Here is a 62,603-nt window from a genome sequence, read left to right as displayed (position 1 = left end):
AGAAAATGGAGTCAGTCATGGCCCTCCCTCCTCTACTGACTAGACTTTAGTTTACTGTGACTCTGAGTCCAGGTTTTAGTCAAACTCACCTTCAGTGTGTGGAGTGTCACCAGGTTGAAGCAGCAGTGTTGTAGTTGGACTCACTCTCAGGAAGTTGCTTGTTTGGTCCGAAGTTGAATCTCATCGTCTCTTCTTCAGTCTGCTTTTCCGGGACTGAAGAAGTGCAAGGAACTGTTTCTTATCTCTGCTGAGTTATGTGAGGGGGCGGAGGTTTGAAAAGTAACTGAAGGTCAAACAGCTCAGTCCAGATGAATGTTGGAGCAATTCTAAGCTCGTATTAAAAAAGGCCTTTTCATGTGATTTTAATATACAAAAATACATTTATTTACTGTTGTGCATATGGTTTCTGTGCAACGTCATCACAGATATGCGCGCGCAGCCTGGGGGCAGAAAGCGGGACATTTGTCATTGTTTACAAGTGGAGTCAAGCAGCAAACGAAAAGGACAAGGAGTTGTTGTGTTGCACAAACCGGCAAAAGGATGGATGCAAATTGTATAATAAACCGAGGGGATCTCATCCGTTTGCCAAAAAAAGAAGATTACGACTCCAGGCCATTAAAAGGGCGGATTGGGGTCCCAAAGGTCCTAAAGGCGGCGAGAGTCTGTGCATCACCGGTGTCATAAAACTAAAAATAATATACATTTTTTAAAAATTAAAAAGTTTTGCACATACAGGGCCCTAGTTTCCTAGACCGAGCGAAGTCTAAGCTCAGCGCAGCTTCGCCACGCCAACGAGGCGTGTCCAGGTCCATTTCGCAAGTTTGGTGAGCAGCGCAGTCCGATCCAGGCCAGCGCAAGCCCTCCCCTCGTCCCTCCTACCGGCGCAAACGGCAAAGGGGGAGGAGAGAGGGCGGGAGGGAGACAGGAGGAGGAGAGAAAGGCCGATTCGGATCTTCACCAATCAAATGAGCTCCTCTCCTCACCTTTAACTGCGCCGCGGGCGATGCGCGCTGAAAGTTTGTCATTTTTTATACTTTGACATGGACGGAGGAGACAGCGACGCCAGTGGCCGAACCTCTCCAAGGAGGAAACAGCTGTTTTGGTCGGGAGGTCCGAGCTCAGAGTGACCAATAATGAGTTTACTAATATCCTTAATCAGGTTTGATCTGATATACTGAGAACGGCTGCCCAGTGTAAAAAACAACAACTAATAAACTAATAAAGAAACTCACATTTATTCAATAGACACAGTCGGCAAGCAAGGAAACGTCACTTCCGGTTAGGGCCGTGGGGGAAAACAAACCGTGTCCCCCATACACACTCATGCAAAAACGCGGCATTTTAAACCTTTGTCAAAGGCTTTTTCGCCGTCCTGTCTTAGTTTTAATCACATGTATATGCTGACAGAGAGCTATATTTTTAGAAACTCATCACGATCTGGGTCGATTGTTGTCCGTACATTTAAAAATATTAGGTATTTCACAGTCAGTCATATTTGTCTTCCCCCACGGCTCTGACGCTCTCTTAGTCGCCGCCGGCCGGCTCTAGACACTCGTAGACACTGCCTGAGTTATTGTGTATTATTTTGCACCGCAAATAAATTCAAAAACCACAACCTGAACTTTTATATCGGAACTTCGCTCATCTTCTCCAAACGTGTAACGCTCTGACCGGAAGTGAAGGTTGCCGACCCTGCTGACTCGGTGTAGGCTATGGCTGTGAAAACTTTATATTTTAAGATGTACGGACAGCAATCGACCCAGATCGTGATGAGTTTTCTAATATATAGCTCTTTGTCAGCATATACATGTGATTAAAACTAAGACAGGACGGCGAACAAGCGTTTGACAAAGGTTTAAAATGCCGCCTTTTTGCATGAGTGTGTATGGGGAAAACGGTTTGTTTTCCCCCACGGCCCTAACCGGAAGTGACGTTTCCTTGCTTGCCGACTGTGTCTATTCAATTTATTATTCCCTGTGTAAGACAGATGAGAGGTGTACACTAATCACAACATAAACAAACACCATGCGGGATGAAATCAGCGTAAAGGACGCTCTCTCTCTCTCTCTCTCTCTCTCTCTCTCTCTCTCTCTGTCCTCCTCTCTTTTTTTCTGTGATGAGAGATGCTTAGTATAGGCTATATACTGACTATCTGACACCGAGGATGTTGTGGTGGGCTAAGAGAGATGATGATTTGTGTTTTGTTTTTCGCCCTCTAATAAATTAATAAGTAAATAAATAAAGCGGATCATCACAACGGCACAGTGCGTAGTCTCAACACGGCAGCAAAATGCAGTCATCCACCCTGCTATTGGGACATCCACAGCTGCTTTTCAGTGCCAGTTCGTCCCTGCTGTGTTAATTCAGGTGGAGTTTCCATTACGCGTGCCGACAGCCTTTGATCTCTGCTTTGATCTGACGTCAGATGTGACGGGACAATCTATATAGATATAAATTAACGTGTTGATTCCACTAGTTGCATTAAATAGTGGTTATTGTGGATATTTATTGCATTGAAATGTGCCTGCGCTGAGAGTAGACCTGGTTTGAGGTGGCGAGCTTTCAGCGCAACCTCGGCGGGACATTTTCGCACAAAACTTCCACTGCACCAAGCTGAATCTGTGACGCCTCCCCCTGCTGCGCGGCCACGCCTATCTCAGCGCAGCGCGATCTGCCAATCTGCCAATCTGACTTTGCGCTAGGCTGCGCTGGTCGAAACTTGCATTACACCGGCTGCGCTACCTTGCGCCACCTGCGCTGCGCCACCAAACTAGGGCCCACAGACTTATATGCACCCAAATTGTCATTTGTGTCCATACTGGGCTTCTCTGTGAGATAACTGTAAATGTCGGGCCATATGCTCTGGCCTTTTGGACATATCTGAAATTCATTTGTCGTGGGGAATATTATCATATCATATTATATTATATAATATTATATGGGTCTGGCGAAAACGAAACTTATCAACCAGCGCAAACGAGTTTAAACGAGTCTGTGGCAGCTGGCGACTCTCTCTCACACACAGACCCTTACACACACGGGCAGATGGACAGGTCGCGTTGTGACGGTAACATGCTAATGCTAGCTGTGTTCAAATTGCTATCCGCCCCCCATCAGACCGTCCAATGGTGGGGGGGGGGACACTGCTCCTCAGGGATGGGTTAAATGTAGAGAAAGAATTTCACTGTACTAGCTGTATATGTGACAAATAAAGTACCTTTACCTTTACTCGGATACCGCCCAAGCCGAGCGAGTACTCGAATACTCGGATATCGGCTGCAGCCCTACAAATAACAGTTCACTCCGAAGCAGTCTTTTGCCCCCTGGTTGCGTGCGCACCTTGTATTGTTTGTACACAAGAAACCCGTCAATATTTTCAGTGACAAACTAGCCACAAGTCCTGGCAGTTAGCAGTGTTTACAAAATGGCGGAAATGTTTTCTGAATTTCTTTGTGCTTGTGTGAATGTGTTACAGTTAATATGAAACCTGCTGATTCACCAGCTTGTAGGCTACATAACTTAAAGCAGAAGTAAGCGATCCAGTCGTTTTGGCTAACTTCTTGTCAGCCGATGAAGTTAGCAGTCCCCGCCCTCGTCCCTACGTCACCACATTCACACGCATCCCTTGGCTGCACACACAGAGAGGACCGCCCCTTTATGCCGTTCTCTCTCCTCATTGGATAAAGGTTGTAGGATACAAGGAAAGTTTTCTCCTTGGCTTACAGCAGAGCAGAGCAGACAGACTCGTGTTTCAGACCAAACACTCTATATAAGTGATTGCTGTCTGAAGATATAACTATTTAAGACTTACATTAACACAAACATTCCGCTTACTTCTGCTTTAATGTAATTATTTTTGTGTTAAATTTTCAATTCATTTTTACAGGTGTAGGCTACTATGGCTAATAGGACGTTAGTGATATTCATTAAATTCACATATTCTTCATTTTCGTCTTTGACAACACAAAACCACCCACATGTAATAAACTTGGAAATTATCATCCTTTACTATTAAGGTAATTATAAACAGGATGCAAACTCATGAGGGGTAAAAAAGGTGCCCATATACCAACCCCCTAGGGGGGTCCAGGGGCAAGCTCCCCAGGGAAATATTTTTAAAAAACGACTTTAAAGGTGAATTTACAGTCAATTTTAGCATGAGACTAGGGTCCAGATTTACTCAGCTTTGCACAGCTTTTGCTCGTGTTAAACCTGCACAATCTGTCTCTTTGTGTTTGGTTTTGAAACATGTGAAGAGGGTCTTCAAAGAGGGGCAGATTGCTCAGCCTATGCAGGTTTAGCATGAGCAAAAGCTGTGCAAACCTTAATGAATTTGTCCCTAGATGTCCATCAGATGAACCTTGCAAAAAAGTGGTTTTGGAAATCAATTGTTGAGGCATCCCAAAGGTACCAGCTCAGGCTCAGTCTTACTCAAGCAGGAAAAGTGGTCTTGGATCTTTAAAAAAAAAAATGTATTAGTGCTTAACGTGTTAACGCCGTTAGTGCTGCGTTAACGCGAGACTCTTATCGCTCGTTAAGGAAATTATCGCCGTTAATCTATTCTCAAAGTTGCACAAAAAAACTAGAGTCGCATAGAATTTCCCTCCGCTGTGTTTTTTATTTCAATTAAATGACAGGTAGACCGCTCGGTTCATTGCTGAACATTAATTTATTGGCGTAACATGGTGATTTCTACAGCGCACCGAGGCTGTGCTGCTCTTCTGTCCAGTAAGTTTCACTTTTCACTTTTCATTCAAACAAACTCATGCGGCTTCCACAGTTGTTAGGTTTCATCAATGAGACCAACATTAATCTCCTAAAAAGAATTAAACCAGCCAGTGGTAAACCTCTAAAAACCTGCGGGTAAGTTACTCGGCTCGTTTTCTCCCCGCGGGATGACGGCAACGACGCAGGCTGACCATCACGTCAACAGACCGGTGTCACCGGCAGCAGCTACCTCTGTGACGAGCTGCTGCTGCTGCTACGGCTGCTCCCACGTCGGAGCAAACAGGCGTTATTTGGATAAACTAACCACAAACTAGGGATCTACACGATTAGATTCTCTCCGAAAAAAATATTAAAACGTAATAAAGTGACATATTAACAGCTCTACAGCGGGAATTTAAACATCTTTTAGTTGCTTTACCACTGTCGCTTGGAGCGAATCACACATTCAGTACAGTAGCCTACATAGTACAGTCGTTAAATATCCGCGCATGTACTTATACCTCCTCATGTGCTTTAGGTTGAATATGTATTTCTTATGCATAAAAACTTGAATATGAATCTTGTTATTTGTTCACGCACCTTGTAAAGCCGCATTATGTAATAATGTAATAAATCTTCAAGTCATTATGTAATAACGCCGCATTTTGTAATAATCTGCCACATTTTGTAATAAAAATCTTGAACGCAATATGTAATAAACTTTGCCGCATTTTGTAATAAGTTGTTACATTTTGCGTCACTTATTACAAATTGCAGGTGTTGCACTTTTTAATGAAGAAAATGTAATAATTTGGTGCATTATGTAATAAACCACCAACACCCGCCAATGTGTGGCACAGTAGCCTATATGAATATCTACATGGACCGGACCATGGACTCCCAATTAGGGATGCACATTTAGAATTTTCTTTCTGACCGATGTTATGACCACCTGGCTCACGGTAGGTCACAACAATTAGGGAGACCACACAGGTAAACCATTTAGTGTATTTATTAAAATCAAGGCCCTAAAGTACAAAGTAACTAAAGAGAATAATGTGCAAAGTAACAAGAAACAACTAAGGAACAATGGTTGGCCGTTGTTGTCGCAGGCAGGGAAGGAGAGAGACTGGCGGCCCTGGAATCCCCTCTTTAAATACCCTCTCAGGCAATCAGACCCAATCCCGTGCACCTGGATGGGACCTGACCTGAAAGGCAAAAATGGGGAAAGAAAACCAAGGCACCAGGGAAACAGCGCCTCCCCCACCACACAGGAGGAGGACAGTTATTTCCAATACAGAAATACATAACACCCCCCCCCTTAAAACAGAGGCCCAACACCATGGCCTCTGCAAATAAGGCCCTCGGTACTGCCCACACCAACAAAAAAAAACATGACCCACTATTGCCATCCACCAGCACCAGTGGCAACTAGCTCGACCATGTACACAACAAAGTTAGAAAAGGAAAACTATAAATGTCACCCAAGAACACATGGGCCATTGGGGGTCGGGCTCCTCCCTGCTGATTCACCCCTACACACCTCCACCCACCGCTGCCCAGCCACCTGCAACTCCTGGTACCGGGAGAGCATCTTTAAGGAGGAAAGACAAGGTTAGATGGGATATTGTGAGGAGCAACTGAAAGGGGAGGAACCGGCTCACTCCAACCCCTCTGGCGCACGTGACAACGCATCTGCAATGACGTTGTCCACACCACGTATGTGCCGGATGCTCAGGTTGTAAGGCTGTAGAAAGAGCGTCCACCTCATCAGCCGCTGGCTCGGACTCTGCAAAGAGTGAAGGAAGGTTAGGGGATTGTGGTCTGAATACACGACTACTGGATGGACTCCCCCACCCACATACACATCAAAATGCTGCAGAGCCCACACCAGCGCTAACGCTTCCTTCTCTATCGTCGAGTAGTTTAGCTGGTGGCGGTTAAACTTCCTTGAAAAATAGCTGACTGGCCGATCCACCCCTTCACCATCAGTCTGCAAAAGGACACCCCCAGCCCCAACCTGGCTAGCATCTACTTGTAACCTGAATGGCTGATCTAGTCTAGGCGCTGCCAGGACAGGAGCTGTACTCAACAGCATCTTCACCTGGTCAAAAGCCTGCTGGCTGGCAGAAGACCACTCAAACCTAACCTTCTCCTGCAGTAGGCCGGTCAGTGGGGCAACCACCGTGGAGAAGTTTGGACAGAAACTTCTATAATAGCCGACCATTCCTAAGAAGCGTCTAAGCTCAGTCTTGGAAACAGGAGGTGGGAACCGATCGATGGCTTGGACCTTGGCCCTCACTGGCTTCACCTGACCCTGGCCCACTACTTTCCCCAGGTAGGTTACTGTAGCCCTGGCAAATTCACACTTGGCTAAGTTAACCGTGAGGTTGGCCTCCTGGAGTCGTACCAACAGCGCATGTACACGATTCATGTGCTGCTCCCAAGTATCGCTGTAAACTACGACATCATCTAGGTATACGGCTACGCCCTCCAGCCCTGCTACTACCCCGTTCATCAAGCGCTGAAAAGTGGCGGGCGCATTCCGTAACCCAAAACTCATAACCTTGTAGGAGTAAAGGCCGGATGGTGTGATGAACGCGGAGATCTCTTGGGCACGGGGAGTTAGTGGGACCTGCCAGTAGCCCTTTAGCAGATCAAATTTACTCACATATCTGGCAGATCCCACTGCATCCACACAATCCTCCATCCTAGGTAAGGGAAAGGAGTCAGGTTTGGTCACGGCATTTACTTTTCGGTAATCTGTGCAAAATCTGTCAGTCTTGTCTGGTTTTCCTACCAGTACACATGGAGAGGCCCAGCTGGAGTTTGAAGGCACCGCCAACCCATTGTCAATCATATACTGAACCTCAGCATCAAGGCGGCGGCGCTTCTCCAGTGGGACCCGGTAGAACCTCTGGCGAATCGGCTCCGCCTCTCCCACATCGATATCGTGCTGCACTAAATGGGTACAAGAAGGAGTATCAGAAAACAGGGAGGGGAAAGCAGCTAAGAGCTCTGACAACTCCCTGCCTTGGTTCTCTGGCAAATGACCAACTAGACCACCTAGGTCAGCTAGCATCTCAGAGTTGTTGAGCCGAGGACGCAGCACCCCATCTGCAAACCCACTCACATCCTCCTTCTCCTTTTCCTCCTCTGCCGCTACTGAAACCGCTGAAGACAGCTTGTGAGCTGTGGTAACTAACATAGCGGGCTTGACCTCCTGTTCTGTACCTGCTCCGGAGTTAGACACACGAGCGTAGTAAGCCTTTAGCAAGTTTACATGACACAATTGAGTTGACTTTTTCCGGTCAGGAGTACTTATCAGATAGTTCTGCTCAGAGACCTGTCGAACCACTGTGTACGGTCCAGTGAACCTGGCCTGGAATGGGGAAGCGGGGATAGGCAGCAACGCCAGCACCTGGTCTCCAGGACAGAACACTCGAGGCTCTGCTCGGCGGTCATAGTATCGCTTCATCTTACTCTGGACGGCAGTCAGATGCTCTCCTGCCAACTTAACCGCCAGATGTAACCTACGGTGAAAACCATTCACATAATCAATAAGCTTTACAGGTGGCGCTGCAGGCGTTAGGCCATCCTGCAAAACCGCCAGGGGACCCCTCACTTTATGTCCAAACACCAACTCGCTGGGGCTAAATCCCGTACTCTCCTGCACCACTTCTCTAGCGGATAGCATAAGCCAGGGTAGCCCCTCCTCCCAGTCCCCTTTAAGCTCAGTACAATAAGCACGCAGCAGCGACTTAAGAGTTTGATGGAATCTTTCAAGAGCTCCCTGGCTCTGAGCATGGTAAGCGCTAGCTTTGTTGTGCTTTACTCTTAACTGGCGTAGAACTTGGGCAAACATCTGCGATGTGAAATTGGACCCCTGGTCGCTCTGTATGACCCTGGGAATACCAAAGATAGATATGAATTGGGTCAAAGCTTTCACAATGCAACGTGTGGTGATGGAGCGTAGTGGATACACCGCTGGGTAACGAGTGGTCTGACACATTACCGTCAACAGGTAGGTGCACCCCGACTTAGATGGAGGGAGCGGCCCCACGCAGTCGATGATGAGATGCTGGAATGGCTCGCTCTCTGCGGGAATAGGATAAAGAGGTGCAGGTTTAATGATCTGGTTAGGCTTACCAGTTATCTGGCAGGTATGGCAAGTCTTAATAAACCTGGTAACCTCCTTCCTCAACCCCGGCCAGAAGAAATACCGTAGCAACCTATCACAGGTCTTCTTAACCCCCATATGTCCTGCTACATCACCATGGGCTGTCTCCAAAACCACGTCCCTGAACTTTGTAGGAATGACTATCTGGAACACTGGGTCACTTACAGAACAGTCATCATAAGGAAGCCACTTACGAACCAGCACTTCATCCAGTACAAAGTACCCATGTGCCAAACTCTCCATCTCTTCTGTGGACTTGACCTCACCGAACAAGGACTTCAGTTCAGGGTCTTCCTGCTGGGCGACGACCAACTCACTTTTAGACAGGGAAAGAGGCAGATCAGTTAGTTGGACAGTACTCTGTTTAGGGGGCTCGTTACCTCCCTCTTCAGGCCCTGCTCCTCCCATGGAGCGAGTCACCGCACAAGCAGTGAAAACTTCTGGAAACTCCTTCTCACTACTGTCAGGACCAGATAAAACCGTCGGCCCAGACGTCACTATGGGAGGTGGTGGTGGAACCCCCTCCCACACCCTCCCCCCAGCCAGATCATTTCCTAGGATGACTGATACACCCTCCACTGGCAGGGATGATCTAAGGGCTACCGCAACTTCCCCCTTTACCAATTCAGAGTCAAGTTCGATCTTGTGCAAGGGAACTGGCCAAGTATGCATCCCCATGTCTCGGATTAACACACTTCTTCCCAGGCTTGACCCCTCAGAAAAATTTAACACGGAGTCAAGAATGAAAGATACTGACCCCCCCGTGTCACGCAGTATCTTCACAGGTACTTTCTGTGGATTACCCGCCAATGAAACAAAACCTGTTGTGATAAAGTGACTGTAATCAGGAGGTACCTTATTTGGATGTAGGAAGTCAGGGCCCTGTGAGGCGCTTGGATGTTTACTGCTCACAGGAGGATTTGATAGAGCAGTCGCCATCGACGATTTTACCTTATATGCCTCGTCATCCGGGCCCACAGCCCCCTGTCCCCCACCGACATATACTGACATGGCTTGAGGTCGAACAGTAGATAGCCCCTTACCACTATATCTTTTACCTTTAAGCACAGGGCAATCTTTCTTCCAATGCCCCTTTCCCAAACAATAGTTGCATGCAGAATCTGAACCCACCTTAGTTGGACTAGCATGTTCATGCCTTGTACGATGAGCTGAGAATCCAGAACTCCCACTGGGGAACCTAGCACGGTAAGGAGGCTGGAGGCCACCGCTCTGCTCCGTTCTGTAGCCATAGCCTCCTCCACCATGGCCACGGACCTCACTAGCTTGACCTTTATTAGTCAACACAAACTCATCTGCCCACTTAGCAGCCTCAAGGGCTGTTTTAGGTTTACGCTCATTCAGATGATTTACAATACGTTCAGGAGTGATATTCTTAAACTGTTCTAGCAGCAAAACCTCACACAGGTCATCCAGAGTCTTAACTCCTGCTGCCTCACGCCAACGTTTAAAGTGACTTACCAGCTCTCTTGTTACCTCCACATAAGTCTGCTTCTCAGCTTTCCTCCAGTTCCTGAACCGCAACCGGTAGGCTTCAGCACACAGTTCATAAGACAAAAATATAGCAGCCTTTACTTTATCATAAGACTTCCTATCTGCAGGGTCAAGTGCTAAATAGGCCTCTTGAGCTTTAAGTGGCAGTACACTCTGAATCAGTGCTGTGCGATCGGCATCGGACCATCTTCTCTCATCGGCCAGACTTTCAAATAATGAAAAGAACACGTCAGGATCTCTTTCATTAAACTTTGGTAAGAGTCGAACCATGTCTCCTAAATTGTCCCTACGCCTACCGTCAGACCCATCATCCACAGCGGGACCCGACTGGCGCACTCTCTCCAGCTCAAGACATGCATGGCGCTCTCTCGTCTGAAGCTCCTGTAGCTGTATCTGCATCGCTAACAGCTCCTTTTGCTCTGCGAATGATAAGCCTGTACCCATACTGATTCCCCCCACCGCACCTCCAAGAGGCACCATGGGCGGAGACTTTTCATGGCCTTCCAATATGCCCTGAGTCACCAACTCTCTCTGTATGGCCGCCACCACGTCCGGCTTCTTCGACCGACCAGGCACAACATCAAGACTCAGTTCATAATGCTCAATAATTCGCCACAACTCCTCAACCTTTAACTGCAGTAACAACTTAACTGATGGGGCTCCCAAAAATTCCCTCACAGGATCCATTTCCCCAAAACTCTTATGGCTACAAACGCCCAACCAGTAACTGATAACCAGTAATCAATAGGCAACCAAGGCCACAACGTCAAACCAAATTCAAAACATTTACCAGGCCATCACTATCATATTAACACGTATAGACAAAAGACCCTGTTATCAGCTATAATACCCCAACATAGGACGGTGAGTAACTTTACTTAGCAAGCGAATGAAGCGAAAGAGCTGCCCCGCGTCTAACTCAACAAAAGATCCCTGACTAACCACAACCTAGTCTTCAGTGCACTCATAGCAGCTTAACTACCAACAGCACCCTAATGGTACTGCTGAATAGCGCCCCGGCTTACAGCACACCAAAAACAACAAACTAAAACAACAAACAAAAAAACAAACAAGCGTTAAGCGCTTCTCCTCCTACCACGGGGGTTCACGTAGCTCATGGTATCTAAACCACACGCTTCAGACAAAAGGTGGGCGACAACAGTAACCCCGTCTACTCACCATCCAGCTGAGGATTATAACCGGTAACCAGGTCACCACTAAAAGGAGGAAAGCGGCCACAGTCCTCCCCTGCCGCAAGCCAAGCAAATCAAAGTTTAATAAGGCAACCCAAACCACTTATTAAGCAATCAAGCAAACTAACCAAGCACTGTGAGTCTCCTACACAAGTACTACCGAACTATCCAGGCATTAGTAAGGTACTGACAACCTTACCAATATCCCGGACGAGCCCCCATTTGTTATGACCACCTGGCTCACGGTAGGTCACAACAATTAGGGAGACCACACAGGTAAACCATTTAGTGTATTTATTAAAATCAAGGCCCTAAAGTACAAAGTAACTAAAGAGAATAATGTGCAAAGTAACAAGAAACAACTAAGGAACAATGGTTGGCCGTTGTTGTCGCAGGCAGGGAAGGAGAGAGACTGGCGGCCCTGGAATCCCCTCTTTAAATACCCTCTCAGGCAATCAGACCCAATCCCGTGCACCTGGATGGGACCTGACCTGAAAGGCAAAAATGGGGAAAGAAAACCAAGGCACCAGGGAAACAGCGCCTCCCCCACCACACAGGAGGAGGACAGTTATTTCCAATACAGAAATACATAACACCCCCCCCCTTAAAACAGAGGCCCAACACCATGGCCTCTGCAAATAAGGCCCTCGGTACTGCCCACACCAACAAAAAAAAACATGACCCACTATTGCCATCCACCAGCACCAGTGGCAACTAGCTCGACCATGTACACAACAAAGTTAGAAAAGGAAAACTATAAATGTCACCCAAGAACACATGGGCCATTGGGGGTCGGGCTCCTCCCTGCTGATTCACCCCTACACACCTCCACCCACCGCTGCCCAGCCACCTGCAACTCCTGGTACCGGGAGAGCATCTTTAAGGAGGAAAGACAAGGTTAGATGGGATATTGTGAGGAGCAACTGAAAGGGGAGGAACCGGCTCACTCCAACCCCTCTGGCGCACGTGACAACGCATCTGCAATGACGTTGTCCACACCACGTATGTGCCGGATGCTCAGGTTGTAAGGCTGTAGAAAGAGCGTCCACCTCATCAGCCGCTGGCTCGGACTCTGCAAAGAGTGAAGGAAGGTTAGGGGATTGTGGTCTGAATACACGACTACTGGATGGACTCCCCCACCCACATACACATCAAAATGCTGCAGAGCCCACACCAGCGCTAACGCTTCCTTCTCTATCGTCGAGTAGTTTAGCTGGTGGCGGTTAAACTTCCTTGAAAAATAGCTGACTGGCCGATCCACCCCTTCACCATCAGTCTGCAAAAGGACACCCCCAGCCCCAACCTGGCTAGCATCTACTTGTAACCTGAATGGCTGATCTAGTCTAGGCGCTGCCAGGACAGGAGCTGTACTCAACAGCATCTTCACCTGGTCAAAAGCCTGCTGGCTGGCAGAAGACCACTCAAACCTAACCTTCTCCTGCAGTAGGCCGGTCAGTGGGGCAACCACCGTGGAGAAGTTTGGACAGAAACTTCTATAATAGCCGACCATTCCTAAGAAGCGTCTAAGCTCAGTCTTGGAAACAGGAGGTGGGAACCGATCGATGGCTTGGACCTTGGCCCTCACTGGCTTCACCTGACCCTGGCCCACTACTTTCCCCAGGTAGGTTACTGTAGCCCTGGCAAATTCACACTTGGCTAAGTTAACCGTGAGGTTGGCCTCCTGGAGTCGTACCAACAGCGCATGTACACGATTCATGTGCTGCTCCCAAGTATCGCTGTAAACTACGACATCATCTAGGTATACGGCTACGCCCTCCAGCCCTGCTACTACCCCGTTCATCAAGCGCTGAAAAGTGGCGGGCGCATTCCGTAACCCAAAACTCATAACCTTGTAGGAGTAAAGGCCGGATGGTGTGATGAACGCGGAGATCTCTTGGGCACGGGGAGTTAGTGGGACCTGCCAGTAGCCCTTTAGCAGATCAAATTTACTCACATATCTGGCAGATCCCACTGCATCCACACAATCCTCCATCCTAGGTAAGGGAAAGGAGTCAGGTTTGGTCACGGCATTTACTTTTCGGTAATCTGTGCAAAATCTGTCAGTCTTGTCTGGTTTTCCTACCAGTACACATGGAGAGGCCCAGCTGGAGTTTGAAGGCACCGCCAACCCATTGTCAATCATATACTGAACCTCAGCATCAAGGCGGCGGCGCTTCTCCAGTGGGACCCGGTAGAACCTCTGGCGAATCGGCTCCGCCTCTCCCACATCGATATCGTGCTGCACTAAATGGGTACAAGAAGGAGTATCAGAAAACAGGGAGGGGAAAGCAGCTAAGAGCTCTGACAACTCCCTGCCTTGGTTCTCTGGCAAATGACCAACTAGACCACCTAGGTCAGCTAGCATCTCAGAGTTGTTGAGCCGAGGACGCAGCACCCCATCTGCAAACCCACTCACATCCTCCTTCTCCTTTTCCTCCTCTGCCGCTACTGAAACCGCTGAAGACAGCTTGTGAGCTGTGGTAACTAACATAGCGGGCTTGACCTCCTGTTCTGTACCTGCTCCGGAGTTAGACACACGAGCGTAGTAAGCCTTTAGCAAGTTTACATGACACAATTGAGTTGACTTTTTCCGGTCAGGAGTACTTATCAGATAGTTCTGCTCAGAGACCTGTCGAACCACTGTGTACGGTCCAGTGAACCTGGCCTGGAATGGGGAAGCGGGGATAGGCAGCAACGCCAGCACCTGGTCTCCAGGACAGAACACTCGAGGCTCTGCTCGGCGGTCATAGTATCGCTTCATCTTACTCTGGACGGCAGTCAGATGCTCTCCTGCCAACTTAACCGCCAGATGTAACCTACGGTGAAAACCATTCACATAATCAATAAGCTTTACAGGTGGCGCTGCAGGCGTTAGGCCATCCTGCAAAACCGCCAGGGGACCCCTCACTTTATGTCCAAACACCAACTCGCTGGGGCTAAATCCCGTACTCTCCTGCACCACTTCTCTAGCGGATAGCATAAGCCAGGGTAGCCCCTCCTCCCAGTCCCCTTTAAGCTCAGTACAATAAGCACGCAGCAGCGACTTAAGAGTTTGATGGAATCTTTCAAGAGCTCCCTGGCTCTGAGCATGGTAAGCGCTAGCTTTGTTGTGCTTTACTCTTAACTGGCGTAGAACTTGGGCAAACATCTGCGATGTGAAATTGGACCCCTGGTCGCTCTGTATGACCCTGGGAATACCAAAGATAGATATGAATTGGGTCAAAGCTTTCACAATGCAACGTGTGGTGATGGAGCGTAGTGGATACACCGCTGGGTAACGAGTGGTCTGACACATTACCGTCAACAGGTAGGTGCACCCCGACTTAGATGGAGGGAGCGGCCCCACGCAGTCGATGATGAGATGCTGGAATGGCTCGCTCTCTGCGGGAATAGGATAAAGAGGTGCAGGTTTAATGATCTGGTTAGGCTTACCAGTTATCTGGCAGGTATGGCAAGTCTTAATAAACCTGGTAACCTCCTTCCTCAACCCCGGCCAGAAGAAATACCGTAGCAACCTATCACAGGTCTTCTTAACCCCCATATGTCCTGCTACATCACCATGGGCTGTCTCCAAAACCACGTCCCTGAACTTTGTAGGAATGACTATCTGGAACACTGGGTCACTTACAGAACAGTCATCATAAGGAAGCCACTTACGAACCAGCACTTCATCCAGTACAAAGTACCCATGTGCCAAACTCTCCATCTCTTCTGTGGACTTGACCTCACCGAACAAGGACTTCAGTTCAGGGTCTTCCTGCTGGGCGACGACCAACTCACTTTTAGACAGGGAAAGAGGCAGATCAGTTAGTTGGACAGTACTCTGTTTAGGGGGCTCGTTACCTCCCTCTTCAGGCCCTGCTCCTCCCATGGAGCGAGTCACCGCACAAGCAGTGAAAACTTCTGGAAACTCCTTCTCACTACTGTCAGGACCAGATAAAACCGTCGGCCCAGACGTCACTATGGGAGGTGGTGGTGGAACCCCCTCCCACACCCTCCCCCCAGCCAGATCATTTCCTAGGATGACTGATACACCCTCCACTGGCAGGGATGATCTAAGGGCTACCGCAACTTCCCCCTTTACCAATTCAGAGTCAAGTTCGATCTTGTGCAAGGGAACTGGCCAAGTATGCATCCCCATGTCTCGGATTAACACACTTCTTCCCAGGCTTGACCCCTCAGAAAAATTTAACACGGAGTCAAGAATGAAAGATACTGACCCCCCCGTGTCACGCAGTATCTTCACAGGTACTTTCTGTGGATTACCCGCCAATGAAACAAAACCTGTTGTGATAAAGTGACTGTAATCAGGAGGTACCTTATTTGGATGTAGGAAGTCAGGGCCCTGTGAGGCGCTTGGATGTTTACTGCTCACAGGAGGATTTGATAGAGCAGTCGCCATCGACGATTTTACCTTATATGCCTCGTCATCCGGGCCCACAGCCCCCTGTCCCCCACCGACATATACTGACATGGCTTGAGGTCGAACAGTAGATAGCCCCTTACCACTATATCTTTTACCTTTAAGCACAGGGCAATCTTTCTTCCAATGCCCCTTTCCCAAACAATAGTTGCATGCAGAATCTGAACCCACCTTAGTTGGACTAGCATGTTCATGCCTTGTACGATGAGCTGAGAATCCAGAACTCCCACTGGGGAACCTAGCACGGTAAGGAGGCTGGAGGCCACCGCTCTGCTCCGTTCTGTAGCCATAGCCTCCTCCACCATGGCCACGGACCTCACTAGCTTGACCTTTATTAGTCAACACAAACTCATCTGCCCACTTAGCAGCCTCAAGGGCTGTTTTAGGTTTACGCTCATTCAGATGATTTACAATACGTTCAGGAGTGATATTCTTAAACTGTTCTAGCAGCAAAACCTCACACAGGTCATCCAGAGTCTTAACTCCTGCTGCCTCACGCCAACGTTTAAAGTGACTTACCAGCTCTCTTGTTACCTCCACATAAGTCTGCTTCTCAGCTTTCCTCCAGTTCCTGAACCGCAACCGGTAGGCTTCAGCACACAGTTCATAAGACAAAAATATAGCAGCCTTTACTTTATCATAAGACTTCCTATCTGCAGGGTCAAGTGCTAAATAGGCCTCTTGAGCTTTAAGTGGCAGTACACTCTGAATCAGTGCTGTGCGATCGGCATCGGACCATCTTCTCTCATCGGCCAGACTTTCAAATAATGAAAAGAACACGTCAGGATCTCTTTCATTAAACTTTGGTAAGAGTCGAACCATGTCTCCTAAATTGTCCCTACGCCTACCGTCAGACCCATCATCCACAGCGGGACCCGACTGGCGCACTCTCTCCAGCTCAAGACATGCATGGCGCTCTCTCGTCTGAAGCTCCTGTAGCTGTATCTGCATCGCTAACAGCTCCTTTTGCTCTGCGAATGATAAGCCTGTACCCATACTGATTCCCCCCACCGCACCTCCAAGAGGCACCATGGGCGGAGACTTTTCATGGCCTTCCAATATGCCCTGAGTCACCAACTCTCTCTGTATGGCCGCCACCACGTCCGGCTTCTTCGACCGACCAGGCACAACATCAAGACTCAGTTCATAATGCTCAATAATTCGCCACAACTCCTCAACCTTTAACTGCAGTAACAACTTAACTGATGGGGCTCCCAAAAATTCCCTCACAGGATCCATTTCCCCAAAACTCTTATGGCTACAAACGCCCAACCAGTAACTGATAACCAGTAATCAATAGGCAACCAAGGCCACAACGTCAAACCAAATTCAAAACATTTACCAGGCCATCACTATCATATTAACACGTATAGACAAAAGACCCTGTTATCAGCTATAATACCCCAACATAGGACGGTGAGTAACTTTACTTAGCAAGCGAATGAAGCGAAAGAGCTGCCCCGCGTCTAACTCAACAAAAGATCCCTGACTAACCACAACCTAGTCTTCAGTGCACTCATAGCAGCTTAACTACCAACAGCACCCTAATGGTACTGCTGAATAGCGCCCCGGCTTACAGCACACCAAAAACAACAAACTAAAACAACAAACAAAAAAACAAACAAGCGTTAAGCGCTTCTCCTCCTACCACGGGGGTTCACGTAGCTCATGGTATCTAAACCACACGCTTCAGACAAAAGGTGGGCGACAACAGTAACCCCGTCTACTCACCATCCAGCTGAGGATTATAACCGGTAACCAGGTCACCACTAAAAGGAGGAAAGCGGCCACAGTCCTCCCCTGCCGCAAGCCAAGCAAATCAAAGTTTAATAAGGCAACCCAAACCACTTATTAAGCAATCAAGCAAACTAACCAAGCACTGTGAGTCTCCTACACAAGTACTACCGAACTATCCAGGCATTAGTAAGGTACTGACAACCTTACCAATATCCCGAGACGAGCCCCCATTTGTTATGACCACCTGGCTCACGGTAGGTCACAACAATTAGGGAGACCACACAGGTAAACCATTTAGTGTATTTATTAAAATCAAGGCCCTAAAGTACAAAGTAACTAAAGAGAATAATGTGCAAAGTAACAAGAAACAACTAAGGAACAATGGTTGGCCGTTGTTGTCGCAGGCAGGGAAGGAGAGAGACTGGCGGCCCTGGAATCCCCTCTTTAAATACCCTCTCAGGCAATCAGACCCAATCCCGTGCACCTGGATGGGACCTGACCTGAAAGGCAAAAATGGGGAAAGAAAACCAAGGCACCAGGGAAACAGCGCCTCCCCCACCACACAGGAGGAGGACAGTTATTTCCAATACAGAAATACATAACACCGATAACCGACGCCCATTAACCGAATAAACCGATGAGATTACAACGCTTGCGGGGGCGATCGCTTTTTTTTTTGCCGTTAAACATACACGTGCTCTGCAACAGCTGATTGCCACATCCACTGAGCTCTGTCTCAGCTGATCGCACTCATATGGAGGTTAAATCATCCAATGTTTAACTGTTTTTATACTAAATGCAGCCAAACACCAGGCTGAAGAGAGAGGAACAGTTATTATTGCGCAGCACTGTTATTACAGGTGATGCACATCTACTGTATGTCTGTGTAGGCTACATTTGTTGTCTGATCTTCCTTCACGGGGACTGCACAGCACATAGGCTACTGTCAGTCCTCCTGTATAACTTTTTGCTGGGAAATATGACTGAAGGCACATGGAAGTCTGCATGTGTTGACACGCCCCCATGAGTTGACGATATATAGCTAATTAAAAAAATAAAAAAAATAACCGGTCAAAGTTCTTGTTATCAGTTAAACGGTTAAACATGTGCATCCCTACTCCCAACTGATTTGATTGTTCCTCTTGTTCCTGCATGTGGAATTGTGTGTGTACCGGTATGTTTGAGTGTGGAGCGCAAGGGGCATGGTTGGTTGACGCACATATACTTTGGTGTTGTTATGTTTGATGCCCTGCTCTCCTTGTGCTGCAGGTGAGAAAAGGAGGAGAGAAAAAAGCTTGAATGAGAATGAAAGCAGTACACAGGGGATGTAGCCTATTATAATGAATAAAGTTATATTTGATTTAGTTTGGACCATCCTATGGCTTCAGAAATGAATTCATGCTGGCAGTGTTGCTCTGATGGTTCTTATGTTTTTTTTTCTTCTAATTCAGACATCCATTTTGGTGGTTTATTACATAATGCACCAAATGATTACATTTTCTTCATAAAAAAGTGCAACACCCACAATTTGTAATAAGTGACGCAAAATGTAACAACTTATTACAAAATGCGGCAAAGTTTATTACATATTGCGTTCAAGATTTTTATTACAAAATGTGTCAGATTATTACAAAATGCGGCGTTATTACATAATGACATGAAATTTTATTACATTATTACATAATGCGGCGTTATTACATAATGCGGCTTTACACGCCGTTGTTTCATCCACTTATTTTCATCCAGATAAGGTGCACACGCCTTGAAGAGACAGGTGCATTGCCTCGCCTTTCTGCATCAGCACTGGCATGATGGATTAGCCAACATTCCTGATGATATATTCAGTATTATAAATGATAAATGGTAAATGGTCTGTATTTATATAGCGCTTTACTATACCTGAACGATACCCAAAGCGGTTTACAGTACATCGCATTCACCCATTCACACACACATTCACACACTGATGGCGGAAGCTGCCATGCAAGGCGCTAACCACGACCCATCAGGAGCAAGGGTAAGGTGTCTTGCCCAAGGACACTACGGCAGCAACCGGGACAGAGCGGGATTCGAACCGGGACAGAGCGGGAATAAAAACGGAACGGAAGAAATAAAACGGAAAGGTGAAATCCGGCGATCTGATTGGTTGTTAACCGTGGTATATTGAGCATATACCACGGCTACTATTCTAAAGCCTTATCACAGTTAGGCTATCACTCCGCGTCAGGCACGTATGACTGGTGTGAATGGAAGTTATTGTCATGTCTCCATGACAACGGACTGTTGCAGTCCGTAGCAAAAGACAGCTGATGTTTTTATGATGTTAAAAAATGGACTAAAGTAGTTGAATTCACACGTTTAATGTTAACTTTCACCTCCGGGGAGGGTTAATAATGGTAGAGTGGACCGAGCAGTGACTTTCACCTGAAAATAAAGCGGAGGAAAAGACGAGATGCAGAGCTAACTTGGAGCTAACGTCTGGAGAGGTGGGACTATTTTTTTCACAGTGGGGCTATTTTATTGGATAATATGTATTTCTGGTTGAATAAAACTACATGAAATTGATTGCATATCCGTCTGTCATATTACTTTTATTGGTAACCGTTTTATATAAGCAATATATCACTCCAGTCTAAGGGGGTTGTCGTTCCTCCACTTTACGTCGGGCCGAACAACGCCCCTTAGCGGACTGGAGTGATATATTGCTTAAATATTCAGTGCAGTACTTGTACCTGTGTGGTGTTAGTACTTCATCTCAACACTTCCTTCACCTCTGCTGCTAATTATAAAGAGAATGGGATGTTGTGTAGATGCGGGAGACGTACGACGAAGCTGAATATGAATCCAAGTAAGGACAACATTTTGTATGGATCGATGATCAACTGATCAAATGTTTATTAACATCATTATTTTAAACTCCACACAAAGTCAAACAAACGTAACGTAAAGACTGAAAATATTTTACATATTAAAAGTAGTAAAAAAGGAGATGTGTAATAATGAGACAGCAGGAGGACAGGTGCAGTTTAACAGGTTCAATTCACTGACTTTTCCCTTTAAGAAATAAACAACATTATCCTCTTTATCTCTAACTGCTCTGCTCCACTGTCACTGACACCTTCACTGGTAACAGCTTCAATGGGAGTTCATCACCAATGTTAATGTATGGAAACATCTTCTGAGTGAAAGTGTGTGTGAAGGTGTGTATGTGTGTGTTAGTATCAGGATCAGAGAACGACAGTTTTCCTCTGTTCAAGTCCAGATTCACTCTGATCCTCTGGAGCTTCTCCTGCTCTAGGACAACAGTTACAAGAGTTGATGGCGAAAATGCTGAGACATTATCTCCATTATCTCCTATTCCCCATAATCCAGACACTATCTTCTTTCCATTCCTCTGCACAAACTCTGTTAACACACCCAGTGTCCACCTTGTACTGTCTCCAACTTCGACATCCCAGCTGTGAGTCCCTGAGTTAAAACCCTCAGAGCCCAGGACAGAGCAGTAATACTCAATCCTCTCTGGATTGTAAGGAAGCGGCTGTTCATCTCCCAGTCTCACACTGGTCAGATCTCCAGACAGGATGAGTTCTGGATGAGCAGTGTTTGGGTCCAGAACCACAGGACTGTAGGAGACCATGTCCTTCATCTTGTTCCAGATGTTGAAGGTCAGGTTGCCCAGGTGTTTGGCCTGGTCTATCAGAGCTCCTGAGTCCAGCTGTAGATCCTCCAGCAGGGGGCGCTGCTGGACTCTTTCCACTGCAGCCTTGTAGTTGAGCAGGAATGAGACGTCTTCAGCTCTTAGCTCGTCCTCTGTGGCCCTGACTGTGTGTGAAAGAGCTGCTATCTCTCTGCTCAGAGCCTCCATCTTCTCCTTCATCCTCTGACTCTTCTGCTCCTCTTCCTCCCTCAGTGCAGCCATCCTGGCCTCCTCTTCCTCTACTAGAAACTGGTGAAGCTTCTTAAACTGCTCCTTAATCTGCCTCTCTGTGTGTCGGGCCTGGGCCTTAATGTATTTTGCTGTTTGATCAAACTTCACTTGAACTTCTTCAAAACCCTTTAACTTCTTCTTTAAGGGCTCCAGAGTTTCCTCAAGTTCCTTCTTGAGTTTCAAAGCAGCTTCATTGATGGGTCTAAATCTGTGGTTGGTGTGTGTTTTTGAATCTCTGCAGATGAGACACACTGGCTGCTGATGGTCCAGACAGAAGAGTTTGAGTTTCTCAGAGTGCAGACTGCAGAGAGCCTCTGAAGATCTCTGCTCTCTCTCTAGTAAGAAGCTCTCACACAGGTTCTTCAACACCAGGTTACAGGGTGGTTGGTTTCTTGAAGATCTTGTCTTACAAACTGGACACAGTGGATCTTGTTTCTCTCTCCACCAGCTCTTCAGACAGTCTTTACAGAAGCTGTGGCTGCAGGACAGAACAACAGGATCTCTGAAGATCTCCTTACAGACCGGACAGCAGAGATCCTCCTCTGATCTGGAAGCCATTTAGTCTGTGAGTGAAGATGAAAACACAGCAGACATGAAGTAGAGTCAGTCATGGCTCCCCTCCCCTCCCTCCTCTACTGACTAGGCCAGAGGTCGGCAACCTGCGGCTCCTCTTTCGTCCCTCCGTTGTGGCTCTTGTGGTTTAGAGAGGATAAGCTCATTTGGGGGAAAAAAAAAAGATAGGAGGCTAAATAATGGCCATTCATTTTTTTTGTCCATTGTAATAGTTATTTCTTTGGACATTCAGGTGCTCATGTGACATTAAAATAAAACTTGTTTCAATATTTTGTCAATCAAAATATGCGATGAGATGTCAGATGAGAGCTTGCAATCGTGATAATCAAAGTGACATCTTACAACCCGTGCAGTGAAGTTCAGAGGCTCTGAATGGGTTTTGATATGGTGGGAAAGGGCCCACATGGCTCTTTTAATGCTAAAGGTTGCCAGACCCCTGGACTAGACTGAAGTTTACTGTGACTCTGAGCCTATGTTTTAGTCAAACTTAACTCACCTTCAGTGTGTGGAGTGTCAGCAGGTTGAAGCAGCAGTGTTGTAGCTGGACTCACTCACAGGAAGTTGTTAGTTTGGTCTGAAATTGATTCTGATCGTCTCTTCTTCCGTCTGCTTCTCCGGGACTGAAGTGGAAGTGCAAGGAACTGTTTCTTTGTCTCTGGTGAGTTATGTGAGGGGGCGGAGTCAGGGCCGATTGGGAGATATGCGAGGCCCAAGATGAAGTAGTGCTCCCCGGCCCATCACATCTACATAGGCTACTTGCCAACATGGTGTATAAATTGTCATAATTTCTTGCCTTGTACTTTAAACCTGATGAAGGAGCCTTGTTCTGAAAATCTTGTTTCTTTGATAGTCAATAAATGATTCTGTTTAATGTTTACCATTGAGGACAATAAAAAAAAATGTCAAAAGACCCTTTAGCAGGTAGGTTTGCACGTCTTTTATAGGTGAGTGAGTTTTGAGACTGTGACAGACCACATGTCAGCTGTAGGAGAGGAAAACTGTTCTCAGCTCCACCGCAACGAAGGTTGTTTGTTTTTTTAATAAAACCCCGGTAGCGACCCGGATAAAATACAGGAGGACACACGGTACCGGCGCAGATCCTGGCGCTACATACGAAATGGCCCCCATGTGCTATGATCAAGGTGGCAAAATCACCCCGGTGGCCTAACCCTGCCTGTAACTTGACGTATTACTGCCTCGCAGCGTGCAGGCAGACCAGGGTTGCCAAACACTGTGGCAAATATCCCCCACAATCTTACTTGTTTCCTTCAATGTAAAATCAGGAGATTAGCTGGGAGGCCTCCAAAGCGCGATCCCCGAGGTGGTCGCCTTGTTTGCACCCCCATTGCGGCAGCCCTGAGGACAGAATACCACACACCCGCAAAAGCAATCTGGTTTATGCAGTCCAATGCAACGAGGAATGCAAAGACCTCTAAATTGGAGAAACAAAACAACCACTGCATAAACACATGGCCCCCACAGGAGAGCCAACTCCTAAGGCCTGGACTCTGCAGACCATTTACATCTCAAGGAGAAAGCCCACTTCTTTGAGGACAGCAATGTTCACACCCTAGACAGAGAGGACAGATGGTAGAGTAGTTAAAGAAGCCATAGAGAAACCATCCCTCAGTAGGGGAGGAGGTCTCAGACACCACCTATCTCCAATTTACAATGCTGCCCTTCAAACAACTGTTCACAAGTGGCCTGTGACTCCAACGACTGTCATTTTAACACAATAGGGCACTAACGAAGTCGAAACCAACTTTCCACCAAAGACAGTCACTCTAACGACTGTCGTTGGCACATGGAGCACAAAGGCGAGGCAAGGCAATTTTATTTGTATAGCCTGCGCATATTCTCATTTGTCCAGGTCATAGTGTCTCAAAGGAATTTTAAATCGAAAGCAACTGGACTTGGTTATTTGTCTAGGAAGACGTTTCACCTCTCATCCAAGAGGCTTCATCAGTTCATGCTCGCATCTGACCAGGCTGGGACTGGTCTTTATTTGTATAGCCCGTGTTTACAAACAGTTTGTCTCAAAGGGCTTTACATGGCATCATAACAACATCCTCTGCCCTTTGACCCTCACATCGACTGAGGAACCCAGGGACCCAGTGACATAATCAGCCTTGTGAAAGCCCTCCCAGAGGTTAAATACCTGGGTCTCCACACCAGATAGTTGGACCAGTCCCAGCCTGGTCAAGTGCAAGCATGAACTGATGAAGCCTCTTGGATGAGAGGTGAAACGTCTTCCCAGACAAATAACCTAGTCCAGTTGCTTTCGTTTTAAAATTCCTTTGAGATAAACTCATGTAGATTAATAACACAAGCTAGGAATAAATTAAACGTAATAATTGTGTCAAAGTAAAAGTCTTTTTTGTTCAGGTAATAATTGTAACATCAAACTCTATCGTTGTATCCCTAATTTATCTGTTCATATGTCATGCATGCCATCAACACATTTTTGTCAGGTGACAGACAGTAGAAAGACTGGAGGAGATGGAGGAAGAGCGGCTGGAAATTCACAGGTGATGACTACAGCCAGAGTGTCACAGTCTGCTCTGCCCCTCCCCCTGCTCTGCTGCTCAGTCACACCCCTCATCAGTTCAGCTTTCACCTGCTGCTCTCACCTGCTCACCATCTCCAATCAAGCCAGTAGATGCAGCCTCACTCCACTCATTCTTTGCCAGATTGTCTTTGCTCTCATGCCTTATGATTGGAAGACGCCATTCAACACCTCAACTGGACACTGTACCTCATAATGCCGTTCGGCTGACCAATGCCCCTGTCGTCTTCCAGGCAGTGATAAACAAAGTGCTCCAAGCCATGCTCAATCGATATGTCTTTGTTTATCTTAATTACATCCTCATCTTCTCCCAGTCCAAGGAGCAACACATCCACCATGTCCAGTCTGCCCCCCAGCACCTCCTGGAGAACTCCCTGTATGTGAAAGCAGATACATGTGAGTTCCATGTCTCTTCAGTGTCTTTCCTTTGTGGCACAAGGCAACATCCAGATGGACCCAGCCAAGGTCTCTGCTGTCACCTGTAGGCTGCTACGGCTAATATGTTAGCAATATTCATTAAATTAACATATTCTTCATTTTTGTCATTGACAACACAAAACCACCCACATGTAATAAACTTGGAAATTATCATCCTTTATTTTTAAGGTAATTATAAAAACAATCTTAGTAAGACAGACCAAAGTAATTAAGATAATGAACAATAATCAATGAACAAATGCACAAATACAACTAACCAAGCACAAACTTCACACCTCTCTCTTCAACGACTCAACACCTGCTCACATCAACCTGTCCTCTGTCTCATGACTGATGCTGAGCTGATTGTAACTAACTATCTGACACCAGGTGGAGCCATTTGTCAGCTTCTTAGGAAACACAGGATGGATGGGAGTTCAAATCCAGTCCACACTCAGACCACATGCTCATTTTCTGTGAAACCAGTTATAGTTTAAGAGGAACCATGCAGGATTTTTTACTTGAATTAAACAGCTGTGGAGTAATTATGATGGTTGAACAAATGACTTGTAACTTGTGTTTGAATCACTTTCTGGTACCTTGGTGTTTGACTATTTTCTGATATTTTACTGTATAATACATACATACCAATACCACACTGTGAAAACACCCAATGAAGCATGTTTTAACCTGTTTATCAATGAAATAGTCAACAACTGATCCAGAATCAGAGAAGTAATCATTACTTGAAGCCTTGTACCAAGTTATTAAACCACTTTGACCAACGACAACAATAAAATGTTGCATCAGCATTGGCATGATGGATCAGCCAACATTCCTGCATATTCAGTGCAGTACTTATACTGTGCAGAGTACTTGTAGTGTCGTATTAGTACTTAATCTCAACACTTCCTCCACCTCTGCTGCTAATTATAAAGAGAATGGGATGTTGTGTAGATGCAGGAAACGTTAAAGACGAAGCTGAATATGAATCCAAGTCAAGAAAACATTTTATTATGTTGATGAAAAACAGGAAAGAATGTACATTAAGCTTTTGTGATGAACTGACATGTTGATACATTTTAGATCATTTAATATGAACAGATACAAACATTTCACATATGTAATTAAACAAGAAGAAAGTGATCAACTGATCAAGTGGTCAGTAATTTATCTTTTTTTTTTTTTTAACTCTTCACTCCATACAAAGTCATGATAACAAACGTAATATGAAATTAATTATACAGATAAAAAAGAGTGAATATGTTTTACAGATTAAAAGTAGTAAAAAGGAAAAGTGTAATAATGAGGCAGCAGGAGGACAGGTGCAGTTTAACAGGTTCAATTCACTGACTTTTCCCTTTAAGAAATGAACAACATTATAAATATGATCATCCTCTTTATCTCTAACTGCTCTGCTCCACTGTCACTGACACCTTCACTGGCAACAGCTTCAATGGGACGTTTCTAACAGTGGCAATGAGTGGAAACATCTTCTGAGTGAAAGTGTGTGTGAAGGTGTGTATGTGTGTGTTAGTATCAGGATCAGAGAACGACAGTTTTCCTCTGTTGAAGTCCAGATTCACTCTGATCCTCTGGAGCTTCTTCTGCACTGGGAGATCAGTGGCTGGAGCTGATGGTGAACATGCTATGTATTTATCCACACTGAACCCTATTGCCCATATTCCAGACCATATCTCCTTTCCCTTCCTCTGCACAGACTCTGGTATCACACCTAGTATCCACCATGTATTGTCTCCAACCTCGACATCCCAGCTGTGAGTCCCTGAGTTAAAACCCTGAGAGCCCAGGACAGAGCAGTAAGTATCAAATCTCTCTGGATTGTCAGGAAGCTGCTGTTTGTCTCCTCCTAGTCTCACACTGGTCAGATCTCCAGACAGGATGAGTCTTGGATGAGCAGTGTTTGGGTCCAGAACCACAGGACTGTAGGAGACCATGTCCTTCATCTTGTTCCAGATGTTGAAGGTCAGGTTGCCCAGGTGTTTGGCCTGGTCTATCAGAGCTCCTGAGTCCAGCTGTGGATCCTCCAGCAGGGGGCGCTGCTGGACTCTTTCCACTGCAGCCTTGTAGTTGAGCAGGAATGAGACGTCTTCAGCTCTCAGCTCGTCCTCTGTGGCTCTGTCTGTGTGTGAAAGAGCTGCTATCTCTCTGCTCAGAGCCTCCATCTTCTCCTTCATCCTCTGACTCTTCTGCTCCTCTTCCTCCCTCAGTGCAGCCATCCTGGCCTCCTCTTCCTCTTCTAGAAACTGGTGAAGCTTCTTGAACTGATCCTTAATCTGCCTCTCTGTGTGTCGGGCCTGGACCTTAATGTGTTTTGCTGTTCGACCAAACTTCACTTGAACTTCTTCAAAACCCTTTAACTTCTTCTTTAAGGGCTCCAGAGTTTCCTCAAGTTCCTTCTTGAGTTTCAAAGCAGCTTCATTGATGGGTCTGAATCTGTGGTTGGTGTGTGTTTTTGAATCTCTGCAGATGAGACACACTGGCTGCTGATGGTCCAGACAGAAGAGTTTGAGTTTCTCAGAGTGCAGACTGCAGAGAGCCTCTGAAGATCTCTGCTCCCTCTCTAGTAAGAAGCTCTCACACAGGTTCTTCAACACCAGGTTACAGGGTGGTTGGTTTCTTGAAGATCTTGTCTTACAAACTGGACACAGTGGATCTTGTTTCTCTCTCCACCAGCTTTTCAGACAGTCTTTACAGAAGCTGTGGCTGCAGGACAGAACAACAGGATCTCTGAAGACCTCCGTACAGACCGGACAGCAGAGATCCTCCTCTAATCTGGAAGCCATTTAGTCTGTGAGTGAAGCTGAAAACACAGCAGACAGGAAGTAGAGTCAGTCATGGCCCTCCCTCCTCTGACTAGACTTAAGTTTACTGTGACTCTGAGTCCAGGTTTTAGTCAAACTCACCTTCAGTGTGTGGAGTGTCAGCAGGTTGAAGCAGCAGTGTTGTAGCTGGACTCACTCACAGGAAGTTGTTAGTTTGGTCTGAAGCTGAATCTGATCGTCTCTTCTTCAGTCTGCTTCTCCGGGACTGAAGTGGAAGTGCAAGGAACTGTTTCTTTGTCTCTGGTGAGTTATGTGAGGGGGCGGAGCCAGGGCCGATTGGGAGATATGCGAGGCCCAAGGTGAAGTAGTGCTCCCCGGCCCATCACATCTACATAGGCTACTTGCCAACATGGTGTATAAATTGTCATAATTTCTTGCCTTGTACTTAAAACCTGATGAAGGAACCTTGTTCTGAAAATCTTGTTTCTTTGATAGTCAATAAATGATTCTGTTTAATGTTTACCATTGAGGACAATAAAATAAAATGTCAAAAGACCCTTTAGCAGGTAGGTTTGCACGTATTTTATAGGTGAGTGCGTTTTGAGACTGTGACAGACCACATGTCAGCTGTAGGAGAGGAAAACTGTTCTCAGCTCCACCGCGACGAAGGTAGTTTTTTTTTTATTTATAAAACCCGGGTAGCGACCCGGCTAAAATACAGGAGGACACACGGTACCGGCGCAGATCCTGGCGCTACATACGAAATGGCCCCCCATGTGCTATGATCAAGGCGGTGGCCAAAATCACCCCGGTGGCCTGCTAACCCTGCCTGTAACTTGGCGTATCACTGCCTCGCAGCGCGCAGGCAGACCAGGGTTGCCAAACACTGGCAAATATCCCCCACAATCGTACTTGTTTCCTTCAATGTAAATTCGGGAGATTAGCCGGGAGGCCTCCAAAGCGCAAGGCCCGAGGCGGTCGCCTTGTTTGCACCCCCATTGCGGCGGCCCTGAGGACAGAACACCACACACCCGCAAAAGCAATCTGGTTTATGCAGTCCAATGCAACGAGGAATGCAAAGACGATCTAATTTGGAGAAACAAAACAACCACTGCATAAACGCATGGCCCAACACAGGAGAGCCAACTCCTCAGGCCTGGACTCTGCAGTCCATTTACATCTCAAGCAGAAAGCCCACTCCTTTCAGGACAGCAATGTTCACATCCTAGACAGAGAGGACAGATGGTAGTTAAAGAAGCCATAGAGAAACCATCCATCAATAGGGGAGGAGGTCTCAGACACCACCTATCTCCAATTTACAATGCTGCCCTTTCAAACAACTGTTCACAAGTGGCCTGTGACTCCAACGACTGTCATTATAACACAATAGGGCACTAATGAAGTCGAAACCAACTTTCCACCAAATACAGTCACTCTAACGACTGTCGTTGGCACATGGAGCGCAAAGGCGAGGCAAGGCAATTTTATTTGTATAGCCTGTGCATATTCTCATTTGTCCAGGTCATAGTGTCTCAAAGGAATTTTAAATCGAAAGCAACTGGACTTGGTTATTTGTCTAGGAAGACGTTTCACCTCTCATCCAAGAGGCTTCATCAGTTCATGCTCGCATCTGACCAGGCTGGGACTGGTCTTTATTTGTATAGCCTGTTTTGTGAAGCACCAGATTATTGTTTGATTGTTTGTTTGTTTGTTTGTGTGTCTGTTTTATGTTTTGCTGTCTCTGTTTGGGACCCAGTCTCTTGTTTTATCCATTTTATTGTTGGTCTTTCTCCCTAATGTTGTAGTCTATGTGCCTTAGTGACTCCCTCTCATGTTTTTAGTCTATGTGTTGTGTGCTTGTCTTTCTTGTTTTAAATCCATGTGTACAGTCTACCATCTAATAGGACCACAATGGAAACAAGCCTTTGGGCTTTATTGTGTTTTTAATCCTTTTGAACACTTGTTTGATGTTTTTTGTTCAATAAAGTATTCAATCAATCAATTTATAAACAGTTTGTCTCAAAGGACTTTACATGGCATCATAACAACATCCTCTGCCCTTTGACCCTCACATCAACTGAGGAACCCAGGGACCCAGTGACATCATCGGCCTTGTGAAAGCCCTCCCAGAGGTTAAAAACCTGGGTCTCCACACCAGATAGTTGGACCAGTCCCAGCCTGGTCAAATGCGAGCATGAACTGATGAAGCCTCTTGGATGAGATGTGAAACGTCTTCCCAGACAAATAACCTAGTCCAGTTGCTTTCGATTTAAAATTCCTTTGAGATAAACTCATGTAGATTAATAACACAAGCTAGGAATAAATTAAACGTAATAATTGTGTCAAAGTAAAAGTCTTTTTTGTTCAGGTAATAATTATAACATCAAACTCTTATCGTTGTATCCCTAATTTATCTGTTTATATGTCATGCATGCCATCAACATATTTTTGTCAGGTGACAGACAGTAGAAAGACTGGAGGAGATGGAGGAAGAGCGGCTGGAAATTCACAGGTGATGACTCAACCTGATCTCACAGAAATGCGTCAAATGACCACGAACACCTAGTACCAGATTCCGTGCTCCTTTCACGTAATGTGTTAAAATTACGTGAAAGAAGCACGGAAACAGTCTCCACTGAAAGCCAATGAGTCCAAATTCCGTGAGATGGCCACGCAAACCGTGTCGTGGTGGATGCACGCATTTTCAGCTTCAAAGACAACACCCCCAGTGCGTCAACAGCCTGACGAACGGTCACTGTCCCTCCTCGTCACATGCTTGACTCATTAGGTGCCCGTTTTTTTTTTTTTTTTACTTTTCCTTAAAGCTTTATTGAACCTGATGCTGCTGTGTCTGACGTAGTTTACAGCAAGGACGTCCTTTCGGTTATCTATTTATTTATTTATTTATTTAGTGATCATGGTGTTTGGTGCAGAATAATCAATCAATAAATAAATAAATTAGGTCGGAAGCTACGTCAGACCGGGGGGGGAGGGGGGGGGTTGTGGATTCTACAGGTGAAGACCACTTCCGCGTTCAAAAAGCTGCTCTGTTTAATCAATATTCTGAAGAAAGATCTGATTATTAGCCATAACGCTGTAACCATCCAAGGAAGACTGTGTAACAATATTATGTGCTTCTGCTGAGTCCAAAAGCCCTGTGTAATATCAACTTTATTTTAAGAAAACATGTTTTGTTTCCAATGTCATATCACGGAGAAGCACTACATTACCCATAATCCTCATATTTATCAGCGACGTGTCTAATTGGTTGAGCTTGCTGTTACCAGCAAATGAAAAAATAAAACAAATTGAGCTTATATTATTTTCTTAGTAACTAAAAGGTCTTAAAGGGACAGTATGGGACTTTGTTGGCTTTTTATTGACAAAAATCAAATATCGCTTTCATAAATACGTATTTCACTGAAGTGGAATCGCGCCCGCATACAAACGAGCGCTTTCTCGTACCTTAGAATGAGATGTTACAAGTCGTTACAAACATACAGGGGGGGGTTCACCGAACCTTCTCTGCCATGTTGAATCGCCATGTTTTACGTTCAGTGTCACCGTGGCTGTAAGTAACCTCAAACTCGGGCCGCCGGAGCTTCTCGGCTCGGGGAGAAAGTTTTCCAGACAGCGCCTGTTAAAACTGTCACCACCGTGTAGCTAGTGTGAGGAAGGACGGAGGCACTGGTGTTGCCTTCAGGTGCAGTCAGACACCTGAATGACGCCGTGAGTGACGCCGTCGGCAAACCAACTGGATGTTATTTTACTCGACGAGAGAAAGCCGGTAAAACGTGGGTCAGGTAAACAATACGACATCACCATGACAACATATTGTCACGCCTGTATTGTTTTGCCTCGTGCTGGCGGACTGTTTGTTTACATAGAGGCTTGTTTATCCTGATACATGCAGCGTGTGTTGTTTTTCTGACTTCTGCCCGAGTTTACGTAAACGCAACAGCAAGAATACGTGCCGACATGCAACCGCACCGCTAGATGGGGGTAAATCTCACATACTGTCCCTTTAACATCTTTTTTGTTTTCAACATTGAATAAAAAAACGGTGCTATATTGTTAAAATTCAACAATAAAGTGCATACAAGTTGGCTTGACTTCTTTCTTTTTTTCTTTTTTTTCATAATTTTCACCAGCATCTTTCTGGTCCACATCACATTTAATGTAATTTTTAATTCAATGAGTGAAATTTTATTTTTTATCTGAAAAACATTATTATGAATTCAAGGGTCAGAGGTAACTGATTAGTGTTAAATTTAACCTTTTTGACCCTGTTTCCTTGAATAAATCACTAAGACTTTGATGCGGGAAGCTGAGATTTTGATTTGATTTTGTTCAGAGCACTAGGGACAAAGTTTCTGTAGAATTTCAGACCTGTCGGACGTCCAGAAGGGTCACAGCTGACCGTCCAGGCTCGTTTCTCGGCCTTCAAAGCCTAGATTTAGAAGCCTTTTGTCTAATAACGTCCACATTCTTGGGGTTATAAGGCTGAAAGTTTAATGCATTTGTCCGGGGCCTAAGGCCATCCACCATGTGCAATTTCAAACCCGTGCGACCTTCACAAGTGTCAAAGGTCACTGATTTGTGACCTTTTTGACCCCGTTTCCTTGAATAAAACACCAAGACTTTGATGCGGGAAGCTGAGATTTTAAAATGTGGTCCAGAATCTCTAGTAGATTGTGTGTGCAAAGATTCAGAGCTCTGTGACATTCAGAAGGGTCACAAATAGCCAAAAAGCAATGCTCCTTTCTCTGACCTCTTATTAAAGGAGAAATGTTTAAACAGCAATTCTTTCATAGCTTCCAGATGCTTTGGCCTATCAGGCTGAATTTTTAGCTAAAGGAGCTGGTGTACGATCAGGAAGTAGGGGAGCTGTGCATAAAGCCAATTGGTAAGTGTCTGTAAGTTTCTGACTAAGAGGGTCTCTCACGCTTTAATTTATCTAATCCTACCCCTATAATTTTAACATATAGTTAAAATTATAGGGGTAGGATTAGATAAGTTTATACTTCTTCCTACTCCTTTTCGCTCATGTAAACTGCGTTGCTTATGAGATGTTGTGTATACATTATATTATTATTTTATCTTATTTATTTTTTTTTTTTTACACTGTCGTTTACATGATCGAAATAAAGATATCAATCAATCAATCAATCAAGTCTGACAGACTCTGAGTCAGAAAAGCCGAAATAGACAAAACACATTTCCAAAAGTCGTACAGTTCTGATTTTTTTAATACATGGTTCGGGGGCCCAAGACGAACGCGTTGATGTGTCTTTGGTCCTGATTGAGCCATTACTTTTCGAGAGGCGGGGCTTCAAACAGCCGCATTCCTCTGTATCCTTGAGGCCGCTGTTTCCATAGAAACCGACCAAATCACTTGAAACTTGGCCTGTGGACTCATGGGGAGGCCCTTATCCATCACCCCGAGACCCAACTCTGTGGGAGCATGGGAAAGCCAAGTGGCCCCCCGGGGCCCCTAGAGCAACGGGACCAAAATATTCTGATATACAACATATTTATATTTCATGATGATAACTTAAAGTGTGTATGTTTTGTTGAGAAAAAGCAGGAATGGCTGGATTCACTTTGATGTTTGACCCCTGTGACCTTTGACACTTACCAATTGGCTTTATGCACAGCTCCCCTACTTCCTGATCGTACACCAGCTCCTTTAGCTAAAAATTCAGCCTGATAGGCCAAAGCATCTGGAAGCTATGAAAGAATTGCTGTTTAAACATTTCTCCTTTAATAAGAGGTCAGAGAAAGGAGCATTGCTTTTTGGCTATTTGTGACCCTTCTGAATGTCACAGAGCTCTGAATCTTTGCACACACAATCTACTAGAGATTCTGGACCACATTTTAAAATCTCAGCTTCCCGCATCAAAGTCTTGGTGTTTTATTCAAGGAAACGGGGTCAAAAAGGTCACAAATCAGTGACCTTTGACACTTGTGAAGGTCGCACGGGTTTGAAATTGCACATGGTGGATGGCCTTAGGCCCCGGACAAATGCATTAAACTTTCAGCCTTATAACCCCAAGAATGTGGACGTTATTAGACAAAAGGCTTCTAAATCTAGGCTTTGAAGGCCGAGAAACGAGCCTGGACGGTCAGCTGTGACCCTTCTGGACGTCCGACAGGTCTGAAATTCTACAGAAACTTTGTCCCTAGTGCTCTGAACAAAATCAAATCAAAATCTCAGCTTCCCGCATCAAAGTCTTAGTGATTTATTCAAGGAAACAGGGTCAAAAAGGTTAAATTTAACACTAATCAGTTACCTCTGACCCTTGAATTCATAATAATGTTTTTCAGATAAAATATATTTCACTCATTGAATTAAAAATTACATTAAATGTGATGTGATGTGGACCAGAAAGATGCTGGTGAAAATTATGAAAAAAAAGAAAAAAAGAAAGAAGTCAAGCCAACTTGTATGCACTTTATTGTTGAATTTTAACAATATAGCACCGTTTTTTTATTCAATGTTGAAAACAAAAAAGATGTTAAGACCTTTTAGTTACTAAGAAAATAATATAAGCTCAATTTGTTTTATTTTTTCATTTGCTGGTAACAGCAAGCTCAACCAATTAGACACGTCGCTGATAAATATGAGGATTATGGGTAATGTAGTGCTTCTCCGTGATATGACATTGGAAACAAAACGTGTTTTCTTAAAATAAAGTTGATATTACACAGGGCTTTTGGACTCAGCAGAAGCACATAATATTGTTACACAGTCTTCCTTGGATGGTTACAGCGTTATGGCTAATAATCAGATCTTTCTTCAGAATATTGATTAAACAGAGCAGCTTTTTGAACGCGGAAGTGGTCTTCACCTGTAAAATCCACAACCCCCCCCCCCCCTCCCCCCCCGGTCTGACGTAGCTTCCGACCTAATTTATTTATTTATTGATTGATTATTCTGCACCAAACACCATGATCACTAAATAAATAAATAAATAAATAGATAACCGAAAGGACGTCCTTGCTGTAAACTACGTCAGACACAGCAGCATCAGGTTCAATAAAGCTTTAAAGCAGAAGTGGGTGATCCGGTCGTTTTCGCTAATGCTGCGTTCCAGGCAGGCTTTTGAAATCGTAAATTACAGCTTCAAGTCACAACTTACGACTTTGTAGCGTTCCAGGCAACCCACTCGTGTTTTTCCGACCTGTTTTACCGGTGAAAGTCACTATAACGGCCACTCGTAACTTCCGACCGGTGAACTCGTACCAGATCGAACTGGTACCACTTCACGGTCGGAAAAATACGAGTTTCCTTGAGCGCACCATAACAGTCCTCGTCGCTACGTCACCACATTCACGGCGTTCCTTGGCTGCACACACAGCCCTGCATGCCGTTCTCTCTCCTCATTGGATAAAAACTGTAGGATACGATAAATGTTTTCTCTTCGGCTCAGAGCAGAGCAGAAGGACTGAGAGACCCGTGTTTCAGTCCAAACACTCTATGTAAGTGATTGCTGTCGGAAGATATAACTATTTAAGACTTATATTAACACAAATATATCACTCACTTCTGCTTTAAGGAAAAGTAAAAAAACAAAAACAAACGGGCACCTAATGAGTCAAGCATGTGACGAGGAGGGACAGTGACCGTTCGTCAGGCTGTTGACGCACTGGGGGTGTTGTCTTTGAAGCTGAAAATGCGTGCATCCACCACGACACGGTTTGCGTGGCCATCTCACGGAAGTTGGACTCATTGGCTTTCAGTGGAGACTGTTTCCGTGCTTCTTTCACGTAATTTTAACACATTACGTGAAAGGAGCACGGAATCTGGTACTAGGTGTTCGTGGTCATTTCACGCATTTCTGTGAGATCAGGTTGTGATGACTACAGCCAGAGTGTCACAGTCTGCTCTGCCCCTCCCCCTGCTCTGCTGCTCAGCCACACCCCTCATCAGTTCAGCTTTCACCTGCTGCTCTCACCTGCTCACCATCTCCAATCAAGCCAGTAGATGCAGCCTCACTCCACTCATTCTTTGCCAGATTGTCTTTGCTCTCATGCCTTATGATTGGAAGACGCCATTCAACACCTCAACTGGACACTGTACCTCATAATGCCGTTCGGCTGACCAATGCCCCTGTCGTCTTCCAGGCAGTGATAAACAAAGTGCTCCAAGCCATGCTCAATCGATATGTCTTTGTTTATCTTAATTACATCCTCATCTTCTCCCAGTCCAAGGAGCAACACATCCACCATGTCCAGTCTGCCCCCCAGCACCTCCTGGAGAACTCCCTGTATGTGAAAGCAGATACATGTGAGTTCCATGTCTCTTCAGTGTCTTTCCTTTGTGGCACAAGGCAACATCCAGATGGACCCAGCCAAGGTCTCTGCTGTCACCTGTAGGCTGCTACAGCTAATATGTTAGCAATATTCATTAAATTAACATATTCTTCATTTTCGTCATTGACGACACAAAACCACCCACATGTAATAAACTTGGAAATGATCATCCTTTATTTTTAAGGTAATTATAAAAACAATCTTAGTAAAACAGACCAAAGTAATTAAGATAATGAACAATAATCAATTAACAAATGCACAAATACAACTAACCAAGCACAAACTTCACACCTCTCTCTTCAACGACTCAACACCTGCTCACATCAACCTGTCCTCTGTCTCATGACTGATGCTGAGCTGATTGTAACTAACTATCTGACACCAGGTGGAGCCATTTGTCAGCTTCTTAGGAAACACAGGATGGATGGGAGTTCAAATCCAGTCCAAACTCAGACCACATGCTCATTTTCTGTGAATCCAGTTATAGTTTAAGAGGAACCATGCAGGATTTTTTACTTGAATTAAACAGCTGTGGAGTAATTATGATGGTTGAACAAATGACTTGTAACTTGTGTTTGAATCACTTTCTGGTACCTTGGTGTTTGACTATTTTCTGATATTTTACTGTATAATACATAAATACCAATACCACACAGTGAAAACACCCAATGATGCATGTTTTAACCTGTTTATCAATGAAATAGTCAACAACTGATCCAGAATCAGAGAAGTAATCATTACTTGAAGCCTTGTACCAAGTTGTTAAACCACTTTGACCAACGACAACAATAAAATGCTGCATCAGCATTGACATGATGGATCAGCCAACATTCCTGATGATATATTCAGTGCAGTACTTATACTGTGCAGAGTACTTGTAGTGTTGTATTAGTACTTAATCTCAACACTTCCTCCACCTCTGCTGCTAATTATAAAGAGAATGGGATGTTGTGTAGATGCAGGAAACGTTAAAGACGAAGCTGAATGTGAATCCAAGTCAATAAAACATTTTATTATGTTGATGAAAAACAGGAAAGAATGTACATTAAGCTTTTGTGATGAACTGACATGTTGATACATTTTAGATCATTTTATATGAACAGATACAAACATTTCACATATGTAATTAAACAAGAAGAAAGTGATCAAGTGGTCAGTAATTTATCTTTTTTTTTTTAAACTCTTCACTCCATACAAAGTCATGATAACAAACGTAATATGAAATTAATTATATAGATAAAAAAGAGTGAATATGTTTTACAGATTAAAAGTAGTAAAAAGGAAAAGTGTAATAATGAGGCAGCAGGAGGACAGGTGCAGTTTAACAGGTTAAATTCACTGACTTTTCCCTTTAAGAAATGAACAACATTATAAATATGATCATCCTCTTTATCTCTAACTGCTCTGCTCCACTGTCACTGACACCTTCACTGGCAACAGCTTCAATGGGATGTTTCTAGCAGTGGCAATGAGTGGAAACATCTTCTGAGTGAAAGTGTGTGTGAAGGTGTGTATGTGTGTGTTAGTATCAGGATCAGAGAACGACAGTTTTCCTCTGTTCAAGTCCAGTTTCACTCTGATCCTCTGGAGCTTCTTCTGCTCTGAGAGAACAGTGGCTGGAGCTGATGGTGAATATGCTGAGTAATTACCTTCATTCAACCATAACATCCATAATCCAGACCCTATCTTCTTTCCCTTCCTCTGCACAGACTCTGTTAACACACCTAGTATCCACCATGTACCGTCTCCGACCTCGACATCCCAGCTGTGAGTCCCTGAGTTAAAACCCTCAGAGCCCAGGACAGAGCGGTAATAATCAATCCTCTCTGGATTGTCAGGAAGCTGCTGTTTGTATCCTCCTCTCACACTGGTCAGATCTCCAGACAGGATGAGTCCTGGATAAGCAGTGTTTGGGTCCAGAACCACAGGACTGTAGGAGACCATGTCCTTCATCTTGTTCCAGATGTTGAAGGTCAGGTTGCCCAGGTGTTTGGCCTGGTCTATCAGAGCTCCTGAGTCCAGCTGTGGATCCTCCAGCAGGGGGCGCTGCTGGACTCTTTCCACTGCAGCCTTGTAGTTGAGCAGGAATGAGACGTCTTCAGCTCTCATCTCGTCCTCTGTGGCTCTGACTGTGTGTGAAAGAGCTGCTATCTCTCTGCTCAGAGCCTCCATCTTCTCCTTCATCCTCTGACTCTTCTGCTCCTCTTCCTCCCTCAGTGCAGCCATCCTGGCCTCCTCTTCCTCTACTAGAAACTGGTGAAGCTTCTTAAACTGCTCCTTAATCTGCCTCTCTGTTTGTCGGGCCTGGACCTTAATGTGTTTTGCTGTTTGATCAAACTTCACTTGAACTTCTTCAAAACCCTTTAACTTCTTCTTTAAGGGCTCCAGAGTTTCCTCAAGTTCCTTCTTGAGGTCTGAAGCAGCTTCATTGATGGGTCTGAATCTGTGGTTGGTGTGTATTTTTGAATCTCTGCAGATGAGACACACTGGCTGCTGATGGTCCAGACAGAAGAGTTTGAGTTTCTCAGAGTGCAGACTGCAGAGAGCCTCTGAAGATATCTGCTCCCTCTCTAGTAAGAAGCTCTCACACAGGTTCTTCAACACCAGGTTACAGGGTGGTTGGTTTCTTGAAGATCTTGTCCTACAAACTGGACACAGTGGATCTTGTTTCGCTCTCCACCAGCTTTTCAGACAGTCTTTACAGAAGCTGTGGCTGCAGGACAGAACAACAGGATCTCTGAAGACCTCCTTACAGACCGGACAGCAGAGATCCTCCTCTGATCTGGAAGCCATTTAGTCTGTGAGTGAAGATGAAAACACAGCAGACATGAAGTAGAGTCAGTCATGGCTCCCCTCCCTCCTCTACTGACTAGGCCAGAGGACCTGCGGCTCCTCTTTCATCCCTCTGTTGTGGCTCTTGTGGTTTAGAGAGCACAAGCTCATTTGGGGGGGGGGGGGGGGGGGGTAGGAGGCTAAATAATGGCCATTCATTTTTTTTGTCCATTGTAATAGTTATTTCTTTGGACATTCAGGTGCTCATGTGACATTAAAATAAAACTTGTTTCAATATTTTGTCAATCAAAATATGCGATGAGATGTCAGATGAGAGCTTGCAATCGTGATAATCAAAGTGACGTCTTACAACCCGTGCAGTGAAGTTCAGAGGCTCTGAATGGGTTTTGATATGGTGGGAAAGGGCCCAAATGGCTCTTTTAGAGGTTGCCAGACCCCTGAACTAGACTGAAGTTTACTGTGACTCTGAGCCTATGTTTTAGTCAAACTTAACTCACCTTCAATGTGTAGAGTGTCAGCAGGTTGAAGCAGCAGTGTTGTAGCTGGATTCACTCACAGGAAGTTGTTAGTTTGGTCTGAAGCTGAATCTGATCGTCTCTTCTTCCGTCTGCTTCTCCGGGACTGAAGTGGAAGTGCAAGGAACTGTTTCTTTGTCTCTGGTGAGTGATGTGAGGGGGCGGAGCCAGGGCCGATTGGGAGATATGCGAGGCCCAAGGTGAAGTAGTGCTCCCCGGCCCATCACATCTACATAGGCTACTTGCCAACATGGTGTATGAATTGTCATCATTTCTTGCCTTGTACTTAAAACCTGATGAAGGAACCTTGTTCTGAAAATCTTGTTTCTTTGATAGTCAATAAATGATTCTGTTTAATGTTTACCATTGAGGACAATAAAAAAAAGTCAAAAGACCCTTTAACAGGTAGGTTTGCACGTCTTTTATGGGTGAGTGAGTTTTGAGACTGTGACAGACCACATGTCAGCTGTAGGAGAGGAAAACTGTTCTCAGCTCCACCGCGACAAAGGTTGTTTTGAAATAAAACCCCGGTAGCGACCCGGCTAAAATACAGGAGGACACACGGTACCGGCGCAGATCCTGACGCTACATACGAAATGACCCCATGTGCTATGATCAAGGCGGCAAAATCACCCCGGTGGCCTAACCCTGCCTGTAACTTGGCGTAAGGGTTGCCAAACACTGTGGCAAATATCCCCCACAATCTTACTTGTTTCCTTCAATGTAAAATCGGGAGATTAGCTAGAGAAATTACAGACAGTTCCCCCCCCCCCTCTCCTGCTGCGAGGCCTCCAAAGCGCGAGGCCAGAGGCGGTCGCCTTGTTTGCACCTCCATTGCGGCGGCCCTGAGGACAGAACACCAGACACCCGCAAAAGCAATCTGGTTTATGCAGTCCAATGCAACGAGGAATGCAAAGACGATCTAATTTGGAGAAACAAACCAACTACTGCACAAACGCATGGCCCCACACAGGAGAGCCAACTCCTCAGGCCTGGACTCTGCTGTCCATTTACATCTCAAGCAGAAAGCCCACTCCTTTCAGGACAGCAATGTTCACATCCTAGACAGAGAGGACAGATGGTAGAGGAGTTAAAGAAGCCATCTATGTAAAAGTAGAGAAACCATCCCTCAATAGGGGAGGAGGTCTCAGACACCACCTATCTCCAATTTACAATGCTGCCCTTTCAAACAACTGTTCACAAGTGGCCTGTGACTCCAACGACTGTCATTATAACACAATAGGGCACTAATGAAGTCGAAACCAACTTTCCACCAAATACAGTCACTCTAACGACTGTCGTTGGCACATGGAGCGCAAAGGCGAGGCAAGGCAATTTTATTTGTATAGCCTGTGCATATTCTCATTTGTCCAGGTCATAGCGTCTCAAAGGAATTTTAAATCGAAAGCAACTGGACTTGGTTATTTGTCTAGGAAGACGTTTCACCTCTCATCCAAGAGGCTTCATCAGTTCACGCTCGCATCTGACCAGGCTGGGACTGGTCTTTATTTGTATAGCCTGTTTTGTGAAGCACCAGATTATTGTTTGTTTGTTTGTTTGTTTGTTTGTTTGTTTGTTTGTTTGTTTGTTTGTTTGTTTGTGTGTCTGTTTTATGTTTTGCTGTCTCTGTTTGGGACCCAGTCTCTTGTTTTATCCATTTTATTGTTGTTCTTTCTCCCTAATGTTGTAGTCTATGTGCCTTAGTGACTCCCTCTCATGTTTTTAGTCTATGTGTTGTGTGCCTGTCTTTCTTGTTTTAAATCCATGTGTACCGTCTACCATCTAATAGGACCACAATGGAAACAAGCCTTTGGGCTTTATTGTGTTTTTAATCCTTTTGAACACTTGTTTGATGTTTTTTGTTCAATAAAGTTTTCAATCAATCAATTTATAAACAGTTTGTCTCAAAGGACTTTACATGGCATCATAACAACATCCTCTGCCCTTTGACCCTCACATCGACTGAGGAACCCAGGGACCCAGTGACATCATCAGCCTTGTGAAAGCCCCTCCCAGAGGTTAAAGCAGAACTATGCAACTTGGCCGGAAATAGCTCGCTCCTTCGTTGGTTTCTCTTTTTTTCCCTCTCCGGGGCTCCCCCACAGTTCTGGGAGGCACATGTCACTGTCGTAAAAAAAAAACTCGCCGCCCCACCTCCTCCACCCCCTCCCTACACGTGCTTGTGTTTACTGCTGAAGGTAGAGAGCGGTGTTTGCTAAGCACGGAGCTAATGCTAACACGGAGCTAACGCTAACAGGGAGCTAATGCTAACACGGAGCTAACGCTAATACGGCCACACACAGACAAAGACACAAAGACACAGACATACACACACACATGAATAAAGGTTCCAAAACGCGAAGGCGTGTGTGTGTGTGTCATGATGTATTACATTATCTTATAAAAGATCCATGGTGTGTGTGTGTCTGTTAGCATTAGCTCCGTGTTAGCCACAAGCCGAACTTCATCAGTACAAACATGTTTCCATGGTTTCCTCCGACTTTCCGAACTCAAACCAATCACGATTCATGACATGCATGACGTCATCTGCGTTCTTATCTCGTACTGCCGTAAGGCAGTTTCTCGCGATAGTTCTATCCATTGATGAGATTTACACCGAGACGGAGGACTGATCTTGCAAGTGCGGTTTTCAGCCAGTGGGGGGGGGGTGAGCACATTGGCCTAGACCCCATTCACCTCATAATAGGTCACTCTACCATCACAGTGACTCTGAGCCACAATAATTACAGCCGAAATCCTGCATAGTTCTGCTTTAAATACCTGGGTCTCCACACCAGATAGTTGGACCAGTCCCAGCCTGGTCAAGTGCAAGCATGAACTGATGAAGCCTCTTGGATGAGAGGTGAAACGTCTTCCCAGACAAATAACCTAGTCCAGTTGCTTTCGATTTAAAATTCCTTTGAGATAAACTCATGTAGATTAATAACACAAGCTAGGAATAAATTAAACATAATAATTGTGTGAAAGTAAAAGTACTTTTTGTTCAGGTAATAATTATAACATCAAACTCTTATCGTTGTATCCCTAATGTATCTGTTTATATGTCATGCATGCCATCAACATATTTTTGTCAGGTGACAGACAGTAGAAAGACTGGAGGAGATGGAGGAAGAGCGGCTGGAAATTCACAGGTGATGACTACAGCCAGAGTGTCACAGTCTGCACTGCCCCTCCCCCTGCTCTGCTGCTCAGCCACACCCCTCATCAGCTTAACAGCTTTCACCTGCTGCTTTCACCTGCTCACCATCTCCAATCAAGCCAGTAGATGCAGCCTCACTCCACTCACTCTTTGCCAGATTGTCTTTGCTCTCATGCCTGATGATTGGAAGATGGCATTCAACACCTCAACAGGACATTATGAATACCTCGTAATGCCGTTCGGCCAGACCGATGCCCCTGCCGTCTTCCAGGCAGTGATAAACAAAGTGCTCCAAGCCATGCTCAATCTTTATGTCTTTGTTTATCTTAATTACATCCTCACCTTCTCCCAGTCCAAGGAGCAACACATCCACCATGTCCAGTCTGCACTCCAGCACCTCCTGGAGAACTCCCTGTATGTGAAAGCAGATACATGTGAGTTCCATGTCTCTTCAGTGTCTTTCCTGGGGAACATTGTGGCACAAAGCAACATCCAGATGGACCCAGCCAAGTTCTCTGCTGTCACCTGTAGGCTGCTACGGCTAATATGTTAGCAATATTCATTAAATTAACATATTCTTCATTTTTGTCATTGACAACACAAAACCACCCACATGTAATAAACTTGGAAATTATCATCCTTTATTTTTAAGGTAATTATAAAAACAATCTTAGTAAAACAGACCAAAGTAATTAAGATAATGAACAATAATCAATGAACAAATGCACAAATACAACTAACCAAGCATAAACTTCACACCTCTCTCTTCAACGACTCAACACCTGCTCACATCAACCTGTCCTCTGTCTCATGACTGATGCTGAGCTGATTGTAACTAACTATCTGACACCAGGTGGAGCCATTTGTCAGCTTCTTAGGAAACACAGGATGGATGGGAGTTCAAATCCAGTCCACACTCAGACCACATGCTCATTTTCTATGAAACCAGTTATAGTTTAAGAGGAACCATGCAGGATTTTTTACTTGAATTAAACAGCTGTGGAGTAATTATGATGGTTGAACAAATGACTTGTAACTTGTGTTTGAATCACTTTCTGGTACCTTGGTGTTTGACTATTTTCTGATATTTTACTGTATAATACATAAATACCAATACCACACTGTGAAAACACCCAATGATGCATGTTTTAACCTGTTTATCAATGAAATAGTCAACAACTGATCCAGAATCAGAGAAGTAATCATTACTTGAAGCCTTGTACCAAGTTGTTAAACCACTTTGACCAGCGACAACAATAAAATGCTGCATCAGCATTGACATGATGGATCAGCCAACATTCCTGATGATATATTCAGTGCAGTACTTATACTGTGCAGAGTACTTGTACACAGTGTGGTGTTAGTACTTCATCTCAACACTTCCTCCACCTCTGCTGCTAATTATAAAGAGAATGGGATGTTGTGTAGATGCAGGAAACGTTAAAGACGAAGCTGAATGTGAATCCAAGTCAATAAAACATTTTATTATGTTGATGAAAAACAGGAAAGAATGTACATTAAGCTTTTGTGATGAACTGACACGTTGATACATTTTAGATCATTTAATATGAACAGATACAAACATTTCACATATGTAATTAAACAAGAAGAAAGTGATCAACTGATCAAGTGGTCAGTAATTTATCTTTTTTTTTTTTTAACTCTTCACTCCATACAAAGTCATGATAACAAACGTAATATGAAATTAATTATACAGATAAAAAAGAGTGAATATGTTTTCCAGATTAAAAGTAGTAAAAAAGGAAAAGTGTAATAATGAGACAGCAGGAGGACAGGTGCAGTTTAACAGGTTCAATTCACTGACTTTTCCCTTTAAGAAATGAACAACATTATAAATATGATCATCCTCTTTATCTCTAACTGCTCTGCTCCACTGTCACTGACACCTTCACTGGTAACAGCTTCAATGGGACATTTCTAACAGTGGCAATGAGTGGAAACATCTTCTGAGTGAAAGTGTGTGTGAAGGTGTGTATGTGTGTGTTAGTATCAGGATCGGAGAACGACAGTTTTCCTCTGTTGAAGTCCAGATTCACTCTGATCCTCTGGAACTTCTTCTGCTCTGGGAAATCAATGACTGGAGTTGATGGTGAATATGCTGAGTAATTACCTTCATTCAACCATAACATCCATAATCCAGACCCTATCTTCTTTCCCTTCCTCTGCCCAGACTCTGGTAACACACCTAGTGCCCATGTTGTACTGTCTCCAACCTCGACATCCCAGCTGTGAGTCCCTGAGTTAAAACCCTCAGAGCCCAGGACAGAGGGGTAATAATCAAACCTCTCTGGATTGTCAGGAAGCTGCTGTTCTTCTCCTCCTCCTCTCCCACTGGTCAGATCTCCAGACAGGATGAGTCCTGGACGAGCAGTGTTTGGGTCCAGAACCACAGGACTGTAGGAGACCATGTCCTTCATCTTGTTCCAGATGTTGAAGGTCAGGTTGCCCAGGTGTTTGGCCTGGTCTATCAGAGCTCCTGAGTCCAGCTGTGGATCCTCCAGCAGGGGGCGCTGCTGGACTCTTTCCACTGCAGCCTTGTAGTTGAGCAGGAATGAGACGTCTTCAGCTCTCAGCTCGTCCTCTGTGGCTCTGACTGTGTGTGAAAGAGCTGCTATCTCTCTGCTCAGAGCCTCCATCTTCTCCTTCATCCTCTGACTCTTCTGCTCCTCTTCCTCCCTCAGTGCAGCCATCCTGGCCTCCTCTTCCTCTTCTAGAAACTGGTGAAGCTTCTTGAACTGATCCTTAATCTGCCTCTCTGTGTGTCGGGCCTGGACCTTAATGTGTTTTGCTGTTCGACCAAACTTCACTTGAACTTCTTCAAAACCCTTTAACTTCTTCTTTAAGGGCTCCAGAGTTTCCTCAAGTTCCTTCTTGAGTTTCAAAGCAGCTTCATTGATGGGTCTGAATCTGTGGTTGGTGTGTGTTTTTGAATCTCTGCAGATGAGACACACTGGCTGCTGATGGTCCAGACAGAAGAGTTTGAGTTTCTCAGAGTGCAGACTGCAGAGAGCCTCTGAAGATCTCTGCTCCCTCTCTAGTAAGAAGCTCTCACACAGGTTCTTCAACACCAGGTTACAGGGTGGTTGGTTTCTTGAAGATCTTGTCTTACAAACTGGACACAGTGGATCTTGTTTCTCTCTCCACCAGCTTTTCAGACAGTCTTTACAGAAGCTGTGGCTGCAGGACAGAACAACAGGATCTCTGAAGACCTCCGTACAAACCGGACAGCAGAGATCCTCCTCTAATCTGGAAGCCATTTAGTCTGTGAGTGAAGCTGAAAACACAGCAGACAGGAAGTAGAGTCAGTCATGGCCCTCCCTCCTCTGACTAGACTTAAGTTTACTGTGACTCTGAGTCCAGGTTTTAGTCAAACTCACCTTCAGTGTGTGGAGTGTCAGCAGGTTGAAGCAGCAGTGTTGTAGCTGGACTCACTCTCAGGAAGTTGTTAGTTTGGTCTGAAGCTGGTCTCTTCTTCAGTCTGCTTCTCCGGGACTGAAGTGGAAGTGCAAGGAACTGTTTCTTTGTCTCTGGTGAGTTATGTGAGGGGGCGGAGCCAGGGCCGATTGGGAGATATGCAAGGCCCAAGGTGAAGTAGTGCTCCCCGGCCCATCACATCTACATAGGCTACTTGCCAACATGGTGTATAAATTGTCATAATTTCTTGCCTTGTACTTAAAACCTGATGAAGGAACCTTGTTCTGAAAATCTTGTTTCTTTGATAGTCAATAAATGATTCTGTTTAATGTTTACCATTGAGGACAATAAAATAAAATGTCAAAAGACCCTTTAGCAGGTAGGTTTGCACGTATTTTATAGGTGAGTGAGTTTTGAGACTGTGACAGATCACATGTCAGCTGTAGGAGAGGAAAACTGTTCTCAGCTCCACCGCGACGAAGGTAGTTTTTTTATTTATTTATAAAACCCCGGTAGCGACCCGGCTAAAATACAGGAGGACACACGGTACCGGCGCAGATCCTGGCGCTACATACGAAATGGCCCCCCATGTGCTATGATCAAGGCGGTGGCCAAAATCACCCCGGTGGCCTGCTAACCCTGCCTGTAACTTGGCGTATCACTGCCTCGCAGCGCGCAGGCAGACCAGGGTTGCCAAACACTGGCAAATATCCCCCACAATCGTACTTGTTTCCTTCAATGTAAATTCAGGAGATTAGCCGGGAGGCCTCCAAAGCGCAAGGCCCGAGGCGGTCGCCTTGTTTGCACCCCCATTGCGGCGGCCCTGAGGACAGAACACCACACACCCGCAAAAGCAATCTGGTTTATGCAGTCCAATGCAACGAGGAATGCAAAGACGATCTAATTTGGAGAAACAAAACAACCACTGCATAAACGCATGGCCCAACACAGGAGAGCCAACTCCTCAGGCCTGGACTCTGCTGTCCATTTACATCTCAAGCAGAAAGCCCACTCCTTTGAGGACAGCAATGTTCACATCCTAGACAGAGAGGACAGATGGTAGTTAAAGAAGCCATAGAGAAACCATCCATCAATAGGGGAGGAGGTCTCAGACACCACCTATCTCCAATTTACAATGCTGCCCTTTCAAACAACTATTCACAAGTGGCCTGTGACTCCAACGACTGTCATTATAACACAATAGGGCACTAATGAAGTCGAAACCAACTTTCCACCAAATACAGTCACTCTAACGACTGTCGTTGGCACATGGAGCGCAAAGGCGAGGCAAGGCAATTTTATTTGTATAGCCTGTGCATATTCTCATTTGTCCAGGTCATAGTGTCTCAAAGGAATTTTAAATCGAAAGCAACTGGACTTGGTTATTTGTCTAGGAAGACGTTTCACCTCTCATCCAAGAGGCTTCATCAGTTCATGCTCGCATCTGACCAGGCTGGGACTGGTCTTTATTTGTATAGCCTGTTTTGTGAAGCACCAGATTATTGTTTGTTTGTTTGTTTGTTTGTTTGTTTGTTTGTTTGTTTGTTTGTTTGTTTGTGTGTCTGTTTTATGTTTTGCTGTCTCTGTTTGGGACCCAGTCTCTTGTTTTATCCATTTTATTGTTGGTCTTTCTCCCTAATGTTGTAGTCTATGTGCCTTAGTGACTCCCTCTCATGTTTTTAGTCTATGTGTTGTGTGCTTGTCTTTCTTGTTTTAAATCCATGTGTACAGTCTACCATCTAATATAGGGTTTCTCAACGGGGGCGGTACCGCCCCCTGGGGGGCGTTCTGAACTTTGTGGGGGGCGCTGGGAGCGTGAGGGCTGAGAGGGGGGCGCTCAGGCAAAAATGGGGGGCACCACAACTTGGCTCCTACAAAGTTCATTTGAGCTCTACTTTTTCAACTTTAATGGTTTCCCAACTTTTTAAGTGCAAATAACCGACATAAATAACCTACTTTTCAACTGATTTAATCCGCAAATATAACACTCATAATGCGGGAAATTCCCGCACACGTTCAAACCAACCATAGTGCGCACTACAGGAGCGCTGCGTCAGACTTAAATGACACACACACACACACACACACACACACACACACACACACACACACACACACACACACACACACACACCTTTGTATAGTTTACCCATAGGCTACTGAATGAAGTTAGATGGATTTTTATACCAAGTACAGCCAAACATTAGTGTAGGCTACAGCCTGAAGAAAGAGGAATAGCAGAGCTCCTATGACTGCTCGTCTCTGCGAGGAGCAGGTGACCTGAGCCGTCTTTTTTATTTTTATTTTTTTTAGCGGCGCCGTCTTTACAGGTGAAGCACACGCACATGTCCGCCCGACTTTACCCGACAGGGTTTTCCTGCCGATCTAAGGTGATTTTTGGCCGCCACCTCTACAGCGTGCATGTTGGGTCTTTAGATATAGCGTCTTGCACAAACACCCCGTTTGAAGAGGGAAGCCCGTAAATTACCAGCGGCGTCATGTCAATAGAAACCGAGGGGGCAGGTGCCCCCTCAGATTTGAGGGATGATTTTTTTTTTTTTTTTTTTTTTAAGTTGCTTTACCTTACTTGTTATTTTACCATCTAGCTATGATCAGTGGTCATATTGAGTGAAATATATTACAAATAATGTCATAGTCCATCTCAAAAAGACATCATTGCCTTTTTCCAAAAATTACAACCCCCCTCCTTTCTGATGGATGTGGTCTCTTCCGCCCTGACGCACACACGCGCACCTTGCCTGCATCAGTCCGTGCTTGGGGTAATAAAAAAAAAAAAGTCTGTGCTAGGGGAGGGGAGCTACCTTCAATGGAAATGTGAGAGCAGTGTAACATTAAACTAGGAATTTCAAATGTTTAATCAAAGAGGAACTATGTAAGTCCTGCTTTTCCGCTGTTTTGCCAGCAGTCCCTGGCCATGTATTGATTTTTTGCCGCAAAAAATCTATACATGGCCATGTGCATTTGTTTACACCGAAGCTGCTGAAAAATCAATATATGGAGTGGTGAAATAAGTTTTTTGAAATACATCCACCTTATTGTTCCACATTGTTAGCCAAGATAATGTTTCTGAAATTCAGTTTACCAACTTTTCGGTCCTCAGTTAGTGCCCAAAATAAGTGATTTGAGGGCATCCTCAAAAAAATTTTGCACGCACAATTGGACATTCTAGCACCAAATCAACAATCTTTTTTTCTTTTTTTTTTAACCGCAACATAGGGTTCACGTCATGATATTGTTTGTATTTTGAGTAGGCTATTAAAACTTCCATAGTCCATAGTTTTCTTTGTTTGATATGTCAAGAGACTTTTGGTCAAGTAACCATGGACAGCTCCGTCATCATTACCATCATTATGGGCAGTTTTTGTTCTAGAGACCTGTAAAAAAATAAATAATTTAGGTCAAATGCTGGAAGTTTGAAGTCCGCTTTTTGAAAATTTTCAAATCCCTTGTGAAAACACACCTTCGTCATGAGGACAAACTGTTTTGGTGCTTGAAATGTTTACCAGAGTCTTAGCTTCACGAAAGCAGTGAAATATGAATAAAGTAACAGATAAGTGTAGAAAACAAGTTTAAAGCGAAATTTTGTAACATTGTTTTTTTTTTTTTTTTTTTTTGGGGGGGGGGGGGGGGGGGGGGCGGTCAGAGGATCATGGTATGGTCAGGGGGGCGTTGGTTCAAAAAAGGTTGAGAACCACTGATCTAATAGGACCACAATGGAAACAAGCCTTTGGGGCTTTATTGTGTTTTTAATCCTTTTGAACACTTGTTTGATGTTTTTTGTTCAATAAAGTATTCAATCAATCAATTTATAAACAGTTTGTCTCAAAGGACTTTACATGGCATCATAACAACATCCTCTGCCCTTTGACCCTCACATCAACTGAGGAACCCAGGGACCCAGTGACATCATCGGCCTTGTGAAAGCCCTCCCAGAGGTTAAAAACCTGGGTCTCCACACCAGATAGTTGGACCAGTCCCAGCCTGGTCAAATGCGAGCATGAACTGATGAAGCCTCTTGGATGAGATGTGAAACGTCTTCCCAGACAAATAACCTAGTCCAGTTGCTTTCGATTTAAAATTCCTTTGAGATAAACTCATGTAGATTAATAACACAAGCTAGGAATAAATTAAACGTAATAATTGTGTCAAAGTAAAAGTCTTTTTTGTTCAGGTAATAATTATAACATCAAACTCTTATCGTTGTATCCCTAATTTATCTGTTTATATGTCATGCATGCCATCAACATATTTGTGTCAGGTGACAGACAGTAGAAAGACTGGAGGAGATGGAGGAAGAGCGGCTGGAAATTCACAGGTGATGACTCAACCTGATCTCACAGAAATGCGTGAAATGACCACGAACACCTAGTACCAGATTCCGTGCTCCTTTCACGTAATGTGTTAAAATTACGTGAAAGAAGCACGGAAACAGTCTCCACTGAAAGCCAATGAGTCCAAATTCCGTGAGATGGCCACGCAAACCGTGTCGTGGTGGATGCACGCATTTTCAGCTTCAAAGACAACACCCCCAGTGCGTCAACAGCCTGACGAACGGTCACTGTCCCTCCTCGTCACATGCTTGACTCATCAGGTGCCCGTTTTTTTTTTTTTTTTTACTTTTCCTTAAAGCTTTATTGAACCTGATGCTGCTGTGTCTGACGTAGTTTACAGCAAGGACGTCCTTTCGGTTATCTATTTATTTATTTATTTATTTAGTGATCATGGTGTTTGGTGCAGAATAATCAATCAATAAATAAATAAATTAGGTCGGAAGCTACGTCAGACCGGGGGGGGAGGGGGGGGGTTGTGGATTCTACAGGTGAAGACCACTTCCGCGTTCAAAAAGCTGCTCTGTTTAATCAATATTCTGAAGAAAGATCTGATTATTAGCCATAACGCTGTAACCATCCAAGGAAGACTGTGTAACAATATTATGTGCTTCTGCTGAGTCCAAAAGCCCTGTGTAATATCAACTTTATTTTAAGAAAACATGTTTTGTTTCCAATGTCATATCACGGAGAAGCACTACATTACCCATAATCCTCATATTTATCAGCGACGTGTCTAATTGGTTGAGCTTGCTGTTACCAGCAAATGAAAAAATAAAACAAATTGAGCTTATATTATTTTCTTAGTAACTAAAAGGTCTTAACATCTTTTTTGTTTTCAACATTGAATAAAAAAAACGGTGCTATATTGTTAAAATTCAACAATAAAGTGCATACAAGTTGGCTTGACTTCTTTCTTTTTTTCTTTTTTTTCATAATTTTCACCAGCATCTTTCTGGTCCACATCACATTTAATGTCATTTTTAATTCAATGAGTGAAATTTTATTTTTTATCTGAAAAACATTATTATGAATTCAAGGGTCAGAGGTAACTGATTAGTGTTAAATTTAACCTTTTTGACCCTGTTTCCTTGAATAAATCACTAAGACTTTGATGCGGGAAGTTGAGATTTTGATTTGATTTTGTTCAGAGCACTAGGGACAAAGTTTCTGTAGAATTTCAGACCTGTCGGACGTCCAGAAGGGTCACAGCTGACCGTCCAGGCTCGTTTCTCGGCCTTCAAAGCCTAGATTTAGAAGCCTTTTGTCTAATAACGTCCACATTCTTGGGGTTATAAGGCTGAAAGTTTAATGCATTTGTCCGGGGCCTAAGGCCATCCACCATGTGCAATTTCAAACCCGTGCGACCTTCACAAGTGTCAAAGGTCACTGATTTGTGACCTTTTTGACCCCGTTTCCTTGAATAAAACACCAAGACTTTGATGCGGGAAGCTGAGATTTTAAAATGTGGTCCAGAATCTCTAGTAGATTGTGTGTGCAAAGATTCAGAGCTCTGTGACATTCAGAAGGGTCACAAATAGCCAAAAAGCAATGCTCCTTTCTCTGACCTCTTATTAAAGGAGAAATGTTTAAACAGCAATTCTTTCATAGCTTCCAGATGCTTTGGCCTATCAGGCTGAATTTTTAGCTAAAGGAGCTGGTGTACGATCAGGAAGTAGGGGAGCTGTGCATAAAGCCAATTGGTAAGTGTCTGTAAGTTTCTGACTAAGAGGGTCTCTCACGCTTTAACTTATCTAATCCTACCCCTATAATTTTAACATATAGTTAAAATTATAGGGGTAGGATTAGATAAGTTTATACTTCTTCCTACTCCTTTTCGCTCATGTAAACTGCGTTGCTTATGAGATGTTGTGTATACATTATATTATTATTTTATCTTATTTATTTTATTTTTTTTACACTGTCGTTTACATGATCGAAATAAAGATATCAATCAATCAATCAAGTCTGACAGACTCTGAGTCAGAAAAGCCGAAATAGACAAAACACATTTCCAAAAGTCGTACAGTTCTGATTTTTTTAATACATGGTTCGGGGGCCCAAGACAAACGCGTTGATGTGTCTTCGGTCCTGATTGAGCCATTACTTTTCGAGAGGCGGGGCTTCAAACAGCCGCATTCCTCTGTATCCTTGAGGCCGCTGTTTCCATAGAAACCGACCAAATCACTTGAAACTTGGCCTGTGGACTCATGGGGAGACCCTTATCCATCACCCCGAGACCCAACTCTGTGGGAGCATGGGAAAGCCAAGTGGCCCCCCGGGGCCCCTAGAGCAACGGGACCAAAATATTCTGATAGAGGACTCTCTGATATACAACATATTTATATTTCATGATGATAACTTAAAGTGTGTATGTTTTGTTGAGAAAAAGCAGGAATGGCTGGATTCACTTTGATGTTTGACCCCTGTGACCTTTGACACTTACCAATTGGCTTTATGCACAGCTCCCCTACTTCCTGATTGTACACCAGCTCCTTTAGCTAAAAATTCAGCCTGATAGGCCAAAGCATCTGGAAGCTATGAAAGAATTGCTGTTTAAACATTTCTCCTTTAATAAGAGGTCAGAGAAAGGAGCATTGCTTTTTGGCTATTTGTGACCCTTCTGAATGTCACAGAGCTCTGAATCTTTGCACACACAATCTACTAGAGATTCTGGACCACATTTTAAAATCTCAGCTTCCCGCATCAAAGTCTTGGTGTTTTATTCAAGGAAACGGGGTCAAAAAGGTCACAAATCAGTGACCTTTGACACTTGTGAAGGTCGCACGGGTTTGAAATTGCACATGGTGGATGGCCTTAGGCCCCGGACAAATGCATTAAACTTTCAGCCTTATAACCCCAAGAATGTGGACGTTATTAGACAAAAGGCTTCTAAATCTAGGCTTTGAAGGCCGAGAAACGAGCCTGGACGGTCAGCTGTGACCCTTCTGGACGTCCGACAGGTCTGAAATTCTACAGAAACTTTGTCCCTAGTGCTCTGAACAAAATCAAATCAAAATCTCAGCTTCCCGCATCAAAGTCTTAGTGATTTATTCAAGGAAACAGGGTCAAAAAGGTTAAATTTAACACTAATCAGTTACCTCTGACCCTTGAATTCATAATAATGTTTTTCAGATAAAATATATTTCACTCATTGAATTAAAAATTACATTAAATGTGATGTGATGTGGACCAGAAAGATGCTGGTGAAAATTATGAAAAAAAAGAAAAAAAGAAAGAAGTCAAGCCAACTTGTATGCACTTTATTGTTGAATTTTAACAATATAGCACCGTTTTTTTATTCAATGTTGAAAACAAAAAAGATGTTAAGACCTTTTAGTTACTAAGAAAATAATATAAGCTCAATTTGTTTTATTTTTTCATTTGCTGGTAACAGCAAGCTCAACCAATTAGACACGTCGCTGATAAATATGAGGATTATGGGTAATGTAGTGCTTCTCCGTGATATGACATTGGAAACAAAACGTGTTTTCTTAAAATAAAGTTGATATTACACAGGGCTTTTGGACTCAGCAGAAGCACATAATATTGTTACACAGTCTTCCTTGGATGGTTACAGCGTTATGGCTAATAATCAGATCTTTCTTCAGAATATTGATTAAACAGAGCAGCTTTTTGAACGCGGAAGTGGTCTTCACCTGTAGAATCCACAACCCCCCCCCCCCCCCGCCCTCCCCCCCCGGTCTGACGTAGCTTCCGACCTAATTTATTTATTTATTGATTGATTATTCTGCACCAAACACCATGATCACTAAATAAATAAATAGATAACCGAAAGGACGTCCTTGCTGTAAACTACGTCAGACACAGCAGCATCAGGTTCAATAAAGCTTTAAAGCAGAAGTGGGTGATCCGGTCGTTTTCACTAATGCTGCGTTCCAGGCAGGCTTTTGAAATCGTAAATTACAGCTTCAAGTCACAACTTACGACTTTGTAGCGTTCCAGGCAACCCACTCGTGTTTTTCCGACCTGTTTTACCGGTGAAAGTCACTATAACGGCCACTCGTAACTTCCGACCGGTGAACTCGTACCAGATCGAACTGGTACCACTTCACGGTCGGAAAAATACGAGTTTCCTTGAGCGCACCATAACAGTCCTCGTCGCTACGTCACCACATTCACGGCATTCCTTGGCTGCACACACAGCCCTGCATGCCGTTCTCTCTCCTCATTGGATAAAAACTGTAGGATACGATAAATGTTTTCTCTTCGGCTCAGAGCAGAGCAGAAGGACTGAGAGACCCGTGTTTCAGTCCAAACACTCTATGTAAGTGATTGCTGTCGGAAGATATAACTATTTAAGACTTATATTAACACAAATATATCACTCACTTCTGCTTTAAGGAAAAGTAAAAAAACAAAAACAAACGGGCACCTAATGAGTCAAGCATGTGACGAGGAGGGACAGTGACCGTTCGTCAGGCTGTTGACGCACTGGGGGTGTTGTCTTTGAAGCTGAAAATGCGTGCATCCACCACGACACGGTTTGCGTGGCCATCTCACGGAAGTTGGACTCATTGGCTTTCAGTGGAGACTGTTTCCGTGCTTCTTTCACGTAATTTTAACACATTACGTGAAAGGAGCACGGAATCTGGTACTAGGTGTTCGTGGTCATTTCACGCATTTCTGTGAGATCAGGTTGTGATGACTACAGCCAGAGTGTCACAGTCTGCTCTGCCCCTCCCCCTGCTCTGCTGCTCAGCCACACCCCTCATCAGTTCAGCTTTCACCTGCTGCTCTCACCTGCTCACCATCTCCAATCAAGCCAGTAGATGCAGCCTCACTCCACTCATTCTTTGCCAGATTGTCTTTGCTCTCATGCCTTATGATTGGAAGACGCCATTCAACACCTCAACTGGACACTGTACCTCATAATGCCGTTCAGCTGACCGATGCCCCTGCCGTCTTCCAGGCAGTGATAAACAAAGTGCTACAAGCCATGCTCAATCTTTATGTCTTTGTTTATCTTAATTACATCCTCATCTTCTCCCAGTCCAAGGAGCAACACATCCACCATGTCCAGTCTGCACTCCAGCACCTCCTGGAGAACTCCCTGTATGTGAAAGCAGATAAATGTGAGTTCCATGTCTCTTCAGTGTCTTTCCTGGGGAACATTGTGGCACAAGGCAACATCCAGATGGACCCAGCCAAGGTCTCTGCTGTCACCTGTAGGCTGCTACGGCTATTATGTTAGCAATATTCATTAAATTAACATATTCTTCATTTTTGTCATTGACAACACAAAACCACCCACATGTAATAAACTTGGAAATTATCATCCTTTATTTTTAAGGTAATTATAAAAACAATCTTAGTAAAACAGACCAAAGTAATTAAGATAATGAACAATAATGAACAATAATCAATGAACAAATGCACAAATACAACTAACCAAGCATAAACTTCGCACCTCTCTCTTCAACGACTCAACACCTGCTCACATCAACCTGTCCTCTGTCTCATGACTGATGCTGAGCTGATTGTAACTAACTATCTGACACCAGGTGGAGCCATTTGTCAGCTTCTTAGGAAACACAGGATGGATGGGAGTTCAAATCCAGTCCAAACTCAGACCACATGCTCATTTTCTGTGAAACCAGTTATAGTTTAAGAGGAACCATGCAGGATTTTTTACTTGAATTAAACAGCTGTGGAGTAATTATGATGGTTGAACAAATGACTTGTAACTTGTGTTTGAATCACTTTCTGGTACCTTGGTGTTTGACTATTTTCTGATATTTTATTGTATAATACATAAATACCAATACCACACTGTGAAAACACCCAGTGATGCATGTTTTAACCTGTTTATCAATGAAATAGTCAACAACTGATCCAGAATCAGAGAAGTAATCATTACTTGAAGCCTTGTACCAAGTTGTTAAACCACTTTGACCAACGACAACAATAAAATGCTCCATCAGCATTGGCATGATGGATCAGCCAACATTCCTGATGATATATTCAGTGCAGTACTTATACTGTGCAGAGTACTTGTAGTGTGGTATTAGTACTTAATCTCAACACTTCCTCCACCTCTGCTGCTAATTATAAAGAGAATGGGATGTTGTGTAGATGCAGGAAACGTTAACTCTTTCGCGACCATTGACGAGTAAACTCGTCACAGCCTGCCGAACGTTCACGACCATTGACGAGCAAACTCGTCAAAACCGTTTTTTTACAGATTACGATAATAGACACTCTGAGGTACCCTGTGTGTGAATATGGTAGTCCTCTGATATGTAAAACTGTTTTAAACTAAAATCAAAACATAATATTTTTTATAAACTGTGTGATCTTGGTTTTGTTTGAGTAATCGTTCTCCTTGAATGCTGCTCTGGGGACAGCGTGCAGCGCTGTGCGGCTGTCGGCTACAGTGTTGCGACTTTCTCGCTGAATCTGGCGACTTTCCAAACCCTCTTTTGACAAAAGCGACCGACGACAAATGTGGCGACTTTTACCGGTGCTGTTACAAACGTTTATGGTTTGGAGACTCGGATCTGAAAGCCCGTTATCACGGCTGTTTTCACGGCGCTGTGCAGCAGAGCGGGCGCTCTGCAGCGGGGGCTGTGACCGGCCGCCCCCGCCACAGAGCACTCATCGCCGGCCAGTCACACAGCAGTGTCCCGGAGCTGCTGCGCTGCAGCCAGAGACCCACACCGCTGCACCGCTGCTCTCCAGGCTGCCACACCCCCCAGATATGCCTACAAATATATTTATTTAGCCGTAGAAATGAATTGGGAGACATGCCACACTGCAGAGTAGCGGTAAAATGAGCAGATTGCCACTTGACACAAAAGTGCGTTTTTCTCTGAAACTAGAGCGGGAGCTCCGTTTTTGGAGAAACCCAGCTCTCTTCTTCTACTTCGTCCTCACGAACGAAACGGCGGAAAAACTCGCCGTTTTTTCGTGGAGCACGTTGTAAAGTCACTCTTCAATCACGTGAAGACCGTTTGTTTCTAGGTGACGTACAGAGTTCGGTTCGACGTGAGATAAAAGGTAAACAAATAGCCATAAACATGTGGTCCTGAGCGGATGTGCTGAGGAATTAGTGTGGTCGCGAAAGAGTTAAAGACGAAGCTGAATATGAATCCAAGTCAAGAAAACATTTTATTATGTTGATGAAAAACAGGAAAGAATGTACATTAAGCTTTTGTGATGAACTGACATGTTGATACATTTTAGATCATTTAATATGAACAGATACAAACATTTCACATATGTAATTAAACAACAACTGATCAAGTGGTCAGTAATTTATCTTTTTTTTTTTAACTCTTCACTCCATACAAAGTCATGATAACAAACGTAATATGAAATTAATTATACAGATAAAAAAGAGTGAATATGTTTTACAGATTAAAAGTAGTAAAAAGGAAAAGTGTAATAATGAGGCAGCAGGAGGACAGGTGCAGTTTAACAGGTTCAATTCACTGACTTTTCCCTTTAAGAAATGAACAACATTATAAATATGATCATCCTCTTTATCTCTAACTGCTCTGCTCCACTGTCACTGACACCTTCACTGGCAACAGCTTCAATGGGACGTTTCTAACAGTGGCAATGAGTGGAAACATCTTCTGAGTGAAAGTGTGTGTGAAGGTGTGTATGTGTGTGTTAGTATCAGGATCAGAGAACAACAGTTTTCCTCTGTTCAAGTCCAGTTTCACTCTGATCCTCTGGAGCTTCTTCTGCTCTGAGAGATCAGTGGCTGGAGCTGATGGTGAAAATGCTTTGTATTTATCCACACTGAACTCTATTGCCCATATTCCAGACCTTATCCCCTTTCCCTTCCTCTGCACAGACTCTGTTAACACACGCAGTGACCACCATTTACCGTCTCCGACCTCGACATCCCAGCTGTGAGTCCCTGAGTTAAAACCCTCAGAGCCCAGGACAGAGCAGTAAGGATCAATCCTCTCTGGATTGTCAGGAAGCTGCTGTTTGTCTCCTCCTTGTCTCACACTGGTCAGATCTCCAGACAGGATGAGTCCTGGATGAGCAGTGTTTGGGTCCAGAACCACAGGACTGTAGGAGACCATGTCCTTCATCTTGTTCCAGATGTTGAAGGCCAGGTTGCCCAGGTGTTTGGCCTGGTCTATCAGAGCTCCTGAGTCCAGCTGTGGATCCTCCAGCAGGGGGCGCTGCTGGACTCTTTCCACTGCAGCCTTGTAGTTGAGCAGGAATGAGACGTCTTCAGCTCTCAGCTCGTCCTCTGTGGCTCTGACTGTGTGTGAAAGAACTGCTATCTCTCTGCTCAGAGCCTCCATCTTCTCCTTCATCCTCTGACTCTTCTGCTCCTCTTCCTCCCTCAGTGCAGCCATCCTGGCCTCCTCTTCCTCTTCTAGAAACTGGTGAAGCTTCTTAAACTGATCCTTAATCTGCCTCTCTGTTTGTCGGGCCTGGACCTTAATGTGTTCTGCTGTTCGACCAAACTTCACTTGAACTTCTTCAAAACCCTTTAACTTCTTCTTTAAAGGCTCCAGAGTTTCCTCAAGTTCCTTCTTGAGTTTCAAAGCAGCTTCATTGATGGGTCTGAATCTGTGGTTGGTGTGTGTTTCTGAATCTCTGCAGATGAGACACACTGGCTGCTGATGGTCCAGACAGAAGAGTTTGAGTTTCTCAGAGTGCAGACTGCAGAGAGTCACTGAAGATATCTCTCTCTCTAGTAAGAAGCTCTCACACAGGTTCTTCAACACCAGGTTACAGGGTGGTTTCTTTCTTGAACATCTTGTCTTACAAACTGGACACAGTCGATCTTGTTTCACTCTCCATCAGCTTTTCAGACAGTCTTTACAGAAGCTGTGGCTGCAGGACAGAACAACAGGATCTCTGAAGACCTCCTTACAGACCGGACAGCAGAGATCCTCCTCTGGTCTGGAAGCCATTTAGTCTGTGAGCGAAGTTGAAAACACAGGATACAAGAAGTAGAGTCAGTCATGGCTCCCCTCCCCCTTTTACTGACTTTAGTTTACTGTGACCCTGAGTCCAGGTTTTAGTCAAACTCACCTTCAGTGTGTGGAGTGTCAGCAGGTTGAAGCAGCAGTGTTGTAGCTGGACTCACTCTCAGGAAGTTGATAGTTTGGTCTGAATCTGAATCTGATCGTCTCTTCTTCAGTCTGCTTCTCCGGGACTGAAGTGGAAGTGCAAGGAACTGTTTCTTATGTCTGGTGAGTTATGAGGGGGTGGAGCTTTGAAAAGTGAAGGAATGCTGAACAGCTCAGTCCAGATCAAGGGGGGAGTTGTTGTTTCAACAAGTGAAGACCACTTCCGCGTTCAAAAAGCTGCAGTGCCCCCCGCGGCCTCTGGGGGCTGGTGTCAGAAGTGAGCAACTCTCCATTGACCCCCATGTTAAAATAGCCGACTTTGCAACTTAAAAAAACATATTTACAGTCTCTTTAATTTTATCGTTTTGGTCTCTACCGATAGTTTCCACCTCCATTAACACTTGTGGTGTGTTAATGGAGGTGGAAACTATCGGTGTGTTTTAGTATTGTTTAGTCTTTAAATTTGTGCATAAATTACGTTGAGTGACAGGTTTACAGACGGTTAACGGCCGTTAATTGGTTGTTTCGAGTTCAGTGGGCGGGTTCTCAGCCGGCTAACTGCTGCACCTCTCCAAATATGGCAAGTAGACTCCACCTAAAATCCAAGATGGCGCAGTTCACACCCCCGTCGTAGCAGCACAAAACAGACTCCCCCAAACCAATGGGTGCTACGTCCATTGTTTTTACAGTCTATGGTCCAGATGAATGTAGAGGAGCAGTTCTAAGCACGTGCCTCGTATTAAAAAAGGCCTTTTCATGTGTTTTTTAATTAATAAATAAATAAATTACTTTTATGCATATTGATAGGGAAAAAAAGGTCATCTACCGTACACATTTCCTTGTCATACACACAAGCTCTGACAGCTTTGAAACCTGTTAGAAAAACCTGTTTGTGAATATCTTGTTGTGTGTAACATCTCGAGACCTATATATCAGTGCTGTCAAAGTTAACGCGTTCATTTTGGAGATTAATTTTGAACATTTAACACATAAAAAAAAAAATCAACGCAATTAACGCCGTTTTGTTTACTTCCGGTGGTGGCTGACCCGTTATGTATGCAGGCAAAGCATGTACCTGCCGTAGCGCTGTTATTCTTCACTTTATTCGGTTTTAGCAGTGGCGAACCGTGGACCCAGACCCTGGGCCTTCAATAGGACCATGTAGCAATAAAAAATTAAACATAGCAATAGAAATAATAGCCAGAGCCTTGTCACATGGATGGTCGGCATATTACATGTTTCTTTGCCCTAACTGGCTTCACAACACACAAGGTGATTCTGGAAAAACAGTCATTCATAGCTGGCTATCATGAATCACTTAGGCTATTTAAAAAAAGAAGAAAAAAAAAGAAACTAGCAAATCACACATTCACTTATTTGTTTAGCTGGAATGAAAGTAAAATGTCAATCATGAGCTGTTCAACAACTAAAGATGTATTTTTGATAATGTTTTTTGTGTTTGTTTGAGCTTTAGACACAGTTGAATTTCACTGTGGATTTAATATTTCTGCCAAAAGTGGCTATAAAACAAACACCTCCTGAGGTGAAATGGGAAAAAGGCACAAGCTCTTTGTAAATGTTCAGCCATTTTTCACTGGCCTTAATGGCTATCAAACTACCGGTATATGCAAATTGTAGGTTTACAGTACAAATTCAGTTCTGTGCTGCTGCTGCTGCTGCTGTGGCGCTGGGTCTGTGGGTCTGTGGGGCTTCAGGGCTTCAACAGCAGAACTGACCCAGCTTAAAGTCATGCGTTTTATCAGCACCATTTAAACTTCTAATAAATAAATGTGCGCTCCGGCCACAGACTGTAGGCTCCGCTCTTTCCTTACGGTAACTATTCTCTTGATCAGCGTGGTGAAAGCATAGACTGTAGGGTGAAAGACAATCTCGTTGTTGTTGTTGTCACCGTGGCAAAGTGCCGTGTGTGTACGGGGGAAGGGAGGGGCGGGGGGAACGGGGCGGGGGTGACAGGTCCAGCAGGAGGACAAACTATCCTGCGTTTAAATAACATGTCGAAAATATCTACTTGACAACTCATGGAGCTGGAAGCAGCCCTAAATAAGTAACTACAACAACAAGCCCAAAAACCCGCAACCCACGACTACCAATATAAGCGACTTCACAGAAAAACAAAGTCACGTATAACACGCGGACTTGGCAACCCGCTCCCTCACTATTTTGGCGGCAATGTTGTTCTGCTGGGTATTCGCGAATACCCGGAAGCTGTCGTGATATGGTCCCGCCCACAACTCAGTGGAATATGATTGGCTAAGACACCTGTCAATCTCAAATTCATGCCCACATTGACTTGCATTACATGGGCCTTCAGTCACAGCCACTGAAGGCCCTGCAGGGGGAGTCGATGATTTACTGCCCAGATACCGTTGGAAGAAAAATTGTGATTGGTCCATTCGCCGTTCCATTATATTAACCCATTGTTTCCCAAGAAATATTAGTCCCAACTTTATAACAATTATCTAATATTACTTGTGTGTTGCTCACTGTATAAAATAAATAAATAAAATTAAAATTAAAAATAAAATAAATATATAGTAGTACAAGAATTATTTCAATATTTTTTCTTAGGCCTTCACTGAATACCTTGAAGGCCCAGAGGATTCCCCTCTGGGTTTTAGTATTTTTTTACGTGTGTTGTTGTGTATACCATTGTCTGTCTTGTGATGTATGTCCTTCATTGTGTAGTCTGTGAAAACAAATTTCCCCATGGGGGACAAATAAACTTAATCTAATCTAAGTAGATGACCAATATGCGGTTAGTTCATCCACATGACAATGTTAGCTCCGACGACATTCTCGGAGCAGTGACGCTCCACCAGCAGCGACCATAGCCAGCGGGGCATCACAGAGGCAACAGCCCGGTCTGTGGAGCCCGTCGGCCGGTTAAAACAAAGTGCACACAACATTAGCTTGTTATCAGTTTT

At 44.5% G+C, this 62,603-nt stretch overlaps 4 protein-coding genes and 1 pseudogene across 5 annotated transcripts; all 5 read right to left on the bottom strand.

Moving 5' to 3' along the window:
* Positions 1–20,840: 20,840 nt before the first annotated feature.
* LOC310993836 (E3 ubiquitin-protein ligase TRIM35-like) lies at positions 20,841–22,270 on the bottom strand (the record flags this gene model as incomplete). Its single annotated transcript, XM_083982321.1, has 1 exon — positions 20,841–22,270. Exon 1 carries the CDS (start codon positions 22,236–22,238, stop codon positions 20,841–20,843), a length of 1,398 nt encoding a protein of 465 aa, XP_083838447.1. The 5' UTR covers positions 22,239–22,270.
* A 4,372-nt stretch (positions 22,271–26,642) lies between these two features.
* On the bottom strand, positions 26,643–28,043 carry LOC310993713 (nuclear factor 7, brain-like; the record flags this gene model as incomplete). Its single annotated transcript, XM_083982155.1, has 1 exon — positions 26,643–28,043. One exon carries the CDS (start codon positions 28,041–28,043, stop codon positions 26,643–26,645), a length of 1,401 nt encoding a protein of 466 aa, XP_083838281.1.
* A 9,690-nt stretch (positions 28,044–37,733) lies between these two features.
* LOC310993715 (nuclear factor 7, brain-like) lies at positions 37,734–39,131 on the bottom strand (the record flags this gene model as incomplete). Its single annotated transcript, XM_083982157.1, has 1 exon — positions 37,734–39,131. One exon carries the CDS (start codon positions 39,129–39,131, stop codon positions 37,734–37,736), a length of 1,398 nt encoding a protein of 465 aa, XP_083838283.1.
* Positions 39,132–44,683: 5,552 nt separating this feature from the next.
* On the bottom strand, positions 44,684–46,084 carry LOC310993835 (nuclear factor 7, ovary-like; the record flags this gene model as incomplete). The annotated part of the gene is made up of 1 exon (XM_083982320.1): positions 44,684–46,084. One exon carries the CDS (start codon positions 46,082–46,084, stop codon positions 44,684–44,686), a length of 1,401 nt encoding a protein of 466 aa, XP_083838446.1.
* A 12,017-nt stretch (positions 46,085–58,101) lies between these two features.
* Positions 58,102–59,499, bottom strand: LOC310993834 (nuclear factor 7, brain-like; annotated as a pseudogene). Its single transcript has one exon. The product of its transcript is annotated as a nuclear factor 7, brain-like (transcript).
* Between the last annotated feature and the right edge of the window lie 3,104 nt (positions 59,500–62,603).

Source organism: Trachurus trachurus (genome assembly GCF_905171665.1).
Source record: "Trachurus trachurus genome assembly, chromosome: 11".
Taxonomy (NCBI): Eukaryota; Metazoa; Chordata; class Actinopteri; order Carangiformes; family Carangidae; genus Trachurus; species Trachurus trachurus.
Note: the sequence above shows the minus strand (reverse complement) of the source record. Positions and strands in the feature narration are given on the sequence as shown.